The 68,908-nt window shown below is 39.8% G+C and overlaps 7 protein-coding genes across 14 annotated transcripts; 2 read left to right on the top strand and 5 right to left on the bottom strand.

Moving 5' to 3' along the window:
* The first annotated feature begins 13,079 nt into the window (after window positions 1–13,079).
* On the top strand, window positions 13,080–20,202 carry LOC116199243 (serine/threonine-protein phosphatase 6 regulatory subunit 3). Its single transcript, XM_031529539.1, has 19 exons — window positions 13,080–13,461; window positions 14,085–14,188; window positions 14,370–14,456; window positions 14,550–14,625; window positions 14,730–14,804; window positions 14,898–14,951; window positions 15,282–15,341; window positions 15,643–15,759; window positions 15,930–16,024; window positions 16,116–16,324; window positions 16,482–16,579; window positions 16,701–16,804; window positions 16,957–17,122; window positions 17,354–17,476; window positions 17,829–17,911; window positions 18,410–18,551; window positions 18,654–18,680; window positions 18,844–18,914; window positions 18,997–20,202. The coding sequence occupies exons 1-19, from the start codon at window positions 13,423–13,425 to the stop codon at window positions 19,835–19,837; spliced, it is 2,571 nt and encodes an 856-aa protein (XP_031385399.1). The 5' UTR covers window positions 13,080–13,422; the 3' UTR covers window positions 19,838–20,202.
* A 465-nt stretch (window positions 20,203–20,667) lies between these two features.
* LOC116199244 (protein-tyrosine sulfotransferase) lies at window positions 20,668–26,112 on the bottom strand. Of its 3 annotated transcripts, none has more exons than XM_031529542.1 (13): window positions 25,832–26,111; window positions 25,080–25,153; window positions 24,494–24,659; window positions 24,332–24,403; window positions 23,685–23,823; window positions 23,102–23,242; window positions 22,688–22,792; window positions 22,419–22,569; window positions 21,893–21,939; window positions 21,747–21,812; window positions 21,531–21,650; window positions 21,279–21,413; window positions 20,668–21,052 (listed from the first exon to the last, which is right to left on the bottom strand). In XM_031529542.1, exons 2-13 carry the CDS (start codon window positions 25,138–25,140, stop codon window positions 20,912–20,914), a joined length of 1,344 nt encoding a protein of 447 aa, XP_031385402.1. In that variant the 5' UTR covers window positions 25,141–25,153; window positions 25,832–26,111; the 3' UTR covers window positions 20,668–20,911. The 3 variants fall into 3 exon arrangements, with proteins under 3 accessions (XP_031385402.1, XP_031385400.1, XP_031385401.1); XM_031529540.1 differs by having other exon boundaries at window positions 23,535–23,823; XM_031529541.1 differs by lacking the exon at window positions 22,688–22,792 and having other exon boundaries at window positions 23,535–23,823; window positions 25,832–26,112.
* Window positions 26,113–29,986: 3,874 nt separating this feature from the next.
* Window positions 29,987–37,719, bottom strand: LOC116200205 (protein ENHANCED DISEASE RESISTANCE 2). 5 transcript variants are annotated; one of them, XM_031530986.1, is made up of 21 exons: window positions 37,361–37,719; window positions 36,523–36,597; window positions 36,336–36,389; window positions 36,169–36,234; window positions 36,025–36,086; window positions 35,239–35,369; window positions 35,122–35,168; window positions 34,947–35,044; window positions 33,583–33,678; window positions 33,420–33,484; window positions 33,261–33,332; window positions 32,579–32,725; window positions 32,185–32,477; window positions 31,950–32,013; window positions 31,666–31,841; window positions 31,426–31,527; window positions 31,273–31,323; window positions 31,007–31,150; window positions 30,789–30,884; window positions 30,455–30,556; window positions 29,987–30,332 (listed from the first exon to the last, which is right to left on the bottom strand). In XM_031530986.1, the coding sequence occupies exons 1-21, from the start codon at window positions 37,505–37,507 to the stop codon at window positions 30,240–30,242; spliced, it is 2,181 nt and encodes a 726-aa protein (XP_031386846.1). In that variant the 5' UTR covers window positions 37,508–37,719; the 3' UTR covers window positions 29,987–30,239. The 5 variants fall into 5 exon arrangements, with proteins under 5 accessions (XP_031386846.1, XP_031386850.1, XP_031386847.1 ...); XM_031530990.1 differs by having other exon boundaries at window positions 36,467–36,597; window positions 37,361–37,416; XM_031530987.1 differs by lacking the exon at window positions 36,523–36,597.
* Window positions 37,720–38,672: 953 nt separating this feature from the next.
* LOC116199367 (ycf20-like protein) lies at window positions 38,673–40,578 on the top strand. Of its 2 annotated transcripts, none has more exons than XM_031529690.1 (3): window positions 38,673–38,901; window positions 39,175–39,472; window positions 39,579–40,578. In XM_031529690.1, exons 2-3 carry the CDS (start codon window positions 39,279–39,281, stop codon window positions 40,021–40,023), a joined length of 639 nt encoding a protein of 212 aa, XP_031385550.1. In that variant the 5' UTR covers window positions 38,673–38,901; window positions 39,175–39,278; the 3' UTR covers window positions 40,024–40,578. The 2 variants fall into 2 exon arrangements, with proteins under 2 accessions (XP_031385550.1, XP_031385551.1); XM_031529691.1 differs by having other exon boundaries at window positions 39,272–39,472.
* Window positions 40,579–40,682: 104 nt separating this feature from the next.
* LOC116199366 (UDP-xylose transporter 1) lies at window positions 40,683–43,419 on the bottom strand. The gene is made up of 8 exons (XM_031529689.1): window positions 43,219–43,419; window positions 42,886–43,045; window positions 42,392–42,576; window positions 42,142–42,209; window positions 41,911–42,043; window positions 41,622–41,783; window positions 41,255–41,524; window positions 40,683–41,067 (listed from the first exon to the last, which is right to left on the bottom strand). The coding sequence occupies exons 2-8, from the start codon at window positions 43,010–43,012 to the stop codon at window positions 40,960–40,962; spliced, it is 1,053 nt and encodes a 350-aa protein (XP_031385549.1). The 5' UTR covers window positions 43,013–43,045; window positions 43,219–43,419; the 3' UTR covers window positions 40,683–40,959.
* Window positions 43,420–45,097: 1,678 nt separating this feature from the next.
* LOC116199365 lies at window positions 45,098–50,762 on the bottom strand. The gene is made up of 15 exons (XM_031529688.1): window positions 50,585–50,762; window positions 49,140–49,311; window positions 48,860–48,971; window positions 48,663–48,770; window positions 48,258–48,362; window positions 47,902–47,985; window positions 47,693–47,808; window positions 47,434–47,535; window positions 47,225–47,338; window positions 47,072–47,128; window positions 46,646–46,712; window positions 46,477–46,530; window positions 46,166–46,240; window positions 45,772–45,807; window positions 45,098–45,621 (listed from the first exon to the last, which is right to left on the bottom strand). Exons 2-15 carry the CDS (start codon window positions 49,157–49,159, stop codon window positions 45,529–45,531), a joined length of 1,143 nt encoding a protein of 380 aa, XP_031385548.1. The 5' UTR covers window positions 49,160–49,311; window positions 50,585–50,762; the 3' UTR covers window positions 45,098–45,528.
* Window positions 50,763–53,630: 2,868 nt separating this feature from the next.
* LOC116198802 lies at window positions 53,631–57,749 on the bottom strand. Its single transcript, XM_031529042.1, has 4 exons — window positions 56,827–57,749; window positions 56,348–56,716; window positions 55,060–55,730; window positions 53,631–54,875 (listed from the first exon to the last, which is right to left on the bottom strand). The coding sequence occupies exons 1-4, from the start codon at window positions 57,591–57,593 to the stop codon at window positions 53,854–53,856; spliced, it is 2,829 nt and encodes a 942-aa protein (XP_031384902.1). The 5' UTR covers window positions 57,594–57,749; the 3' UTR covers window positions 53,631–53,853.
* Between the last annotated feature and the right edge of the window lie 11,159 nt (window positions 57,750–68,908).

Here is a 68,908-nt window from a genome sequence, read left to right on the forward strand (position 1 = left end):
CATAACTGTACAGTAGCAACAGTGGTCTACTTCTCTACAGAGTACAGACAGACAGACATAGATAGCTGACAAACATGGAGGAGGTCAGGTCAAGAGAAACACAGGGGGAAATCTTTATGGCAGCTCTGCTTAAGGGATTCTGTCAAAAAGAGAAAGCAAAGATTTCATGCATTTACCCTCTGCATTTAACATTACATTGAAGTTGGAAGGTGGGGGTGGGGTTGGGGGCTTCCCTCCTCCCTATCTTCCTTGTTGCAGCTGATGATCAGTTCATTATGAAATCTCTTTGCATTTATTCCTTTCCGGACCTTCAAGTTGGGCAACGACGTTCACGTACTATGTAACTAAGCCGAGACCCACATTGTGGTTCTCCTTGGATGGACGAGACACTAGAGATTGCAAATCTGCCCCGGCGGGCCCGTGGAATTCAAGAAGTCGTACATTGATACGGCCAAATTGCCAAGAACGGTCCGTGTCGAGCCAGGAGCAGCATGATGGTGTAGTAACACTGACGGCCCAAATCTTGCTTCAGATTGAGTGGGGCTTGTTGACTACTACTGCACGTGTTGAGATCAACTGTCAATGTTTTGTATATGAATAGTCATTCTAAGGTTAGTTAAAAGGGGATATAGCCTATAGGAGGGTGGGATGAGATTTTTTTCCTTTTTTCTCCCCGGTAGAAAGGGTGGGATGAGATTTGATCGACATGGCCGTAATATATATATATATATATATATATTAGAATGTGACTCACGTTACTCTCGGTATCAAAATTAAATTTAGTTTATAATTGCTAATCGTGTTACATTTGGTATTATGTTAAAATATTAGATCATAATATAATTGTGGCAATCTAATTTTTCTAAAAAAAAACTATTAACTTAAAATTATCAAAAATAATAATTGATGAATATTTTATTTGCCAATAATAAAGAGGATTTTTTACGGGAAAAAAAGAAGAAGAAAAAAGTCAAGAACTATGGCCCCATTGAGAAAATTGAGGGAGAGGGAGAGAGAAGAAATAGGGGGAGTGGCTTAAGAGCGCCGATAATCCATAATGGTCGGTCTCAAGTTTCATTTACTTGGATGGACTTGGTACCATCCTAAAATACGACTCACTTCCACAATGGTTGGTCCCAATTCTCATCTTAGTTCTGGCCCCACCATCTTAATTTCATATTAAAAAGTGAATTCGATATATTTATTAAATATGTTGTCATAAATATTATTAATTATACATTTTCGTTTTCGAGTTTGATAGAAAAATAATCTTTTAATTTTTCCTATTACTTTTTATTGAAATTAAATTTTAAAAATTAAGATTCCGAACATTATTTCAATTTCGATAAAAAATAATATTTTATCGAAAGTTTTGGGGGTTTTGATTGTATAGAAAATAAGGAAATGGAGGAACCAAATTTCGGAATTGAGGAGGAAAATTGGAATTATGCATGTGTTTGAGAAAATCGTCGACACTGAATTGATTGGGATCCATATTTTGGGCGAAAGAAAGGAGGAGAATGCTTGTATGATTTCAATTGGAAAGGAGGAGGAGTAGAAGTTGTGTGAGAAATATTTAAATTTTGGGTGATATTTATATATTTAATTTTTGAAATTAAAAAAAATTTAAAAAATAATTGTTTTGCCGGTTAGGGGCATCCATTACTGCCCCCAACGGGCGAAAGAGCCATTGCAAAAAATGCAACGACTCTTTTAATCCTTTTAAAAAATAAAATAAAATAAAAGGGGCAGTGTGACAACGTCGCTCCCTAGTTAGAGCGGCCCCTAGCCGGCCCAATCTCGGATCAGAGGTACAGGGCCGAGACTTGCCTCTCCCGACAATCGGTGTAAGGGGGGAAAGATAAGCGGGAGGTTCGCATTATCTCCATGTCAGCAACTGGGACCAAGTCCCTCCCTCATTACACATGCTCTGAGGGTGGTTAACAAATATGGAATTTACCTATTTATTTTTAGCTACCTCCTGATCCAATGAGTTGTAATAGTGTTGACATCTATATTTCAATTTGAAAAATATAAAATAAAATTATGAGAACCAAATTGAATTGATTTAAGTGATTCAACGTTTATCTCTTTAAATAAGATCTCAAATTCGAATATTATGAATGGAGAAAATTCAAGCTGAGAGAGTTTTACTCCTTAATGAACCGACCCAGCTCAAATTGATTTAGTCAGAGCTCATTCGATTTTCGGATATTATGATGCACACCGAAAAATAAAATTTTGAAATATACACAAAGAAAAAGGCACTTTTGTTCCTCGATCTTTAGGCTTTTATCATTTTGGTCCTAAACATATTTTTTTAGCATTCTCATACTCAACGTTTTGATTTTTTGTTAGTTTAGTCCGATCGTCCAATTTTCTGCAATAAAACTCATTTTCCATCCAAAATGATATTTTAAACAATAATTTAATTTTCAAAAACTAGAATAAAAAGGAGGAAAAGGGAAATCAACACAGGGAAACGGGAGGGGGCGATGGCAACGGCCACCCCCCAATCAAGGTAGCCAGCGATCCTTGGTCGTCGATGACCCAGAGGAAGTGGTGGTTGTCGCCAGCATGGCCTCGCATCGCTTGAATATCACAGATTTTAGGGGGGAGGGGGGGAACCAAATTAAGGTTGAGGGGGAGGAGGGGATGGGTGCCACTCCGACACCCCCTAATTGAGATTGATGGGAACCTTATTTGGGAGGGATGATGACCTCGCCAGCGGCCACCACCTCTTCAATCTGGGTCGTCGAAGACCTTAGTGGCCCTCGTGGATCTTGATTAGAGATGTGGTGGACGCTGGCGAGACATATACCGCCCGACCTCCCTCCCTCCCTCCCTCCCTCCAATTCCCCTTCCCTTCCTTCCTGTCCTCCATCGGCAAGGTTGTAGGAGGCCTCCAACCAAGCTCCCAACCCTGCTCTTTTAATTTTTTTTTAAATGCAAAGAACTCTCTTGAGGTTGGGTAAAATGACACTTAACCCCATTTGTTTGAAAAATATGCACTTCACTCCAATTGACCGATTTGACCAAATCTTTAATTTTTGCAAAAAATAACAATTAGGTCATAATATTTTAGTTTCTTCTTCTTAAGGCCATGGTATTATTTATTATTTAATAAGGGCAGCACTTCACATAAGTTTTCATATAAGCCCTTCTAATTTTATAAAAAAAAATTCTTCAACTTGACAAATGAAAAAAATTGAAAAATAAACATAAATGAAAAAATAAATTGAAGAGAGAGAGAGAGCAAAAGCCCCAACAACATTGCATGGCGCACGTCCACGCTTGAAGAGGTCTTCGGCCCCTTCCAATGGCACCACCGCCGCCCTTTCCTCCTTTATTTCTCTTTTTTTTTTGATGCATCCAACTTCTTTTTTTTTTTGAACTATTTCATATTTTTTTTATTTTTTAAACAAAAAAATTTAAAATATATGAAAAGCTTTATCCATAAATTTTATACAATTTGGCGGCTTTATTCAATAATAAATAATTTTAGGGCCTTAAAAAAAGAAATTCAATACTTATGACTTAATTTGTTATTTTTACAAAAGATATAAATTTGGTCAAACCAGTCAACGGGGGTTAACTGTATATTTTTCAAACAAATGGGGTCGAGTGCAATTTTACCAAACATCGGGGGAGGTCTTTGCATTTTACCCTTTCTTTTTTATATATATTTTAAAATATTGAATCGCCTAAAACGGCGTCATTTTGAATATCTTATATTATTAGTGATGGCATTAGTCCACGACATGTGTGAGTCCACGTCAGATTTCTATGGTGTCGTTTAATGAAGAGACCAAATTGATAGACGAAGTTACATTCAATGATCAAATTGATGGCAAAATTCTTTGAAGGACCGAGTTGTTGGCTAATAATTTTTTTAAGGACCAAATTGATAATAAACTCAAAACATAAACTTCTGGGGAATGCTCAATGAATGAGTCTCGTGGGCCTCACGGTTTAAGCTATTCCAAAATGGGAAGGACAAAAGTTCCCTTCTTTGAGGAGGGTATCCCTAAAGAAGACTGGAAACTTCTTGCAATGCCACATTCTTGACTTATAAGAGAGATGGATTCCGTGAGCCTCCTTTGTAATCGAAAAAAAAAGGAGTGGATTCCTCTGGATCACCACACGATCGACAAGTAGGAGGAACTGGGAGTCCTCTCGAAGAGAGGTGGGCAGCAGTAGGGAGCTCATAATGAGAAGCAAGCCACAAGAATATTTGGATTCTTGGGTGGGTAGCAACCTTTCAGATCCAAAGCCAATTCTTTTTTGTGCGATTAGGGTCAAGCTAACGTGCCAAGACATAAGCTTATTTGGTCGAGAAAGGACCACTGGGAGAGGCTTCCTGTCCTCTGTCCATTCCCCGATTATGCTGCGGGGAGTATTGCGTAGAACATCATGTATATACTATATCCTCAGGGAGGGGAACCTTCATGACGGGGATTGGTTATTTAGTAACAATGAGGAGACCCGAAGAGACGATCAATCAAAGTTCATAGATTTATTCTGAACGCCTACGTGGCATGCTCACGAACGGCAGCTGCCCCTTCCATCTATATTATATAAGTAAAATTGACTCTCGCATATATTTAATAGGGTTATAGTTAAGAGTATTACATTTGTATAATTGTACATTAAGAATTTGTCCTTTTTGGTATTTGATATTTTAGGTAGTCAAAGATATTAGACACATACCATTTATTATTTTCCTTCTATGTAATAACCTCACGGGCTATTTACAGCTCCGGATGTTTCAATGAAACTTGAGTCGGATTATTTCAATTCTTCACATGGTATCAGAGCAATTACGCTCCTGGACCGGTTGAAATCCCTCCGATTACACAATGTCCGTTATCAGTGACGATGAGAAGAGTCCAAGACTGGACATTGAATCGTCCAAGGACAGGAAGGCAAGGGACGGCTCAGCAAGAAGCACTGAGGTCCCACCTGTTTATCATCTTGGTTCATCCGATAGCACAGGAGCTCAAGTGATCGGATGCACACTAAATGGCGACAATTACCTGACATGGTCGAGGGCCATGTTGATTGCGCTTCGGGCAAGAAACAAACTGCCCTTCATCGATGGGACTCTGCAGAAGCCAGGGGAGGACGATCCTCTCAGGGAACGGTGGGAAAGGTGCAATTCCACCATCTTGGCGTGGATGTTCAACACCATGGAAGGAGGTCTCCAAGCCATGGTTGCCTATGAGGAAGACGCTAGAAACCTGTGGGAAGACCTGAAGGAGAGGTATTCCGAGGGTAATCAAGCTAGGGTTTTTCAGATTAAGACAGAAATCTGTCTTCTCAGACAAGAGGGGTTAAGTATTCGGGATTACTACGGAAAATTGAAATTGCTGTGGGACGAGCTAGAATTCTACCTGGAATATCCGGGATGCAGGTGTGGAGCGAGAGCCACGATCGCCGCACAGAAGGAGACGGAGAAATGCTATCAGTTCCTTATGGGACTTTCTGCAGAATTCAACACAATCCGCTCAACGATCCTCAGCATTGAGCCGATACCCAACTTGAACAAGGTGTTCAATATGGTAGCGAACGAGGAACGGCAAAGGGTGATTGCGAGATCCCGAGAATCGGCTCCTGAATCTGCTGTTTTTCTCGCCAGAGAGGAAGAGCTCGGGCGAACAGTGACGAACAAATTTCATGGCCTCGCGGAAGGGAAAGGCACCTGCAGCAATTGCGGAAAGGTGGGCCACTCCAGGAATTCCTGCTGGGCCCTAATCGGATACCCATCTTGGCATTTCAAGTCCAAGCAGAATGCGGGAAAAGGGCCTGGACAGGGACAGTCCAAGCAGAGCACTGGGCCGCGAGGAAGAGCCCAAATTCAGCGAGGCCCGGATTGAGCGAATGCGGTCCAGACAGTCCAGGCAGCAGTCTCACTGGCTGAGCGGCTGGAGGCTCTCCCCGATGATCAATTCCAGAAATTATTATCTATGCTCTCACAAGACGCCATGGATCCAAACCGACTTGTTGGTAAAGAATTTGATTTTGTAGCCTTGCAAGATGAATGGATTTTGGATACGGGAGCCTCGAGACACATGACGGGGTGTCTTGAAAATTTTTTGAGCACTAATCCAATTAAGGGTGATGCACCGGTTTATATCCCTAACGGAGGCATCGTACAAGCCACCCGAACGGGAAATGTGATGATTACAAACATGATGGAGATTACTAACGTGCTCTATGTGCCCGTTTTCAATTGCAATCTGATTTCTATTGCACAGTTATCAAAGGAGATGGATTGTTATGTGACATTTTACTCCAATTTGTGTATTATTCAGGACCGCATCTCGAGGAGGACGCTTGGAGTGGGTGAACTACGAGGAGGGGTCTATTATTTGAAGCGAGTGGCGGCTGCACCAAAATGCCTGGCAGTTATGGAAGATTCTATGGATATTTGGCATCGGAGGCTCGGCCATCCATCTCGCATAATCAAATTGACTGGTACTATTTTAAATTTTGGAGAAAGAAGTAATAAGGAGTGTGATGTATGTCTTAGGGCGAAACAGACACGCTCACAATTTCAGTTAAGTTTGAATAAAGCTGAGCATCCATTTCAGTTGATACACTGTGATTTATGGGGACCGTATAAAATAAAGGCTAGTTGTGGAGCAAATTATTTCTTGACCATCGTTGATGATTTTAGTCGTGGAGTATGGGTTTATCTATTACGAGAAAAATCTGAGGCACGACAGTTCATCATTGATTTTTATAATTTGATCAAGAATCAGTTTGATCGCACGATTAAGATTCTGAGAAGTGATAATGGAATGGAGTTTTTGTCAAGAGAATTACGAAATTTTTTTGCTGCACATGGCATCGTGCACCAGACATCTTGCACAGATACGCCACAACAGAATGGTCAGGTTGAGAGGAAGCATTGGCACATCCTAAATGTTGCTAGGGCCCTCATGTTTCAGGCTTCATTACCGGGAAAGTTCTGGGGCGAATGTGTTTCGACGGCCGTCCACCTGATAAATATCACTCCAACGCCTTTACTGGATAATAAAAGTCCTCATGAGATACTTTTCGGTAAGCCACCCAATTACTCAAATCTACGAGTTTTTGGGTCATTATACTATGCTCACTCACGGACTAAAGATAAATTTGGACCACGGTCTCGTAAGTGTATTTTTATCGGGTATCCTCATGGAAAGAAGGGTTGGAGGCTTTATGATTTGGAGAAGCAACAGATGTTTGTATCAAGGGATGTGAGGTTTTGCGAATCTATTTTTCCATTTGCCACCGACAATGGAAACTTGAAGCAAACAGAAGGTGGGCCGCTATTTATGGATGGGAACATGCTAAGCAATCCAAAAGTGGCAATAGGGAACACTCAGCCCAAGACAAGGGGATTGGGCCGATTCGGTGGAGAGGTATCAACCCAGTCTGAATGCTGGGAAAGGTCCAGCCCTACTCGGCATGAAGAAGCAGAAAAGGCTGGCGATGCACTTGGGCCCAGTCCCGCCAGGCAGATTCTGGAAGCAGATCAAATTGGGGAACGAATGGGCCAAGACCCGAAAGGAAAGGATGGCAAAGGGCCCAGTAATGGAGATAGACTTCTGGAAGTCCACGACACTCCTGACTCGGGCTGAGCCGAGAAGTAGGCAGGCCAAAGTCTGGAAAGGAGAAAGGCAAATATGGGAGCAAGGGGGAGTGATTTGAGTTTTAAAGAGGTTGGCGACTCAACAGAAAGGCAGATTTCTTATGGGAATTCAGAGGTGAAGAAGGAAGTGACTTTGCGACGATCTAACCGAGTTTCCAGTCTTCCTAAACATCTCAAGGATTTTATTGTTCACACTGCTTGCTATAAGACCCCTTCTCCTGATTCACTCACTCCTTCGAACTCCTCAGGTATGTCCTATCCCATTGAGAGATTTATTGATTATTCACATATCTCTAATCAACACAAAGCATTTCTAGCTGCAATTGATTCAGATAGAGAGCCCGCATCTTATCGGGAAGCCGTCCGAAATCAACGGTGGAGAGATGCAATGGCAGAAGAAATTCGGGCTCTCGAATTAAATAAAACATGGACAATTGAACAGCTACTGCCTGGGAAGCATCCTATCGGCTGCAAATGGGTATATAAAGTGAAGCGCAGGGCAGATGGAAGCGTAGAACGCTATAAGGCTCGGCTAGTTGCGAAGGGTTTCACCCAGGTCGAAGGGATTGACTACCACGAGACCTTTGCACCAGTGGCCAAATTAGTCACTGTACGATGTTTATTGACGGTGGCGGTTGCAAAAGGGTGGAACATGCACCAAATGGATGTCAACAACGCCTTTCTACATGGGGACTTAGAGGAGGAAGTTTATATGGAATTACCTCCTGGTTTCTCGGCATCGAAGAACGGGACTGTATGCAGACTTCGCAAGTCTTTGTATGGACTTCGTCAGGCATCGAGAAATTGGTTTTCGAAGTTTGCTGATGCACTTCGACAATACGGGTTTATTCAATCAGGTGCGGACCATTCTCTTTTTACTCTTAATCGAGGCAACACATTTCTTGGTGTGCTAGTTTATGTTGACGATTTCATCATAGTGGGCAACAGTCCTAGCCACTGTGATTCATTTAAGAGATATCTGGATAAATGCTTCCGCATAAAGGATTTGTGATCTCTGAAATATTTTCTTGGTATTGAAGTCACTAGAATGGATTCTGGACTTTTTCTCAGTCAACGAAAGTATGTTCTTGACATTTTGACTGAGTGTGGCATGTTGGCATCACGACCATCGCCATTTCCAATGGAGCAGCGTCATCGATTATACACAAGTTCTAGTGATTTATTATCAGATCCGGGGAAGTACAGGCGTTTGATTGTGAGACTTATATATTTGACCATTACGAGGCCAGAGATAAGTTATTCTCTTCATATTTTGGCACAATTCATGCAGGAGCCACGACAAGATCATTGGGATGCGGCTGTGCGAGCTCTTCGTTATCTGAAGCAATCTCCCGGTCATGGGATTCATTTGCGGCCTTCATCTCTAAAACTTGAAGCTTTTTGTGATTCAGACTGGGCAAGTTGTCCCCTGATCCGTCGTTCTATTACCGGGTACTTTATTACACTTGGAGGTTGTCCGGTGTCGTGGAAGACGAAGAAACAAACTACTGTTTCTCGTTCATCTGCCGAAGCAGAGTATCGAACGATGGCAGCATCTGTCAGCGAGATTATCTTGTTGCGAAGTCTTCTTTTTTCTCTTGGAGTACAGATGAGCACACCGACTCGACTATTTTGTGACAATCAAGTTGCACTACACATAGCGGCTAATCCAGTGTTTCACGAACGAACTAAACATATTGAAATCGATTGTCATTTCGTACGTGAGCACATCAAGTCTGGAGTTGTGACTACCGATCATTTGCCTACGAGACTACAGTTGGCAGATATATTCACAAAGGCGCTAGGTCGAGATCGCTTCCGCTTTATCCTTTCCAAGTTGGGCATTCGTGACCCTCACGCTCCAACTTGAGGGGGAGTATTACATTTGTATAATTGTACATTAAGAATTTGTCCTTTTTGGTATTTGATATTTTAGGTAGTCAAAGATATTAGACACATACCATTTATTATTTTCCTTCTATGTAATAACCTCACGGGCTATTTACAGCTCCGGATGTTTCAATGAAACTTGAGTCGGATTATTTCAATTCTTCACAAAGAGGGTTAGAACTGTCAATTAGCTTCATCTATTAATAATTTTTGTAAAAAATTATTCTATTTTTTAAAACTTGAAAAAAAATACAAAAAGGAGTTTATTTATTTTCATTATTGATATAATTGCAAAATCATAATTTGATTATCGAATTCATACATCCGTACTCTCTATATATAGTAGAATGCATTATTTAATGTATATAAGAGCAAAACTAATATAATCTAGAAAATTGTTAATCAAGAAGTGATAATAAATGAAAAAATTGCTTTATAGATAAAATCCAATCAAATGCATAGATTAATATATGTACATATATATATAATTCATTTAATATTTTTAATACAAGTGACAAAGCATAATACCCAGTGTTATCAGAACCGGACCGGATGATGAACCGGAAGGGGTACGGGGTCATGGGTTTATGGGTCCAACCGGGGGTTCGATGGGTCGGACCGCTCGTTTATTTAAAATAAAATAAATATTCATATTATTAAAAAAATTATGATAATTAAGATAAAAGTATGATGATTTTAAAGAAATATAACAATAGTATAAGAAAGTATCTATATTTAATATTTCTTACTTCAAAATAAATATTTTATTTTAATAAGTACTTAAAAGTAGAGTTAAAAGAACAAAAAAGTGGTGGTGGCTTGGTTGGTAGTATGCTAATATGAAAAGCAAGAGGTCATGAGTTCAAATCCTTACACAACCAACCAATTTTTACATTAAATAGGAAACCCATAAAAACCCATAGAACCGGCCGGTTTAATGAAATTTTTCTTAAAACCGGCCGGTTCAATGGGTCCGGCGGTTCAAAGCTGCCATTTCGGTTTTTAGGCGAATCGGACCGAACTTGGTGCCGGTTCCCGGTCCGACCGGTCGAACCGGCCGGTCCGGTCCGGTTCTGATAACAATGATAATACCATAAATATGACAAATTTAAATTTTCAAACTAATATAATCTAAAAATATATAGATTAATATATATATATATATATAGTTCATCTAAATTTTTTTTATATAAATGACAATGCGTAATTTCATAAATATAACAAATTTAGATTAATATTGTTCAAATTGTTAACATAATAATTTATTAATTAAATGACTTAAAAGCAAGTTCGGTTTGCAAAAATATGAATAAATGATTAATTTGATTTTCAAATTAATAATTTATTTTTATTAATAAGAAATGTTGTTAAAATGTGATCAATAATCCACATAAAAATAATAACATACATATGATAATGAACATGGGCAACGCACATGATAGAATATTAGTCTTTTCGTATGAGTCTATCTTAGATAACCAATATATAGATTATATCCGGCCGAATTCATATTCTTATCCCCGCAGGGCCCCACAAAATGATGCGTAATGACTTCAGAATTCATATCTTGATCCTTATTGAGACTACCAAACACATCTCAATTGTTCATGTTTCGTTTGGTTTGTAAGTATAATTTTAAAATCACAACTTTAATCTAATTCTATCAACAATAAAATAAAATAACTCATACAAAGTCAAATAGTGAGTCTCATTTATACCACTTTTTTCCACAACATAACAACATAATTCACATGAAGTCAAAGGGTAAACCCTATTTATACTACTCTTTTTTAAAATTAAAATTTCACTATGAAATCAAACGCAGCCTCAGTATCCACTTGACTTTTACTGTAACCGAGAAAATTGAAAAGGCTATTGCTAAGGAGAATACAAGCGATGAAACACGTGAATAACGTGATAATATCTTTCTTAAATTGACAGAAATGATGGAGTATACATGAACGGCCGATATTTAGCCGACGGTTAGTCCCATAGTTTCGGGCCTATGCTATCAAAATTAAGCCCATATGTGATGTCCACCATTCGATATGGGCCAGGCCCAACGGGGCGAAGATTCTGTAAAGTGCACTTCACGGGGCCCACGTGGATTCCCACGAGCGGAGATGCAAGGAACACGTGGCTTGTATGTGCATCTAAGGGGCATTATGGGAGAAACATGTCCCGTGATGATTGGTCAGAGTTCCAGCTCAAATCCGCTCCACGTAGATGAAGCGGGTGCATACACCTTCCCTTACGCAACCGGACGGCTGCCTCAGCCTGAGCTCAGGCCCACTCACGTGGCTTCTCGGGCGGAGCACAAAAGCCCTATAAATCCAGAACAAAACTCACGTGTGGTGGGACCCTCACCTTACTATGTTTGGACTTACCCATACCCTCATATTCGTGTCCAGTGCATCGCCAACGCGAGTAAGATGACATGAATGAAACCTCGCGTGGCACGTAAATCATACGTACGAATCACGGTCGGGAATTCAATTCATGTGCGATCAGCGGTTCGACGAGTTGGTCGTGTAGGAGCCCGTGGACCGGGTGCATGAAATGTGCTTATATATAGTGAGTGGATAAGTGGAGGGAGGGAGGGAGCCAATGTGGGACCGCCGGGTAACGTTACGTTAGTGGGGCAGCATGGGGGAAGGGCAAACACGTCATTGTGTTTGGGTCTTTAATAATAATAATAATAATAATAATCGGCATCCGCATTTTGAATCAACGCGATGAACCCAAACGGAGAACTTCATCATTCAACTAAACGGAAAACGACTCCCACCGGTTTTCCTTTTCTTGTGGTTCCCTTTGGCAATCCCCCTTGACTTTTCGTTTTCTCTCGTTTTACCCTTTTTTTCCTCTTTCTTGACTGCTCTCCAGCCAATTTCTTGAATTTGGCCATCGTCTATTTCATTATCATAAAATTCAAACATATCTTTAATATTTGGATTCGGTTGTTCTTACGACGAGATCTAGTAGAATGACTCATAAATTTTCTCACTTTTCAGCAAATGAGATTTGATAAAGGAGCGTGTTTATTGCAGATATCACGAACTGCGTAATTTGTAAAATTATGACAGAAGAGGATGAGAGACGAGAAGATGCTGAACACGAACTACCAAAAATATGGTGAAAATGGAATTTGCAAATACTGCATGTTTCATTTGTACTTTCTCTCTCTGTTTTTTTTTATTGTTATATAATTTGTTTTTTAAGATAAGAAAAGAAATAATTCTATTGATTCGTTTCTGCTACATTGCCGCAGCAGCAACAAGTGAATAATAAAGTTAATTAATAACTAATAATAAGTTAAAAAAAAGAAAATAACTAACGTTGAATTGGTTCTAAGGTGAAGCGGCAATTTCTTTTCAAATATGGTAGCGGGCTTCCGAGACTTGTGAATAAAAAAATACGCATCGAAAGAGTTTTATTCGAACTGAATTAACTGAAATATATTAAGCTCCTAGATATCATAGCGTACGCCAATAAAAATAAAAATGGATATATATAAGATTATGAAAAACGGGGGAGAGAAGAAACGAAAACTAAACGGAGGGACGATAATTGCCTTCTTTCTTTCATTTTTCTCTTTTTTTTTCCTCTTTCCTTCGATTTTCTTCTCTCTCTTCGATCTTCACGGCCCAGCTCGTTTTCGATCTCTCCCACGAAATCAGGGTTTCGTTTCGAGCTCTCTCTCTCTCTCTCTCTCTCTCCCTCAGCCTCCATTAACGCTCTCTCGAGCTCCCCTTCCCCTCCTTGTCCTAACAGTAACAGCGCCCTGATTCCTCCGTATCTCTCTCTCTCTCTCTCTCTCTAGGGCTTTGTGGATCTAATCCTCCCCCCTCCCTCCCTCCCTCAGCTCCGGCCTCCGTCCTGCTGCCTCGAAGATGTTTTGGAAGCTCACTGCTCTGTCCGCCCCCTCTCCCGTAAGCCAATTTCTCTCTCCCTCTCTCGCTCCCTCTCGGTAACGTTTGAGCTTCTCCCCGCGCCGAGACTGTAGGTTTGTGTTGCTAGTTGCTACCTCAGCAGGTTGCAATCTGGGCGACTTCCTTGCAGTATTATAGCAGCTTGATAAGTTCTAACTGTGCTTTCGATTACTTAGGAGCTCGCCTGCTGATTTAATGGCTGCTTAGTGTTTAGATACATCCCAATTTGGTCTCACTGCTTTGTTGAGCGTTTGAATTGTCCTTGTTGTGCTCGTGGTTGTGTTGACCCTATCCTGTTGTGCTTAAGTCGATCTGTAAATGATCATTTGTCGCGATTCTTGAAGATGTCACGTTGTGCTTGTCATTCTGTCGTCACGTTGTTGGTGCCACTTCAGTAGGAGCTACTTTGAAATGCAACATGGAGTAGGGGATGGGAACAGAAATTTCATTTATTTTCCCATTGTGGATGATTGTGGATTTTAGATTTAGTACCGTTTTTCTTGGAAAAATTGTAGCGGCTTTATGTGAATTATTAAGTAACATCTTTTGGGATTGCGGTGAAGGCACTCCGCAGCTTCTTGATGTTTTTAACCTTCTCACGCTTTGATGCTTATACACTGTAGGTGGAATCGATCCTTGACAAGGAAAATTTCACTTTGGAAGAGCTTTTGGATGAAGAAGAGATCATACAAGAGTGCAAGGCGTTAAACAGCCGTCTCATTAATTTGTCAGTTTTCCACTCTTCCTTCAACTGCAATTTTCCAGTTTTCTTATGCCACCATCATATCTATGATCGCTTGAGTTTCTAGTATAGGCCAACCAGTTAGATGCCACATTATTGGATCATGATTCTGTCGTAATGGATTGGATGCTGATCCTCGGTACTTACTGTGATTTCTTATTTGCAGCCTACGGGATAGGACGCAGGTGGAGCAGTTGTTACGTTATGTTGTTGAAGAACCTCCAGAGGATGCTGATAGCAAACGTGCCTTCAAGTATATATTCTTACCTCATATATATTATAACTGTTCCATGTATATCTGTATCGTCTTTCATTGCTGAAGTTGTCAAATTTGTCATTATTTCAGGTTCCCTTTCATTGCCTGCGAGATCTTTACATGTGAGATTGATGTTATTCTCAAGGCCTTGGTGGAGGAAGAAGAAGTACTTTTCTCACGAGTCTCATCATAATTCTTTACCTATTCTCTGTAGAAGTTGCTACACGTGACATATTGTTCTGATGTTTTATTGCTTTTCTGCAAATGCAGTTAATGGACTTGCTTTTCTCCTTCTTGAATCCAGACCGGCCTCATAGTGCCTCGCTTGCTGGGTATTTCAGCAAGGTTTGGTGTAACTGCACTAGATTTTCTCTTCTACAACTCTTGTTCACCTCTTGTTCATAAATTCCAATGTGTTCTGTTTTATGTGGAATGTAGGTGGTTATATGCCTCATGTTGCGGAAGACAGTTGTGCTCATGAATTATGTTCAGGTGAGCAAATGTATAGCAGTCAAAAGAATTAGGACTGTTATGGTAGCTTTTTTAGCTGAAGGGATCTCTCACAAGAGTTTGTGTTGCAAAGTTGTGTAGTTAGCAGTTTGTTTACTTATAACAAACTTTGTTGACAACTGTCAGTCTTTACTGTATCTGAAGACATGTAGACGTATTAAAATTTGAATTTTATGTATTTGTAGAGATGCTATACATGCTAAATTTTGCACTTCTTTTTTGTGTATAGTGTTGCTACTGAACCTTGATATATTTGGAATCGCAATGTGTCTTCCTGTGTAAATTTCAATGTGCACCCGTTATATTTTGCAGGCCCATCAAGATGTGTTTCGTCAGTTGGTCGATTTGATAGGAATTACATCCATTATGGAGGTAACTGATTATTTCCTCGTTTACTTTTGTTCATGTTTATGGGACTTGTGTATGCAATTGATTGTGATCCAAGTTGTCGATGAAGCTCTGGCTGCTGGCATAATTTGATTGATTGGTGTAATGGACAGCTGTTGGGTCAGTGCCTGTTTATGACAGAGATAAAAAACCTAAATTAAGTCCGAAACATCATAAATTATTGCTTGAGCTGCCTCACTTGAACTATATATTCTATGCATCAATGCTCTTGGACGTCCTGAGTAATTTTCCATCTATATGTGTAGTGAGACGATTTCTGTGGCAGGTATTGGTTCGATTAGTAGGTGCTGACGACCATGTATATCCGAACTTTTTGGATGTGATGCAATGGTTAGCTGATAGCGACTTGTTAGAGATGATTGTCGACAAACTAAATCCTTCGGTAAGTGCCAATTTCAGTTATTATGAGTGTAGTAGAAAAGTTGCTGAAAATGTAGTTCTACTTTATTGGCCTTGTATGTTGAATAGTAGTATCAAGAATGTTTAAGCTTTATTACTAGTTACTTGGTTTGCAGTAGTAAGAATCTGACGACTTAATTCTTATATGGTCAGTGCACTCCTGAAGTTCATGCTAATGCAGCTGAAACACTATGCGCTATAACTCGAAATGCTCCATCTGCTCTTGCCACTAAACTTTCCTCTCAAAGGTTTGTACAATATTGAAAAATTAATATATGATTCCCCCCTCCTTGTATATGAATTGTTTGTTGAAGCTTTCAAGTTTCTGGTTACCTGCAGTTTTGTTGAGAGAGTCTTTGGTCATGCATTGGAAGACTCACATTCAAAATCTGGCCTCGTCCATTCGCTTTCAGTCTGCATTTCTTTACTTGATCCCAAAAGGTCGGCAGTGTCGTCTCCTCTGTTTCATTCCTTCCGTGGACAACACATGTATGAATCTCCAGTCCCTGTTAGTTCAGAGACGATCAGTGCAATGCTGCCAAGACTTGGTGAGTGCAGGCATGTGCTTTAGGGTTGTTACGGTACATGCTTATTTATCTATTTGTTTGTTTTTGTCATCTCTTGCAAGTGTAAATGTATAGCTCTGGAGTTACTATGGTTCTCTCTTTAGTGGTTTTCATTTGGGAGTTAATTAATGTTGTGCAGGTGATTTGCTGATGCTTTTGAATGTGTCATCTGATCAGAAGATATTGCCAACAACTTTTGGAGAATTGAGGCCACCTCTGGGAAAGCATCGTTTAAAGGTTGATTTTGTGTCACTACCTTTATTTTGGCAAGAGATGAATATGGAATCAACATATGGTTCGCAAATCTACTCACAAGAATTTTTTTCTTGCTTGCTTGCTTTCTTTGGTGTTTTGCCAGATTGTAGAATTCATTGCAGTGCTAATGAGATCTCGAAATGAAGTTGCAGAGAAAGAATTGGTCAGCTCAGGGACCATTCAAAGAGTTCTTGATCTATTCTTCGAGTAAGTTTGTAAATTTGTGCTTGTATGTGTAACTAGAGGCCTGATCTTTTGGAGTCCGCATTTCCTTATTTCGGAAAATGCAAGAGATACGCTTGTTTATTATTTTAAATTTAGATTAAATTGAGGTGGAACCTTTTTCTGATATGATGCAGGTACCCATATAACAATGCTCTGCACCATCATGTTGAAAGTATCATATTATCATGTTTGGAGAGCAAAAGTGAAGGGTTGGTTGATCACTTGTTTGTAGAATGTAATTTACTTGGAAAGATGCTACAGACAGACAGAAATCCTGATCTCTCAGGTGATTCTAATCAGGTGAGTTCTTCTGAGCCGAAATAAGGATGTATATACGTACATAATAGTGTTGACTTCAGTGTATCTTCTGAATTCAAGTCTATTTGCCATTACGCCCTCTCTTTATATCATTGTGACAGGACTGGATTTGGCTGGTTAATATTTTCTCTATCAATGAAGCAAAATAGAAAATTTACTTGTACAGATGGAAACAATTACCTTTGTGTGATTTGGGTTTCACTGATTATGCAGCCGACTCTACCTGCTCCTGGAAAACGGGCGCCAAGAGCAGGAAATATCGGACACATAACAAGAATCTCTAACAAGCTTGTCCAGATGAGTAGCAGCAATAGCTGCATCCAAAATTTTCTTCAGGTATGGAGTTTTTATTGTTGCAATTATGTCTATGTTAGTTGTAAACAGCTACAATTGTAGTGCTTATGTGAAATGTTCAGCGTGATATGATCTCTGCAACAATTTCTCGGGGTAGTGCTCTAGCAATTACAGTGGTTACAACTCGTATTTTGCTCGTGTCAACTTCTACTTTGTGGCAAAAAATGAAAAATTCTGCTTGAGCTGCTTGGTTTATCTCTTTGATAAAGTACTTGGCGTGTTTTTCCTGCTGATTGCAATTTTAATTGTTCTTAAACTTATTTGAAAAATTGGTCTGCATAAATCCTAGTCTGATTAAACATCTCTATTGACACGATTCTTCTGTTCTTTGTAGGGCAATGGTGAATGGGGTCAATGGCAGGCTACTGTTTTGCAGGAGCGTAATGCAGTCGAAAATGTTTTCCGTTGGGCTTGCGGGTAAATTTGCTAAATTTAATTGGGTTCATCTTGTGCAAAGTGATACTGCTAATTCATTGGAGTATGCATTATGCTCTAAGTGTGTATTTATTGGTTCTGTTTCACTCTACTAAGTACTAAATATCATGCAAAGGGGGGCATTTTTTTTATCTGTAAATATAAAATACGATAAAGAGTTTAAATGCTAGGATGATCCTTGGGCACACATTTTTTATCATCACGTGACGAATTTGTGGTTGATATTACAATTAGCATGGCCCTTTGGCTTTGGCATGTGGCGGCTTTTCTTTTCCGTTTTAAAGTTTTATTCCCCTTGCTGAGATGAAAGGTTGGTTGGCTTTGGGAGAATTTACATTGACAATAAAGGTGTGCATTACACCATTTTAGGTGGCATTCTCAGCATATTTTTCTCCTCTGCATCCTGATGCATTTTGCTCAATTCTTGGCATATCCCTGTTGATGCTAATAAGATCTCTCTTTTTCATTACAAATATGCAGCCGTCCGACTGCTTTACTTGATAGGACCAAGGATAGTGATGAAGAGGATCTTCATGATAGAGACTATGATGTAGCTGCCCTTGCTAATAATCTCAGTCAGGCTTTTAGCTACAAAATCTATGGAAATGAAGAAGCTGAAGAGGTGCATGCTCCTCCTTAGTTAAGCCCTATCAGTTTACTTATTACCAATTACCACCTTAGACGTTGTATTAAGTTGAATTGAAGGGTTTTCTCATTTGTGCAGGATCGGGCTATCGATCGTGATGATGAGGTAATGTTTCTTAATTCCTTTTCTTTTCCTTTCTTATTTTCTATTTTCCTGATCCTATTTTATGTTATTGAGAAAAATGAACTGGGAGCTGCTATAGGTGGTTCAGGATGATGAACATGACCAATCTAAATTTCTAAACTGTCTTCTACATTTGATCATGCAGGATGTGTACTTCGATGATGAATCCGCTGAAGTTGTTATCTCATCCTTGAGACTGGGTGATGACCAGGGAAGGTAATTTTCTTGTCGCGTTTCTTCACTCCTGCAGTGTCTTCTCGAGATCTTTGTAGTTTCTGACTTTTATATTTTGGATTAGTTTGTTCACAAACTCCAACTGGTTCGCCTTCCAAGACGAGAGAATGGGTACTGCAACTTTAGGCAGTTCGTCCGCAGAGATGATGGACGAAATAAACCTAAATGGAGCTGCAAATGTTGGAAACAGCAGCAGCAGTGACGATGAGGTGGTCTTAGGAGAGGATGAAGACATGACTGGCAAAGCTGCCTCCAATGGTGTATCAACTTCTGATTCGCACTCCATTAATGAACCTCCAAGCAATGATCCCATCTTCAGGGCAGACTCTGACCTTCAAGACGAGAGAGCAAGTGCCTCCCACGACCCAGGTTTCTTCAAGTTTGAGATTCCTGAGAACGAAGACATTTTCGGGGACAGGCCGTTGCCTGAATGGGTTGGGTGGGGTGAGTCGTCTGATATGCAGATCGGTGGGTCCAGCATGAACCCATTTGAGGATCCCGATATAAACCTTCCTGACCAGAGTGACGAAGTGGCACAGGACCTCAGCACGAGTGGAGGATCGGGATCCCCACTACCCAATGGGGTACTTGCCCCTGCTGGATCTATCACCCCTGCAAGCTCTAGTGATGGTTCAGTGGGCAGCGACTCTAGCCAAAAGTCTGCTACCGTCCCATCACTGTTCGAGGAGGATGTTGAATTTGTGGGCGTGGAAGCGGAAGGAACTGAGAAGGCGATGGAACACGCTCTCAAAGAAGGGATAGTGGGTGAGGCGGGCCCTCTCAAGAGGAATATTGCGCCAAAGTCGCCCGAGAAGGAAGCTTCTGAAGAGGCTGAGGGGGGCATGAAGGAGTTTAATGACGCGAACTATTGGAGGGTCGACCAAGAGGTGGCTGTTCTCGAGTGAGATGCAGTGATATTTGACCTGACCTGGTTCGAGAATGAATCGGCCCATCGTCCCTTGAAAACCCCAATTGTCTGCCCAGAGAAGATCTTGCGAGACTGGTCAGTCTGCAGGTTAGTAATGTACAGTGTAATTTTGGTTTGTGAATTGGGGGTGTTGTGGTGTATTAGCAACTGTACTCTACTGTTAATTATTGAAGGTTGGTTTCCTTTTTCCTCGTAACTGATGGTTTAGGGCACACGCTAAATCGTGGTTAGTGAATTGTTCTTTGGGCCTGAATTCTTCGCCCTCAAGACAGATCCGGTTTGTGAAATTTATGATTCTTGAAGGAACGAAATAATGTCTTTAGATGTTAAGATTAGTACTTAGTACTGCATTTGTGATGGTTTTATTTTGTCTTATCGGCTAACATTAATTTCGTAAATTTGCCTGTCTCAGATCACCCGATCACCCCGTAAGTCGTAATCCCAGGATTTATTGTAAATTCGGGGCCTATTTTAGAAGCTATGACCATCGCGTATGAACTTGGCCAGGTATTGCGAGGTAGGGCCTGAAGCTGCCAGACCCAACGATCTCAATCAGATTGGGCTGGAAAGTCTTGGGGCTGCAGCAGCTACTCTGAAATTGGGCCGAAGACAAGCCCCATGTCGTAGGTGGTCTGGGCCATATGGGCCTGGTCCAGATTAGTCCATTATTATCTCAGGCCCACTTCAAAGCAGCCCAGATCAGTAGATCCATGATCCACCGAAGCCTACTCTGGTCCTGAGTTCTTCTGGCCCACGTGGGACCGCCAGCAAGAAAATGACCCTTCATTTTGTGACTTGGCCGACCACTTCATAATTCAGCTGCTCTTTGATTCAAATCAAACCGAGAAAAATAAAATAAAAGTAAGATCCAAGAAACCTAAAATACAAGCCTTAAGGCGTGGATGCGAAGACTACCAAAACTTTCCACCCTATCATCAACATCCCAAGTATCATAACCGTGAACACATACCGTGAGGGGAGGGATATATGATATCCCGAAGCTTTTTGAACATGCTCATCGATTCTGAAAACCCCTCGAGCAAATTTAAATTCATATCTTAATTTTTGACGTTCTCCTGGCTCTTACAAATGCAAAAATAAACAAGACAAGCAAGATAAGTGGTGACGCCAACAAGACGAGATTCCAAGGGGTGATGCTGTATGAACTGCTTATAATGCCGCCAAAGCTTTCCTGCAAAATATATTTGAGCATACATAAGGATATTATTATTATTATTATTATTATTATTATTATAAGTATATATAAAAAAAAAGGGGACCATGGACATCATCATAGCAGCAGAGCAGCTCATTAACCTACAAGAAGCAACTTAGTCCACCACAAGCATAATGTTCACTCGATTTATCTGTTTTGCTTTAAGAAACAATTGATTTAGGGGTAAAGTCGTCTCCTTAACTGTGGTAAGCAGTTTTTGGTTGGAGAGGCTGTGTTGCTTGGCGAAAATCTCCTGCGCATACTCATAGAGCTCCAAATCAAGGCTATTAAGTGACTTTATCTCCCGAAGAACTGCTGCGGAGACATGAAGCCGTGCCTACGTAAAAGTCCCAAATGGAGTTGGCATTGTTCAACAAAGAGATATAAAAATAGCCAGAACTAAATTGGCAATGTGAAAGATGCTTAGATGAGTCAATAAAAAAAAATGTAATACCTCCTTTGTGAAGTTAGCAGGAGCGATGTGCTTTAAGGAAGTGACACGCCGACGCGATTGGGACTTTCTCAGAGTAGATATGCAGCTTTCATAAGCTCCCATAAGCTTATTCACAGTCATCTAACATAGATAGAAGAAAAATACTAAGTTACCTATCCATTCCTAAGGATACTTTCTCATAGAAAAGACAGGCATCTCTATTTATTGTTTGCTTACATTGCCTTTACCAGTTTCCGCATTTCCTGGTGTAGATATCCCATTCTCCTGCTCTGATGTAGTATTCTAGTGGATATAATGAAAGTGACTGCAACTCAGTTTTGAATATTTGTTACATAGACAAAAAAATTGCAAGAACAGCTTACCTGACTCTGTCCATCATCAGGCTCAGGATCCAATATAGTGCTTTGTTCTGCAGCAAATGGTACATAATTTATGGATATATTAGACTGTTTCATGCTCAACTGAAAAGAGAAGGAATCACCTCATCCAGTGGCAGTTCAAAACCAGAAATTAAATAGACGTTAAAAAGGCAGAGAAGAATGATCCGCATATAAGAGAACTACGGATTTTCCTGTTCTTCTGATTAGCTCCCAAGAACTTGCAATAGACACATCCATGGCAAATTCACTTTGAGAGAAAAGTAAGCTCAAGAAGGATTGTCAAAAGTGCTATATTTCCTTCATTTTCTTAGGTGATACATGGTGAAGCCCTCTATCAGAAATTCAGATCGTAACCAAGGAGGAAAAGAATAACTACTGGGCGCATCAGTCATTTAAGTGTACTTGCCCACACCAACTGTTTGTACCAAATGTCATGCCAACCATTGGATAAAACCCCCGAAGAGAATTGGAAAAAAGGTTAAAAAAAAAAAGTTCAGAAAGTACCAACCTGATGTTTCCTCAGCAGCAGCAGTCGCTGCACCAGGTTTTGTTGATTTCAATTGTGAAATCACTTGTGCACCGACCACATTTGCAAACATAGTAGCAGATTCGCGATGCTCTTCAGTTAGACCAACATATAGCATATTATCCAACCTCTTCTGCAAGATTGACAAGTATCTACCATGATTGCCGCCATAAGAAGCAAAAAAAGAAGATTCGAAAAACAATGTCAGGCAACAGTGCTTGCTCATAACCTTAACATTCCTCTCTATATACCTTTGCAACTGCAAGGGCATAATCACCAAGTTCTTTATACTGCATAATACAATGGCGTACTTCATGTGCATCGGTGAAATAAGAATTATTTGTAAGTCCTGCAACCTGTTAATAAAAATGCAGAAAGTGACACCCAATAACTAGTTAATAACCAGAAGGATGTTCTTCCCAAAATCTATCCTGTAAAGTCTTCTGATGAAAGAGTAGCATTGCAAGGCTACCTTTTTTGTTTTTTGATGAATATCTCATGGCTACTTTGTATATCCTTTTTACCTCCTCAGAGCAGAAATGTACATAATTAAATTCAAGGTACTCCAAAAAGAAATGATTGTCATCAGATGACCTACCAAACTGTCTGCAAATGAATTATAATAACTATCACATAAAGAACTCTAAAAAGGAAAACTCACTTACTTGGAAAGTAGCGCCATTGTGAATAATGTCTCGAGCAATTGGGTCATTGATATAATCATGCAACGGCATAACCATCTCCTCCATGTCATACGGGTCATTGCCCTCGACCTCAATTGGGCCATTCCTTCTTCGAGCATCTCTCTGTACAGAAGGATCATACAATGTATCAAAGAATATATTGGATTAGAAAACCAATGCAAAAGAATATATGAAAATATTTAGAAATAGTGGATCTTATTAAGATGAACCTATATGCCATCGGCAGTCCCATTGGTTCATGCAAGAGTATACAGTTTTCAGATCGTTTAAGCATATGCAAATGGGGAGACAAGAACAGAATGCCTCAACCAAACCATATGTACATTCTCCTTTTGAATAAAGAAAATGTTAATGAAGTAGAATGTAAAGCACAAGAGTTCTAATACATTCATACCCTAGCAAATAAGTCTTCTCTCATCCAAGGCACCAGATATTTCCAAGGCCATATATCCAGAGTACTAACTCCTTTTGTTTTAGCACGCAAACGTCTAGCCATATTCGTTGCCGAAGTCAAATTAGGATGCACCAAAAATCTAGCTGCTACCTCTACTGAGAATTCGTAAGTACTAAAAACACGGTCAACCGGGTTTCTTAGTATTGTCACCACAGAAGTTCTTTCGTCTGGAAGTTTGGACATCATGCTATAGTCATCATGATTCACCAATAACCTGCACTTCGCCTTGCTGCACATAGAACAGAAGGGCACTGTAACTTTTTGTAAACTTTGTTAACCCAAGATTTGAAGGAAAACTAAGAAGACACTTTTGAGCAGAAGCAAAACTTTTTGACTCAAATGACAACCAAAATTTTACTGAGTAAAGAAAAAATGAACTTAAATTCAGGCATCGCAATTCTTGAACCTTAAAACGCATCTGGAAATTATCCATATATCAACTCACTTTGCAGGAAAAAGAATAGGTAAGAGACTGTCTTTGTGTGGAGTGTCTATCATGTGCAGAGATTCTATCTTTCTGAGTTAATACCTATACTTCCATTTATTGCGTAAAACTCCAATAAAAGCAAGACCAATAGTAAAGTCATATCATTTTTTAAGATACAAATTATCAACCATCATGAGTGCATTATCATGCTAAAAAACATATTAAATACTCTGAAAAGAGAATCAGTTGATGAGCCTGTAATAACAAACACACGGTGCAGCTGAATGTACGCCAACAGATGAATTTGTACCTGGGATCGAAACGCAGCTTATCATATGAACGGGGACATTCCTGAGAATTAGAGTACAGCTTCTTCAAGAAACTGCAAGTCAACAATAAAAGAAAACCAGATATTATTGCCGACGAACTTGACAGATGATCAGACTCATTCTCCCAATAAACAGAAGATTACCAGTGAAAGTATGTCCGCCCTCCGGTTCTTGGAACATGGAGAAAGAACAGCAAATCACGCAACGTGTGTGCATCTGCTTTAGCTTCTTGATTCACTGCAGAACTTGCCCACCTTTTCACAATTTTTTCACAATGGCCAAAGTTGAATTTGTCGGGAGAAGCATTAGCTGATAAAAGAAGAGTAAATCTGGAGTCAGCATCTAAATAAACAAATAGAGGCAAGGGAAAAATACAGGACACACTCTATAAATAATTGAAAATGAATTTGGATAAACAAAAGCTCATTAGAATCCCCATCACAGTTCCTAAAAGAATCTGAATTCAATCATATATTTAAAGAATTATTCTGGCTATCATGCCTTTATAACTATTTACTACAACCTACGACAAATACTTAAGACCCCAGGTCGGTGCAAGTCAACAATGAAAGCAGCCTCTTGAATTATATATAGCTGCTATCACTTATCTATTAAAACCAAACTGAATCCAGAATAAGAATATAAAATCATCAATCACTAGTTACTGGCCACAAAACAAATATACGTCAATGAGGGGAACACTTGAATCGGATAGCAAGAAATACATACTCAATCCCAGAAGAATCAATAATGCTGCCAACTTCAGCAGAGTAGAAACCATCAGGCCCATCCTACTGCAGCCCCTGGAAGATGAAAGAAAAAGACAACAAGGGGGCACTTGTTAAGTGGAAATCTCAACTAATAGTGATCAGTCTTGTAACTGAAGAAACCCAAAACACCACATTAAATTATTTTCAGTTTTCTTATTCTATATAAATGTGTATATATATCTAACTCTATATATGTGTTAAAAACCGAACACCAGCTGTTACAAAATCATCTCTTTCAGATACTTCTGGATATGTAGGCGATGAAAATTATGAAAATTAACATCGGTTCTTGCGGAATTCCTGTCGGACATATACAGACGATTAAATTATACAAAGGAAATTGTTTAGGAGTAAATGACTAAGGAAAAAGAAAACAGAACACAGGAAAGGTACGCTTTCAAATCCTAAAAGCACGCAGCGGTGCCAAGAGAAGAAGACAGGCAGCATCAAGACATCAATTTTATACTTTCTCAATGCTCAGAAATGGGGAAGAGAAGGAACCCTTAACCAAAACCCTCTCGGCAGGACGGAAGGAAAACCAAGCAGAGGGAGTCTCGAATGCATTCAAGAAATGGAGTGACCCAGATAGAGAACGGAACCCAACAGACGGCAACAAAACCGAAGCATGTCGATAGCTGCAATAAGCAGAGAGACAAGCCCACTACCCCCCATTGACAGAATCGGGAACACTGAGAAGGGACACGGCCCTACCTGTACCGGGAATCGGGATCTCGTGCTCATAAATTCCCTCGGACTCTGCAGGGGACAGCGTGTCCGCGATCCCCGGGGCCCACTCGGATCCTTCCAGACGCGATGACGCAGTTCCGGTCGTCTCGTCGGGGATCGGCGGCGAGTCTTCTCGGCATCCAAACGGCGGGAATTTGATGCCGGGAAGAATCTCAGCCGCCAAGGGAGAGACCCCCTTTTATTCTTTCTTGACGGAACCACCAATCAATGCTCCGTCTCCAAAACGGAAAAGCGTGTTTTTGATTTGATTAGAGATGCGAGAGGGCGAACGCAAAGGGAACATTTTCTTTTTGACTTTTTTAGTCAATGGTTGACCAAGGTAAACTGGTAAGATTACCACGCCATTTTTTTTCGATATATACTCCGCTATCCAAAAGTTTAATAGATCGTGACTAATCTAGTTCTGAAAATTGAGTATTGCAATTATTCTCCCTCTTAATAAGTGCGCTTCTGAAGACTCGAACTTAATCACACCAATCAATTTTAAGAGGGCATTATGTATGAGGTAATTCTTGTGGATTATTATATTTGGTTGAAGTAGATTACTATTTAGATTACCGGCAAAATTACAGGTGAAGTAACATTATCGAGCCATGTAAACATAGCAGCATAACATTATTAATAATTTTAAAAGTGAAAATTTATTTAAATTAAATTTAAATTACCAATGATCTTATGAGAATTCTAATACGACTCTGCGTCATGTGGTATAAGCATCCAAGGCCGTCAAATGCGCTTGGGGCCCGTACAGACCCATCTCATGCAATGCATCTGACAGCCATATACATGTTTCACATGACACAGAGTCATGCTAGCAAGACTCGTGATCTTAATTGATAGAATGACTTTAGATTGAGTTGGGTTGATTGTTATTATTTTCTTTTTTTCGGTAGAGATATTATTATTACTATTATTATTGGGATAAATGAGTTGGGTTGAAAGTTTTATCCAACTACAATCAATCGCATATTATTATCAGGTAATTAAGGAGGAATAAATAAAATTGTAATAAACAGATTGCAGTAAACGAGTGAACGCAATTGTGAGAATATGGAAAGTTGACCACAGATTCATCAACCGAATTGTGAGAAACTTATTGAGTATCGCCCTTTTTTTTTTTTTTTGCTTGGACATTGAGTATCATCCAGTTGTTATTCATAAACCTAAAGAGGATTTCAGTGGTAAGGCTTCGCTTACATCAATTAGTCACGTAATGAAAGATTAAATTAGACCGGTGTCGTGTATATTACACGGAATGGTTTCAAACAAAATTCATGGAATTGGCATGTATCTATCTCAAGGTAGTTGAAAGGCTTCGAAAGAATGAATAAAGCATTGTCGGTGCTTATTTGGATTGCGGGTTATAGCGAGTTATGGAGGAGTGAGTTATGCACTCTTCATGACCTTTTATAATTCATTGGTTCATAATTCGTCATAACCTACAATCAAAACCACCACTAAAAGAAATGAATAATTTTACCATGCCTTAGATGGACGATTTCTTAGCCGTTAAACTAACATTGGCTTTATTCTTTATTCTTAAATGTTGATCCAACGATGCCGAGATGATAATGAACCGGATAAATTCCCAGCAGCATTGAAAGCCATCTAAAGGTTTTTGCATTTAAAACTTGGAGAGCGTTGTTAATGTTAAAATGTGGGAGCGTTGTTAGATGATGTTGATAATGGTGTGATGTGTAGATAGGGGGACATGACATGACATGACTCATGAGGTGGTGCGGTGGCGAGCCTTTCATTTCTGGTATTGGGCTCTCTATGGGATGTGGGCGCTTACGTTGGCTTTTGGGCCCACCCACTTTTTCTCCAATTTAGACAAGATATTATATATATATATATATATATATATAAATTATGGTGCCGAAAGTCCGACGATAGTAAGGAAAATGTACAAAAACTCCCATCGTGATTTGAGTTTAAGATAAATTGCAGCCCGTAGTTTTTCTAGGGATAAATAATACTGTGTGATTTATTTCGCGAGACATAATGGATCTCACCGTTAATTTATTCATTACTTCTGGAACTTTTCTTATTTTATTATTACCATCAAACTTTTAACCTTTTTTTTTTGCAATTTGATCCTAAAATTTGAAAAAAAAAAGAAGGAAAGGGGCTTGGGTTGCTGGTTGATGACCCCGATCCCACCACCGAGGTTGCTGACACCCACAGAGGACACCGGAAACATTGAGGGTAAGGTCGGGATCGTCAATTGGGGGCCGTAGCCCCAGACCCCACCTCCATGGTAGTCGGCATTCTCTGTGGGTGCATGCGACCTTGGTGGTGGGGTTGGGATCGCCGACCGATGGCCCTTCCCCCTCCCCACCTTCCATTTTTTTTTCGATTTTTAGGATCAAATTGAAAAAAAAAGTTGAAAGTTTGAAGGTAATAATGGCAAAAAGAAAAGTTTGAGGACTAGACGCGACGAAAAAATTAATGGTGATGTCCATTATATTTCACCAAGTGAACCGCATGGTGTTAGTTGTCCCAAAAAAAATCACATAATTCAATTTGTTTCAAACTCAAATCACAATACGGGTTTTTGTATTTTTTCCTTAATATAATAATGTCTTTCATTAAAAAAAAAAAGGGAAAGGAAAATGAAATGGCAATCGCAAGTCACCGCATCACCTCCCCCCCCCACCCCCCCCACTAAGCTCGGATATTCACATAGTGCAGAAAACCATCGAGCAATATTTGAAAACTAAGACAATATTTGATTCAAATTCACATGGACCCATTATTGGCAATATTTAAATGGAGTCTTGCCTCATAGACTCGGGAAATTAACATTTGGGGTACGTTTGGTTGCCATATGAATTGAAATTTCGAAATCCTTATCCGACATTTGATGATGATAGGATGAAGATAAAGATTGGTACAAGATAACATATAATAATTAAGAAACTAATCCTTATATTATATTTCATCAAAAGAAATGAAGAAATGTCTTTGTTCTGACATTGAATTTACCAAAATAACTATTGAAGAATTTTATTTTTGAAGCCATCGGGGAGTGATGGATAGGGGTGGTAGTGGCCAATCTTTGACCTCCCTCTTCTCTCTCTCTCTCTCTCTCTCTCTCTCTCTCTCTCTCTTTGAGGAGAGGGATAGGAGGATAAATCCAGAGCGGCGGATCCAATGCCGGCTATCACCGTCTAGGCGACCCACACCGATACGGCGAAGCCCTCCTTCCATTCCAGTCCTCGATTTTTTAATAAAAGATTTTAGATTTTAATTTATTTTTCTGAAGATTAAAAAATATTTTACGTTCTGGGGCATATTGGTCATTTCCATAAATATCTTTATCCTAAGCTTTGGTTTACTACAAACACTCATTTAGGAAATCCAATATCCTTAGAATTTCAATTTTAGTTTCGTCCCACTCTAAATGTCATCCTTAACTTGGTGAGCGCTTCAGATTCGGTCAGTGGAGGTATCTGAAAACAAGATATTTTGAATTATCTCTATATTCGAGGCGAAGAGATGAAACATTATTCAATTCAATGCACGGCCTACCCATCATGGATAATTCTCCACTTAGTTGTCCAGCAAAATTAGTGATTGTGAGTATCCTATTATAAATTGAAAGGCTATAGTTGACGTGTCAACAAATTATAGAAGGTGTTGATAGGATTTACTCTTTTTTTTTATACTATGATATCTGAAAATCCAAAATATTCCGACTAATTTAATTTGAGTTGAATCGATTCATTGACAAGTAAAATTCTCCTAACGTGAATTTTTTTTTTCCATAAAATTCATCTGAGATTTTATTTAAAGAGAACATGTATCAAACTAATCGAACATACCTACATCGGTTTTTTTTACTTTTTTTATATATTAAAAATAACGATGATTCATTATACTAGACTCGGTAATCTCCATTCCCACTAAAATCCCCACTGAAAAAAATGATGACGGTGAAAATGATGGTAACAATAAGAGCCACCGTAGGTCGTGGTGGGTGGGACCTACCAACTACCAAGACAGACCCCACATATAGAAGACGCAGCACAGTTGCTCCCAGGATCACACGCTATTTGCCCTTTGTATGGCAACCTTGTATAGCTTTTTTTTGGTAGAAGTCTTGTATACCTTTGCTGAAATGAAATCACAGCTTCAGATATCAGATCGTATCCATTATATCTTCCTAACATAGATTGAATCATTATTTCGTACAAGGATCTGAAAGCGGCTAACGGGCACAAAATACAAGAACTTTCTGTTGCAGCGAATCGCCTGCTTAGCAATAAGCAAAGGCAGAGTTTGATTCTTTTCTCTCTTTTCATGTCTGAATTGATTGAATTAAAGAATCTCCTAGTTTGCGCACGCCACACACAACCTAAATATGATATCACGGCCTCAGTAAAACCGACTTAGATGCATCCAAATGGTTGAGCCAACATGTCCCGAGAAGATACTCCGGAAGCTCTTCCTCTGTATTTGCCTGGAAGAAAGAACCATTTTTTGCCACAAATATCAGCAATGACTCATACTCATAGAGAGAAGAAACAATACGTGAAATGGAAGGTTTGAGATGATGGGAGGGCAACGAGATACTCGCAGTACCTGTATCAAGAATGCCATTTCGATGACTAGGTTGTTAAGGTAGCCAAGGACCAGACTTACCACTCCCCGAGCAACTGTCGATGACCCAATATCGACTCCAAGCTGGGATAAAAGTTACAGATTCAATGTAAGCTGTTGAAGAACTTCCAAATGATAAATCTTGCACAATCATTGCAGTGCGTTTTCACGGTATCTCACTGGTATAGTAGGTACTCAGTTGTTTACGATCACACATTTCCAATCCCAAATGATCCCAATATATGCCATAATTCAAGAATTTGTAATTCCGATCCTACTCCACAAATGAAATTCGTTTAACATTTGATTGAGTTACCTCCAAGTAGTTGCTCCCTCGGAAATAATTGATTTCAAGGGCTTGTCCTATAAGGCAGGCTTTCTTTCCTACGCTCTGCTTTACTATCCAAGAACCCTGAAAAATCATATTTAACAGAGATGAACCAAACAAAATATATAACGTGGACAATACCAACTCAAACAACAACGCCTACAAGTTTTTATTAAAACCGTGAAAGCAATCACTTAAGCGCCAACCTTTGATATGTAAGGTATAAGCTTGAATCTAGAATTTCTGTATGCATTGTCACCATTGATAAAGCTCTCAAGCAAGGGTGAATCTTCAACAGGAGTACTCATCATGTAATATAGGGCAAGACTGTATGTGGTTGAGCCTGGAACCTGAAAAAGCCAATGTAATGATATCAACGACATCAACATCGTCAAAGATCTTTCCTTTATACTCCCTTTCATTGAAGGTCAAAAATTTGATGGAAGAGGTAGACAAGCGGAAAAAAAATTACCTGTATGTTTATAATGAAGAAAAATTCTGGTCTGCCATTTGCTGCATATTTCTGTGACAAATATAATTTTTAAATCATGCTAATACGACGGAATAAGTATAGAATTGCAAGTTGTTTTGACAGCTAAAATGGTTGCATGTGGTAAGTATCAACCTGAACAATGCTCCCGGGTCGACCTGCAAGGTCGTCTTCTCTCTTGTCAGATCTTAACCAATCTGCAGCAACCATTTGCATCAATGTGCCCTTTGCCTTAACCTGGAAGATGGAAAGGAAATAAAAGGCACGAAATAAGGACAAGCCAATGGGAACCCACATTATCCCGATGACAATAAATCACTGCTGGCAATTAGTCTGGCTACTTGAGATAAGAAGCTAGTGATATATATGATATACCTTCTGGCGGTCCACCAGATAATTCTTTCCACGGATCAAATAAGTAGAGGGGTCACTTGTTGTCCAAGTGGAAAGTGAAGTACATGTCGGGTCTTGAGGTAGGGTAGCTCCATAGCGAAATGAGGTGTTCTCGTCCCTCACCGTCTCCTGTAGATCCACATAGCCCCTCTTTTGAACTGTAATAAGTAAGATTTTAGACACACTAGTCGTGAATAAAACTAGGATGACAACAGAGGAAACTAGTATTCTTTGCTACAAAGCTTAAAGTTAACACGAATTCTTGCCTGCAAGATCATGTAATTTTTTCACAAAACCAGCTGCAGTAGATAATTTTGGATGACGTGTATCCTGCAATTCAAATACCAAAATTAAATAAGAAGATGGTCATCTTACCCAGAATCCCCTCTACTGATGATCAATGAATTTCTGGAGGTGTTTGATGAAACTTCGTAAACTAAAGGAGGACAGAGATCGAGGAGAGGGTAGTAAATACCACCCCTCTTTCAGATTAGCTGGTACCTGATTATGTGTTTCTGGGCCAAAATCATAAGACCAGCCGCTTTCTGATTGGTCATAATCTGAAGGGTCTGGAATATCAAAGAATTCATCAGCAGCATCATTTAAGCTTACGAGACTTGCATGATCAGAAGCTGCTCTCTCCACTTCTTCAGCAGCATCTCCCTTTGTCTTACTATCTCTTGTCCATCCTGTGGCTTCATGCTGTTGCACTCTAATACTCCTTGACAATTCTCCAGAAAAAAAATCTAAGGAAGGATAATCTCCTAGTTTTGCTTGAAATAACTCTCTTAATGCTGTGAATAAAACAGATAATCAGTTATCCAGTTAAATGTTAGAAGATCCATAGTGCGAAAAATGCATACATATAGAATTATTAAGAACAGCTGAGGTTTACCTGCAACTCTTCCTAGCATTTTGATTGTTATGGATTGAGCAGCAGTTCTATGGAGGTACGTTTTCCAATATTTCCAATCAATAGCCAGCATGTGCTTTACAACCGACTCTTTCCCCTGGTTTAGAGGAGATATGACATATCCCCCACCTGCCAAACAGAGAAAGTCTCATTACATTATTCCCCAGCAAGTGCAATTTTGTCTGGTGGCCAAACAAATGAAATCTAATAAGGCTATTACTTATACTGTCTATGGCCAGAGTGAGGAATTGATCATAATACATGTCTAAATGAAACATGAGTACAATGATGGCCAAATTGACTGAAGTAGTGAAGAAGACAGCATGCTGACAGGTGGTATTAATAGTAATTGAGTCTAATATATCATGTATCCCAGAATATGTGAACCACCATGAAAAGGCATAACACTATGATGTAGAGACTCATTAATAAAATATTTCATGAATAAGCACAAAGTGATAATCTTGCGAGAGAGAAACAGGCTACTAATTAACACTGTTATTGTACGTACACATGTGCACATTGTTACTCATACTCCATAATATCTCAAGCTGAGCATCTAGGGGCCTTTGTGGAGTGCATGAATCAATAAGATAATGCAATAAAAAATTTAACAAAAGCAACCAAAGTTAGGTTCTCAAAGTACTCTTCCAGCATACATTACTTTTTAGGCAGGCGCGTACATAGCCTTTTTGAGGTGGGCATTTCTTGTGAAACACTGAATGGTAAAGAATAACTGCCACAAAAGGAAAAGCCATTAGCTCATGATCTAGACATATATGCTGAGGGTAACATCTAAAAGATCTCCTTAAGAGATCAGTACCATATGTTCCATCTTCTTCTCTTCTCCAGTAGCGGCGTAATAAAAGATCTCTGCGTTTCATTCCCCTGAATTTATACAAACGTAACTTCAGGAGCTCAAGGAGATATAAACCATGCATCTACTTTGGGAATAAAAGTGATGAGTGTTGCATAATTGATCTAACCAAGGTAACCAATCGTTGTATAGCTGCTTGTGGATAATATCAGTATGACCATCGAGGTGCTCTACCACACTTCCCTTATAAAAGCAGAAATCCCATCTGCAGATCAAATTGCAATGTTTATGGTGAATGACTAATACAGATGACACTGATAAAACAAGAGCAAGAAGCAGCCTTTTTCTCAAATGTTAGTGACTATTGCATAAAAAATATCAGTATCGTGATGCAAAGCAATGAGAAGACTTCTAATGAGGCAGAGAAGTTGCTTTCATAAGCTTCCAGATAGAATAGGACGAAATGCATGTTTCAAGAATGAATATTCTTAATTATGTCACTTTATTCTCTTGCAAGTTCACAACTTAAACAAGATTTAAAAAAATATGAAAGAATTTCTGAAGGACATATTCAAAAATCCAACTTCAGTTAAAAACCACTTAAATCATAAGTGACTTTTGACTTGCGTGGGGCTCAAAATTACTTTGAGATGCCTTCCTACCCTCCTCTCAGGCTCTCCCTTCCTCCCCTTCTCGTTAAAAGTAGTTACTTAAAAAACAGCCTAAGCATCTAATTAAATGTAAATAAATATACAAATATATATATTTTCAGAATATGTGATTTACATTTGATTTCATTTCACAAAGGTGAGAAATCCTAATAGATATTATCTGCAACAAACGGAACTCATTCCTATCAGTCATCACTCTGTAGCCACTACACATGCAGTCAAATATTTGTTCAGTCTTTGAAAATAAACAGTCGCCACAAAGTATGCCAAAGGTTAGCTTGTTTGGTTTCAAAGTAAGATTTTAACGGGCCGTTTGGATTCAGAGTTAAAGTCAACGAAACTTTAACTTTAACTTTAACTGAGGAAGAAGACAAGGATTTGTCGGCCCACCAGTTTGACTTTAAATAAAATAAATGGATGTAGTAGATAATGGTGTATAATGAGATTGTGTGTTTGAATAAGATATGGGACGCACCAGTTTGACTTTTCAAATGTGTGTTTTGTTGTGTAGTGTAGAGTTAAAGTTAAAGTTAAAATCATGGTGATTTTAACTTCGAATCCAAACAGGGCCTAAAATCTTACTTTAACTTAATTTTACCCACAACAAAACAATATTACTCATACAAAGTCAAAGGGTGGGCCCCATACATAACCATTTATCCTACTCTTTTTCAAAATCAAAATCTGATTTTAAAATGTTACTTACAAACCAAACGCAGCATTAAATAACTGAACATGAAATTTGCTCTTCATGATCCTAACTACATCCGATGTTCTGATAAGACATTACAACACATCCACCATATAAAATAACTAAAAATTCAGCTTTCAAATTACAAAGTTCAGATGACTGAATACTCACTCTGATCTTGACACACCAAGAGACATAAGGGTTTGAAAAATGGCCTCTGATGTTCCATCAACCACCCCAACAGCCATTATTGCAGGATGGTCATCCCACTGCAACCAGTACTCAGCTGTTAGATGATGCATGGAACACTCAAACCAAAAGCAAGAAAGATCGAGAAGCAGCAGACCTTGCTACGCAGATTTCTGTCTTTTGCTTCTTTAAAAAGTCGCAGTCCTGCATAATATGCACTTAATAAGTCATGCTTCAAGTTAAATCAAGCAATTCTACATAAAAGAGAACTTACCATTGTGGCAGCCGAAGATGGTCCACGTTGAAGGTGCAATGACATCAGATGTCGCTCGATCTGCATGGATGGATGAACTAAGAGTCCAGTCTATGGAATTAATGTTATTTACCCTATTTGATCCGCTTAACCTGATCAACATCAAAACAGAGGCAAAAGTATTGAAGTAGCACATAAGCGATGAATTTTTTTTTATAAGCAAAAAGGCTAGGAGGGGGAGACCAGAGGGGCTCCACAGCCGCCATAGAATGTTCCATTCGCCTGAATGGGTAAAGGGCTCGGTGAGACATAACCCACCTAGATCACCATGACCCTACCAAAGCGCATAGTGGACCGGAACAGCTCCTATAGGATAGAGGACAAGGGTCTACTAACGCAAGCGCTTTCGTGTTTAAGTCAAGTTTCGATCCCTTGACCTCCCCTTCGGAAGACGAAGTCCGTTACCAACTAGACTACCACCTTGGTGGTACATAAGCGATGAATTAAAATGCATAAGTCAAGCAACTTATTTTCAGAAATCCAGTCAAGACATGGCTATATGGTTTACCAATTTAATGGCAGGAGCATCAGCCCCTTTGGATCTAAACCACATTGAACTAATCTTGTTCAGTAATAATCTAAGCCAAGCAGCAAATATGTCTTGTGCACACGGTGAAAATGCTTTCACTAATTAGGGTTATTGCCGCATCAAAGTACTGGGGGTCGGTATGGCTAATTAAGCAGTTTAAAAGACCAGATAGGCAATACTGGGAATAAACGGCCGGACTTCCATTCTGTGTGCCTTACATGAAAGATTGCCTTGGGTTGTTTGAGCAGCTCATAATACTATCTCCTGATTCTGGAACATCCTGCGAAGAAGAGAAACATTTGGCTTTTTAAAAGGTAGAGATAGAGAGTTCTGCAAGATAAATAGAGTTGAAAAGTTTGAACCTTTAAAACGACTTCCTGAAAGGCATGAATCCATTTTGCTGCTTCTTCAGGACTACTTGCTCCAAGCTGTTAATTTTATTACAACTAAGAACTGTGAGTTAAAACAATATGATCTATTTGGAACCGAAGAACAAAAGAATTAGCAGGCACAAGAGTTTCTGACGCACCTTGAGCTGATCATTATGATTGGAAGTATTGTAAAGTGTAAATATGAAAAATACCTACAAGAGCAAACAATTATTAGCAACTACTATAGATTTGCCCCAAAAAAGAAAGCTAATACAAAAATGTTACCGACAGAAAAAGAATCGTGGAAAATTATGGTGCGTAAGAAGACATGAATGATGATCACACTTTGCGATGAATGCTCTCTCTTCCATTATCTGCAACCCGTATGCAAGGATCTATGACCGCACTTCTCAAAGGCTCCTGCCATGAGAAATCAGTGCTTGATCGACAATAGAGAAGTGAAAGTCAAATGAGGAAATTATTAACCATTCTGAGCCAGGTTGCGCTAAGCAGAGATTGAAGAGCAGTAAAGGCACTTCCATGTATTTCATAGACATTTCCTCATTTCACCCGCCAAGCTTCACAAGCTTGTCAACTCAACTGACCTCCCCTACATACCCATCATATAAGTCTGCACTTGCCATTCCACAGCAAAGTTTTCTACCCCTGGCATTGAGCTAAGCAGAACCGGAACAACTTTTAGAAATCAATTTCCTCCCTAGTCCATAGATATATCTATATCCCGCCATCATGACTTGTATAGTATACTTTAACATCTCACTAAACCCAGTTCAGCAAGTTCAAAAAAATTCACAAAGCAATAAAGGGCAATTACATTTAAATTGTTTAAGAAAATACAATCATGTCCTCTTTGGCTTTAAGCTCCAAAAGAATCTTAGTTAGCCGCAATTTTCATTCTGTCAGAGTGACAGTTCTCCAGTCTTATATTAAACATGATCGTGGATTTCACCACCGAGAATCCCACTCTGAAGCACACGCCCTCTTCATGCTGCATGATCCTCTTCTTTTACCCATTTCGAGTATCACGCTTGGCTTAGTAGTGTATCGGCTAAAACAGCTAAAAAAATGCACTTGACTATGAAAATTTATGAACTACGCTACCCACTATCAAGAAACCGAAGTTTACGAGAGCAGGAGAGGGGAGTTAGATCGGAGAGGCCACCTCGTCCTTGGATAACGGAGCGGATTTGAAGCTCTTGAGGTGGTGATCCTCGAGCACGAAGTAGCGCTTCCTCGAGTACTGCAACCCGATCCGATTCGACCGGATCAAGTACAGCCATCCCTCCATTGCTGCTCCCCCGTCGCCCATAGCAGCTGATAGACGGAGACGGCAACAGAGACCTCAATCGACGATTCTCTTCTCCGAACTAGGAATGCTCGAGCATCGACAGCTCCTCCCGCTGATGAATTCTCAGCTTCGGTGGCTCAGAGGATTCGGGATTCGTGTCAGGGAAGCTCGTCGGTCTCTCCCTCTCTCTGTGTCACTCTGTTGGTTGAAAGCTTTTAAACTGACGAATGACGATTGGCTGAAGGGAATACAATAAAGACAAAGAATGGTGAAGAAGAAGAAGGAATCTTCTTTACGTCAAACCTTTTTTATCCGGTATCCGAAAACCTAATTAGACCCGATTAAAGCGATTAAGTATGGTCGGTTCAATGACTAAAACTTTCTTGAGTCTAAATTTTCTCAATTCATAAAATTTTGAATCGAGATTTTATTTAAGTAAAACAAATGTCGAACTGTTTGAACAATTCACGTTGATAAGAAACAATCTTCAATCATTATCCTTTTACTTATACATATTCGTATCCGTATCCGTATCCATAATCGTATTTCTTTTTCCATTCCAAAAGTTTCAAAATAATGGAAATGCCTTGGACAGTTGGGTCGCATTAACAACGTTACATTATTAGGCATCCGATGTGATCGCATAGTCACAGATCACAACGGACAAACAATCTTCTTAGTGTCGGTCGATTTTCTCGGTGTTTTGGTCCCTTAGGAAAGCAAGTTGTTGCCTTGTCAGATGATCGTAACGGCAACTCGAGAGAGAAGTAGAAGCACGAATATTCGAGCTCAAAACTTGCAATGTGGGTTGGCATGTCACACGTGATGTTGAACTAGCATGGGAGCCCATTGTGCCTTGGCCTTAATCCAAGTCACCGAGAGTCCACTTGTGCGTGCCATAGTTCTTGGTAGATGATGAGTTGATGATGGCATAATGGCCGGACCATCTGCATCGTTAAACTGGGCATTGCAAATCGTTCTTGATCGGTCGATCGTAACACGAGTCTCGAGATGGAGTGGAAGGTTTCAAGCTCCGGAGCTTGAGCACGGGTTAGAAAAAGCGTTATATGGGCTCAGAAAGTGGACCAGCATTCCGGCCCATCAACGGCCCAATGGGCCTGCCCAGATCGGCCCATCTACTCTTCCTCGGCCATTGCTTCGTCCCGTCCTGCTCTTGTGATTGATTATCTTCCCAGAGTGATGAGTTGGTACAGTGGACAGAGCTCCTTCCCACCTCTCATGGTGAGTGAGCATCGATCGTCATCATCAGCTCCAGGTGACGGTTTCGGCTTCAATTCCTCCGTCGAAGCATTCCTGTTCACGAAATCTGTTGATTTTCGTCCATTTCTGAGTTGTTTTTTCAATCAGTAGCCTGAACTGATTAGCTGGTTCCTGCAAGAATCGACGCATTCTCCGTAAGAATCTCCTTGACTTGTCCCTCTTTATCATGCCTCAGTCTGTGATTGTTGGATAGGGCTCGTTGATAATCAGAATGTTATGCTACCTCAAATTCAGATTGAATATGATATTGGCTGAGGTTTGAGCTGAAGAACATGAGTAATTAGTGGGGTTTTAGGACTTCATGCATTAACAGATTGCTAGCTATTGGTTAATTGAAAAATTCTGCAGCCGTGCAAGTGATTTTCGTTGCGTAATCGTCACCTCTCCGATTGAACCTTTGACACCAGTTCCACCTTATCGTGTCCTTCAATGTCGTTAAGGTGGTGGTGGTGGTGGTTGTTTTTTTTTTTTTTCCCCTCTCCCCCGATTCTCTTCTTTTTACAGTAAATACATGCCGATGGCCTGCATTTTGGGAGCTGTTACGATGCAGTCTGGTTCATTAGTAATGGAAAATGAAGTCCCCGAAAGGTTATACATGACCCTAGCAACTTCTGCTATCCCATCCCGAAGCCAGGAACCGAGTTTTAGTAGACAACACTCAAGCACTAGCTTTCGCTTAAAGTCCACATCTTTCTCAGGGGAAAGGTAAATGAATATTCCGTAACTCTTCTAGCATCGCATTTTTCATTTTGATAGGTGGCCAACTATAATCTGCATTTGAGTAATGTAATTGCCTTGTTTTGTGAATCAGTCTTCTGATGAAAAGACATGACTGGAGAATAGCCTTTGCTCTTAACACGGGCGGGATTTCGGGCAATGGCGATGAAGAGAGCCTTAACGGCGACAATGCTGATCTAAACAGAACCCGATTGGGAAGGATCGTTATAGCCGGTGGAAGACAACTTTTACAGAAGCTGAACTCTGCTCGAAAGAACTTCCCTATGAAGATATTTCTCCTATTATTGGGTTTCTACACAGCAAATGCCCTTGCTACGATTCTTGGGCAGACTGGGGACTGGGACGTGCTTGTAGCAGGTGTTGTGGTTGCCGCCATTGAAGGGATCGGTATGCTTATGTATAGGAAGCCCCCTTCTCTTTCGAGCACGAGATTCCAGTCCTTTGTCGTGATGATGAATTACTGGAAAGCGGGTGTTTGCTTGGGCCTATTTGTTGATGCTTTCAAGCTAGGTAGCTAGAGACCTTCACTTGATGCCATGTTAACCCACTGTAAAGGGCAACCTCAGATGTTTTCTTCAATAATTTCTCTTTTCTTGAAGAAAGGAAAAGGGGGAAACTTGGAAATTCTTTATGTCCTTCAAGACCAAGTCACCAAATTCAAACTGAATGTGAACAGTTGAGAAGGCACTACATGATGGTGATTGAAAGGTTGGTGGTTATGGGTTCAACACCAACCGAAATTTCAGAACCAGAGCTTATTCTTATGCAGATTAGTTGTCTTCATCAATGTGGTTATGTACTTGACTTCATTCTCTCGGTCAGTACCAATTGCTGAATCTGATAGGGAAAGGTGACTTAACGAGGCTAAAGCCTTTTCCGGGCTCCTGCTGTTTTAGAAGCCAAGAAGTCTTTGGTGTAATACTTTTTCGGGTATTCTGTAGCTAGATAAGTCTCTTTCTATTGGGTTGGTACAGATTGTAAACCCATTGATTACATTCATTTCACTTGTTTGTCTTCGAATGGGCTTCCTTGGTCTTAAGCAATTGGCAGCTAATGTATTCTTCTGAATCTTCTTTTTGAGTGTACAATTTCTGACAGATGATTAAGGAAGCCTGTTATGTGGCTAGTTTCTTGAGTCTTTTGTGTTCGAGATAGGGTCATGATCATGCGAAGAACATCAGAATCTGTCTGTTTCGATTACTTGCTTCTTTGCTATTGAGAACTTACACGCCCACGAGAGGGCAGAAAAAAGAATTCTTGAAGAAAGGTTGCATCTGGAGTTGAGTCTCTGGAACCATATTACAATGTGTATGTATGGACCAAGTCCTGAGGGAGGAGAAATTGAGGGGAAGAATTATTGGAAGGATAAAATTCAACTGTCCAACCCAACAAAATGTCTTTAAGGAGGAACCCATGTGGATTGAGTTCCTTATGAGGTATAAAGAATGAAGGACTCAGACAAGGGAATCCCTGTTTGACTTTTTGTTTTCCTGATGACTTTCTTTGTCTTGGAGTCCCATGTTCTTCCCACCCAGCAGCAGTGCAGCCTCCTTGTCTTTAATCTGCAGGCAGGAAATATATGGGGGATGGCGGTGAATGATTGGTTATACAGATGACGTGAAACGTCAAGACATTTCTTATGATTTTTATATGAGAGAGAACGAGAAGGATGATTGATTGGTTACATAGATGACGTGAAATGTCAAGACATTTCTTATGATTTTGATATGAGAGAGATCGAGAAGGGACCTGAGAGAGGGAGAGGTCGATGGACTGCTTCTTCTTGTTCTCCTGGGTGCAGAAGTAGGAGTACAAGCCCATCCCGAAGATCGCGATGAGGATGCCGATGATGTTCCTCTCCGTGAACGGGTCATGCAGCAGTGTGTAGCCGAAGCCGAGGACGAGGCAGGTCTTGAGGTGGCCTAGGACTTGGTACGTCACGGGCGATGTCTTGCCTATGACCAGAAATGTGCTGAAGTTCACGGACACTGCTATCAGGCACGAGAGCACGATGAAGACCTGCAAGTACAGGTATCCTCGATCAGTCATTCGAGCAACCCATTTCACTGTCTCGATCTTCCGTCAATGCGCACATTTCGGTCTCTTAGTAGCTCACCAGGACAATGGGAGAGTACTTAAATGCGAAGACGTTCTGCTTGGTGAGGTACTGGTCGACGAGAGGGCCGGAGACGAAGAGGATAGCCGCCTGGAAAGGTGCAGACTGGTAAAGAAGTTGCGTGGAGGAGACATTCAGCTTCTTCTGTATTGTGTTTGTCAGCTGATTGGAGAAAACTTTTAAGGAACACACTGTTTTTCATTTTCCTCTTCTGCCCTTTAATTTCATATTCGATTCGGGAAGAAAGGATGAGTGCAAAGATTCCAAAATTTTGTATGGGAAAGGATACAATTTGCCCAACACAGGTGGTGATGATTGCAAGACCAGAGAGGACCGTGCCAAGGAAATTGAGCTGCAGATCAGTCACTGAGGCTATTCCCACCCCAATCAGCAACAGAAACAGAGACAATTTGATCTTCTGGCTGCAATTAAAAAAAAAAAAACGGACAATGCCATTAGTTGAAAATGTTGTTTGAGCATTGGAATTTTCTTTTTCCCCCCAATATGAAATTTTCTTTACCTGAACTGCTTTTTCAGGAAAATGGTCTCTAGCAATACAGTGAATGGTATAATTGCCAGCTTTGTCATCTGTCAAAGGGTTCAACGAAGAAATGTCAGAGGGAGACGTCAAAAACTATTGCTAGGACCGATCCATCGGCATGGATATCTAATATATTCGAGTTTCATTCTTGAACATTATTGATGTATCTTTGCGAATCCCGCCAGTCAAATCCGGACCGGTAAAGAATGGATATGTATTGGAGAAACACCTGATAGAACCCGACGGAGTTGAAGCCAAGGCTCAGGTTGAGGAGACCAATGGAGACTCCGTTGAGAATCCCGAACAGCATGACAGTCTTCAAGTCGACGGACTTGGTCTCGAAGAAGTTGAGCCGCTGGGCCGCGTGGAGTGTGCAGAACGTCACCATCAGGTGCCAGCTCGTAAGAGTAGTGGCTGCGCCCACAAACAACAGCAGCAAAAACAACATCAGCAACTCGGGATACCTGCAGTTCCTTCTCTCCGGTCCGTGCAAGTCCGTGCACTGGGGAAGAATCTTGCACGGACCGATCCGGAGAAGATTCTTATTAACCGTATCAATCATAACCATCCTTGTGGGCCCTCACGACAATCGATGTGGCATCTACAACTACTTGTCATTATTGATCCGAGGATCAATCTAAGCCACTCGCCCGCTCTTTTGGTCAAGAGACCGACTGATCAAATGGAGGTTAGATAAGTGAAGAGATAAACTGGGTTATATACCGAAAGGGAAGCCGAGATTGCTCATCAAAGCTTTGTTGCAGATGACAATGGAGACAGAGGATGCCACTGACAGGAACAGAGCTCCTATCACCCCCAACTGTACCCCTGAGTAGTGCATTTCCCCCATCTCTCTTCCTTTGCTGCTTGACAAACTTAATCACTGCAACAAAAAAGACACACAAATGGTCTAACCACGTTACACGAAGGACGAACCATGAACTCGTGAGTCACCGACTTGTCTCCTATAGAGAAAGGCAACGAGACCAATGACACCGGGTCGAATATGCTGCCATATGCAAGGAAGAAGAGGACAGTTAACCGTAAACCAATTACCTTTGCCAGAGAATTTATGAATGAACCAAAAATGGGATTTAAAAAAGAAGAAGAAGAAGAAGAAGAATAAAGATAAATTTAAGAGCAAAGTGCCTCCAAAATTCTGTGCAAGATCAGAAATTTGAGAGAGGGAGGGTGGGATGGAGGGAGAAGGCTTGAATGAGGATAAAGAGATGCAGAGGGAGAGTGAGAGGGAGTGTTTGTATTTATGTTAGAGGAGACCAATGATTTATAGGTATATTATTAATAAATGAAATTTGTGAGGGTTGAGGTTGGAGGGTGGGTTGGTCCAAAATAATATTTCTGTATTTCATGTGTTCAACATAAACAAAAAGGTGACGGATAGTGCAAGCAAAAGGGCTTGACCTCCTAGCTCCCCTTCTGTTTCTTGGGTCATGTACCCGTTCGATAATCATAAATCCGATCATTTTGGGCAGGATCGGTGTTAGCTATCACGCCATTCGCAAATATTGGCTTCCTGACCAGTCAAGTCGGAAAATGCCTTATCCAAGACGGCCGACAAAGTAGACCCTAACATGTAGTGCCCTAATTTCCGTTCGAGCTTGAATTGTGGTCCTCATTTTCCACGTATGGCATTGCTTCTTTCTTTTTTGGCAATAATTCTTTGTTTGAAAACCATTTGCTGTAGCTTTTAATACATAGCCTTTTTCATCTAATGGACAAGATCGTATTAATGACATTGTTCATTCTAGGGGAATCTTTAGATCAACGCTAAGCGATACCAGACCCATCAGTCGAAACCTCCAGCGATCTCTGAAAGGCAAGGTAAATAGTCATTTTAATCGACCGTAGAAGCTTTGTACCGATGGGTTAAGTATAGCCTGGCCAAGCCATGAAAACTAATGAGAAGGCTTAGGGCAAAAGCCTGGAAGGTGAAACAAACGTTTTCTTCAAATGGGAGAATTGGGGGAATGAAACTGCCAAACAAAGCAATGCAAATGCATAGCTCTTCCCGACCAAACACGGACGGATCGGTCATTCTCGTTCCTATGTCGGGTGTCAGATCCAATAATCCCTTCATTTTGACTTCAACCAACGTCAGGTCTCCCCCTCAAGCCATAAAAAACCAAAAAGAAAAACTCCCCCCCTACAGCTCGGAAGTCCCCATTGCATTTCTATGTCACCGACCCAACCATTCCAATTTTTTTTTTTTAATAAATATTTTGAAAGAACGCGGTACATGCTGGGAGTAGCATGTAGCTTTCACCGGAAATCGCATATTTGATACTCGGACAGGCTATGAGGTTATAGGTAAGATGGACCGACCGGTGTGTATACTGGTTGATCGAATGCAAAGAAGTTATCATTTGACCCTTTGATCATCGATCTACGAGTCACGGATTTAATGTTTAGGGCGTTGAAGAGGGGTTTTCAAGATATTTAAGGAAATTACGCATTGGATCTCCCAGTATTCTCTCCTTAAATTAAACCCTCCTAGAAGAATTAATTAAAGAAATGTCGTCAATAATATGAGTATTAACCTTCTGCAGGTGCAGTGTTGCTGTTTGGAAAGCGACAACTTAACTTAGCATGAACAAGGAGGGGTTGACCCCAGAAGAAAATTAGTCTCATAATCACACTATTGGAGGATTAATTATTTTACATACAGCTTCCAACGGCCATATTCCCCGTCAGAATATTGTAAAAACACCGATGTCTGTGCTACCGATCCCGGGAGTCAGACTGGTTCTGGCAGTCCATCAGGAGTTCTGGGAGTGTTCGAAGTTGCTTGCGATTCCCAGAACATTACAGGAGTTTGGGTTCCCTCTGGTTCTTCCCTGGATCAAGGAGTGATGGAGTTTTTAAGGAGTAACTTGGATAGAACTCTTCTTTCGCGTAATAGAAATCTCGAGATTGAGACTCACTGAACAAGCTGGTATACTAACTTTGAGAAATATCTTCACATAGTATCGGTCCATACTGAGAATGTGAACAAGCCATGATAGTCCAAAGGCAAGAGGAGAACAAAAGCTACAACTCAACAAACGAAAATATGAAGCCGCTCAACTGATCGGTTGGCCCACTAACATTAGACAAAACCGAGATGGAAACACAGGACTTAAGGCAGAGGAACTTCGAGCTATTACACCAACAGAATGGGAGCATTCATCTGCCCTCTCATAACTCGCGAGAATGCCTATACAAAAATAGACACTGCTACCTCAGATAAAACAAGCCTCCTAAAGATAGAAAAGGGGCTGCCTCGTGTGAAACTGTTAGGGCTCTTGACAGTAGAATGTCGTCATGTACAGAAAATCCCACTGGGCTGAAGCAGGGAACTCGTCACCATTACCCCTTCCCAATCTGAGCTAAATAGGCATTATCCGCATTAGTAAGACGGTTTTGGAACATCGACCACTCGTGTCGGCATCTCGTTCTTACCTGAGAGAATGTGTGAAAGATGGGAGAGTTAATCAACTACCACTAAAGAAAGGTTCCAATAGGCATACTAAGCACTTGGAAGTGCAGATTTTGAATATGGGAAACAAGTCGAGAAGCACATTAAGCAAATCAAATTAGAGAAATACATACCCCTTCCCACGGAGCTTTCCCATTCGCTGACTCACCCTGCAATTTCATAGACAGTATTAGATAAGAGAAAACAGGCTCGATCATGTGAGGGAGATAAAGATGTCAACGGCAATAAAGATGCATTCCAGATGAAAGCACAAAAATACAAGAGAGTAGAAATTCTCAATTTCATCATACTAAAACTAAAGATCATTCATTCTCTCTCATTTCTGATCCTGTGGATACATTGTGCCATTTCCCTTTCCTTGCTTCATGTGTGCTCTTACCCCGTAGATATTCAGCTCACCCAAGAAATCATGCTTTTCTCTTTCAACTTTTTAATAGGTTAGGAATCATATGCTTGCTTAGAGAAGTACCGAGTTCAAATATGCCATAATCGAGGGGTGCCTATTACCTGACTCCCCAAAGAAGGAATTACTTGATGAACAATCCATTGTGAATCAACCACACCAATTTTTTCATGTGCAGGCTGCAGAATCCAAAGCAAGAGAGAGTTATGTCCAATATCTGTTCTGAGATGAAAAAACTGAATTCACTCCTTCACAATTTCTAATAAATGCATCGTCAACAGTCCTAAACTGATCAGTCCTAAGCTTATAGAGAATGCCAACTTAAAGTGGAACATTATTCAAGTCCATGCTGAAAAGCCCCAAAACTGAACCATTCCATGGTTCGAAAGGAAATGGAGAGTGACTAATCACTGACCTCTACACATCGTCTGAGAGCGAAGTCCAACCCCCATCCATGAACCAAATCATTCTACACACAATTGTCAAAGCATTTTGTCAGCCGATACTCTCAATTGTATGGAATCCACCTGGACAATAACCAATTGACATTACAAACCACAACAATTTCTTGGAACTGAAGCTACCTGAATCATATGCCATACACAACGCCATGCTTGTCGAGAAAAGACGGGGGCCATGATTTCCACAAACCTAAACCAAATAAAAAACAACTAATATGAGAACTCTAAAAGATGGTTTGCTTGGTTTCACACTAGATTAAAAAGTACCCAAGTATTTGGGCTAATTAATTCAAGCAAGTTTTGATCGTTTGATGCAAGTGCCAACTCATTAGCCAACCTATGTAGGAACAACTGTGACAATCTACTCTTGGAAAAGTTGCTCAAGAGCAATGTAGGAAGACTTGTTCACAACCTTGAAAAATCTTACCCAATCAGTCTTGAGAAAAGAAAAGAGACACTTAATAACTTTGTTGATCATGCTTCCTATGATGTCTTTTTTTTCTTTGGATAGGGGAAGGGGGAGGGAGGAGAGAGAGAGAGAGAGATTACGCGGCACATGGAGGCAAATGTGGGTCACTGCACCAGCCTGGTTTCTCCTCTGTGTCCCTGTTTGCCAAAGCACAGGAATGTCATGGAAAACATACAATTACGCCTGAAATGAGATTTAGAAGAGAGGAGGGAGGGAGGGAATGAATGAAGTACTTGTGAACTTCTTTATCGCCTCTTCTCTTTGTCATCTGCCATGTCAAACCATTATTGGGCTCAAGACCCGGCTGAGATATCTCCAGACCATGTTTCTTCACCAGCTGAATGTATCTGGTAAGTTGCATGAAAGCATTAAGAAAAAAGAGAAAAGAAACATTGCTGAACTCAGTAATTAAAAGAAAAAAGAAATCTCATTGATAATTTACTTCTCCGCATTGAAGTGTTCAACTCCAAGATCCTCGTCCCAAATAAATATGTACTCATAAGCTGCTACAACATCAGGATGCAGAAACCTTTTTGCATACCACCTGCAAAACAGAAGGAATGTCATAAGAGACAGTGCTTCTTTGAACAGCAATGGACACTTCATTTGAGCTGGGAAGAAGATGCTGAGGATCAAGTTAGCATATATTCTACAGAATTTAAGCTACAGGAGAGTACGCAGGGGGGCATCTCTGAAATTACCATTTAGTTTGCCTCTTGACACTGATGTGGATTGCGTTCTTTGACCATTCAAATTGGTCCCATTCACTTGCCCGGCCATCGTAGTGAAAAAGCATGATAGCGAAATCATCTGAGAACTGCCAAACATTTGAATCACGTATCACTACAGCAATGTAAAAACCATTTTATGACTATCATTTGAGAAGGAATCTCAGAAGCTCTAAGCAAACCTTTTTAACTGCCGCATTAATGTTATTTCTCTGATCAAAACCAACAGTGAACGTGACCAAATATTTTGGTTTTTTCTTCAAATCCTGAAATTTAACCAAAGTCAGCATAACAAAAATCCTATCATATAGGTGACTAATAACAGTCCAAAGATAAAATTTCGCCCACCATACCCACCAACCACCTGCAAGATTCCAGGGACAACATGTGCATTCTACAAGTTGCTATTTAAATATATTGGCTATACTCATCAAACTCAATCCAAAACCAATATATAATTTATATTAAATAATTATATAAAACACAATCTTCTAGCAGTAGCCAATACTGCCATAACAGAACTATAAAGAAAACGTACCTCACTGGGCTCTCCCCATAATCTCCGCAGATAGAGATCCGTTTCTGCAACAACAATATCAGGGGGTAATGACTCTGCACCACGGGGATTTGTCGGGACATGTATCTGGGAAGAAGTCAAGAATCCAAAAGCCAGTTTAGTCTACAGCTAAGCTCGGAGGGTACTTTTAACTTAGAAACACAATGCAATGGTGCAACGGAGGCAGCGAAAGTATGCCAACATAAATGATCTAAAGTTTACTTCCATTCTCAGAAAGCGATTTTGTAAATTTCTTTTCCGTCTTTACATATGAAAATGCTTTTGAGTAAATATAACTGTACCGGTTGTAAGAGTATAATATACATTCATAACATTAGGAAGATGTGGTAATCAACCTGAAAAGAAGGGAAATATCCGCATACATACCTTAGGGATTTCGCCTGGTTTTAGATTTTCAGAGGTTTTGCTTCTGAATGGTCTACCATCTTCACTAATTAGATCAAGAGATGACATGATGCTGGTAGTTAAGTTAATCTGCAATTTTAAATCCATATAAGCTGCACAATTATGGAATGATAATGGCCATGCATCAGTAGCACATTTCTGGAAGAGGAGAGATATACCTTTGACAAAGAAACAAAAGGAAATGAAACGCCAACAAAGAATCCAAAGACAATTCCCATAACAGCTGTGATGATAAGCCTGGCGCCATCATTTGTCTTTCTAAAAGCACCACTGCATATTGTAACGGGACTAGCTTAGACTATTGTAAAGATTGTGATAAAAATAATCTGGTTTTATTTTGAGAACACGAAAATATCTATAAAGGAGGAAAAAGACAAGTCAAGGGAAAAGGGAATTCTTTGAGAAAATTAATTGAAAGAAAATTCATGGGAAACAAACCTGCGGTGCGATGTCCCCATGGTCAACTTGTTTTAGGCCCTCTAATTAGCAGATCAGAGTGCTGATAAAAAAGATGATTCTTTAATGGCCCCAGAAAAGATCTAATTCCAAGATCGAAACAATATTCTCCTAGTGTGCAGCTCGCAGTTGAAATGTGCTTCCAGCTTTAAGACTGCAAAGCAAAACATATCAGCTTCCATAAGGAATTCTTTTGCCACTATAAGGGAGTTGGAAATCATTTTAAAAACCAGCAGTGAGGGGATGACAACTGCCAAACCCATCCACATGATCCAAACTGGAAATAATAGAATGCTGAAAAAAATACGTATATGCAGCAGGTGCATGCAGCCCAGCATCATATCCGGATGAAAGGTCTATAATTCATGAAATATTAGCCATCATGGCTCTTCCATTTAGACAACTCAAAGTGGGATTTCGAAATGTTCAAAGCCTTATCTATCCCTCAACCTCCATATTAAGGACAAGTTGAATAGAGACCTACATAAAGCATTATGATCTACTACTCGCCCTGGAGAATTAATCAATTATTGCTCCCAGCAAGCATTTTATTTAATATCTGCAGGGCTCAAAAGTTCTTCACAGTCAAATTGATGAAGCATAAGATTGCTACAAACACACAGCACCATCATGGATTTGACGAGAAGAATAAAGTCTTACTTCATTAAGCAGTTATACCATTTTCAATTCCAGCAACTATACGAAATAGGATTTTCCTAAATAATGAAACTGATAAGGCAAGTTCTTCGAAGCTTAATGTCACTATATATTTTATAATGAAGAAATGATGCTACTCCACACCTAGAACCTGCAACAAATCTAGGAACTTCTCTTCCTTTCAAACACTCCATCCTCAAAAAGCAGGCAAGGAAAATACCACAGGGAACAGAAAAAAACCCTACTTGAAAGAATCCTAGGGAACAAACGATCTCCAACTCATGAGAAATAACAAATAATTTCTTCGACAGAAACTCCAAAGCACAGAAATTGTTGTATCATAGATACGGCATGCACACACACCCACTATGGAGCTCGGGATTCCATGTCTACGGACTTAAAAGCCAAGAAATCGAGCATCTACAACAGCATAGAACATCCAGCCAGCTCATTTCTACTCAGAGAATATAAGCTCAGTGAACGGCAATCATCTCACTGCAGCTAAACCTCCCACTCGTGAAGGTTCCCGATCCACCAAGCACCATATCACCTCAAGCCCTGCGAAACTATTACTCTAAAGCTCGAATCGAACGTGACGATTAGATGAAGAAATTCCATTCCATTGCAGACGGTTACCGAAGGCAGACAAACAGAAATGGCGGAATTGAGCCAACAAACGCCGGGAGGAAAGATAAACGGAAGCTCAAAATGCTCGAAGGAACACGCGTAGTACGGAACGAAAGTGCTGCAAGGAATTATGGTTCCGTTACCTCGGAAATCACGAGCAGAACCATCGCCATCGCCGGAAGCTCGCAGAAGGATCGGCAAATGGCCGTGACCGAATGCGGATCACCAGCTCCGTAGATCTTCGTGATAGAGAGAGAGAGAGAGAGGGGAGACGGAGGAGGCTTCTCCTGTTATATGCTTTGTTGTTTGCAATCTGAAAGGGGGAGGAGAAGAAGACGGCCCCCTTTTTTTTATTAGCTGACGGATTTGCCCTCGCTCCAGCTTTTGAATTCCTCGCCATTGTTCGGTGGACCGTACAGTGCCGGGCTTCTGCGGTTAGCTGACGCCCATGCCAACGCAGCCCCGCCACGTGGAAAATCTCCAATTCGCCGTACATGTATCACATAACATGCACCGGGCGCACATGAGCCACAAATTTACCTGGTCCTGAAGTATTTATTCTCCTCACATGGAATTCTCGTCTCAACCTGCTGAACTCGAAGCATCGTGACCTCGAGGATCGGGTTGTACGTCGGACGGGTCGGTAATTCCTAAACAAATCACAAAAAAAAGGTAAACATGGCCTATCCCCATATAGGATCAAAAATATGTAGGTGGATGAAAAAATTTGTTGATTTATATTAGTCTTTGTATTGATATTTCAGAAACAAAAAATAGTTGTATGTTACTAGTACAAAATGTAAATTTGCCTATATTGTAATATACATATTTTTGCTTCGATCGCATCCGATTCAGGATCAGTACTACATATATTTCATAGACAAAACAACCATGGTTGAAGAAGAGAGGCGGTGGGGCACTGACGCTGGCCATTACCGTCGCAGGTGAGGACCATGACCTCAATATAATCTCAATCTGTCTGTATCTCACCCCTTCATTGGGATAATTTCCTTAATAAGTTATCATACCTTATACCAAATCTAATCCCAATCCTAGTGTATCCATACATATGATAGAGATTTTCAAAATTCCATTCCACTTGTTATCCCGATCACCAAACATGGCCAAAAAGAATATCGCTTAGTGATGGGTTCCAACTTGGTTCGGGCTCACGAGGTCCCGGCGCACAGGGAAATCTTCCCCCTATTGGCCAGTGAGCTCCTCCTTGAGGGGACGGCGACGCCCGGAGCAGCGAATTTGAACTGGACAAATTTTTTTGTCCGTTTGCAGGTTGTCCCAGTAATATGTCGGACTTTAGCCAATCAGGAGAATCCGCATCACCGTGTATTGATTACTTTTCAACACTGAATTCACTTTCAAATTAATTAATTAATTACTATAACACAGCTAATTAATTAATCAAATCAGTATGAAGCCTGTTTAAATAATCAATTTATATGCTACGTGGACCAATAAATTGAGAGCTATTTTTTCGGAAAGACTTATTAAAAGGTTATCAGCATGGGATGGGTGACATATGTAAAAGCTAAGTTATTTATTTATTTCTATGGCGCCAATCTTTATTTTGTACCTTAAAAGTCGATTATTATATGGTAGTAATGATGCTTTATAATCTCCTCAAAATGATTAATCGCATTTCCCCCATAATTAATTCAATCAAAAGGGCGTCATCTAAACCAACACAGATTGATTCAAGCGGTTCGGCGTTGGTTCATCTCAAATAAGATCTCAGATTTGAGTATTGTAAATGAAAAAAAATCCATACTATGAGAGATATTCCTCTTTAATGGGTTGACTCGACTCGAATTAGACTAGTCAGGACCCGTTAGGCTTAGGATACCAGGACACACATAAAAAAAATATCATCATATATAAGTATTGCGAACACATATAGTAATATATTTATTGTTTTTTGAAAGAAATTATCTTAGCTTGCTCACCACAACTTTATAGTTATATTATGCCTTTGCCTTCTTTAAATTTCGCTTCACTAAAACTAAATTTCTAGATACATCCCCGTAGCAATCCCACAAGTAGTTAAAGATTTAGGGGAGATGAATTTTACAACATTTGCCAATCGCCTTGTCCATCAATGCTATGAATGAATTTCTTCTTATCTATTTATATGTAAATAATTCAAACTTTTTGTTAACTAAACGTAAAATAAATGAGACAGAGGGTGCACTACAATGGCACATGTCTTTGCCTACCAATCAAGAGATTGCAAGTTCAATTCTCATAATAGGATTACCATTTCATTTTATTATATATATGAGCTTCTTTTATAACCAAAAAAATTAATAGTAAGATAAACTATCCTTATTAAAGTCATGGATCTCCTGTATAAAAATAAAATAAAATAAACAAGCATTTTTTTTAATCAAGAGAAAAAGGTGAAACCGAAAGATTTATTTTAGCTTCAAATTGAATATTGTCATGCTAGGTAGTGTAAAACATACATTTATTCCATTTTCAATTGATTGGTATAAGTAGCCTAGATTTTAGGGCCTTATTTTGCCTTCCATTGCAAGCGAAAAACAAGACACCAAATAACCTACAAGAAGGGCAAAGTTAGTGCTTTTGGAGTGGTCATTTTCCGGTACATATGTTTCGCGGTGGTTAATGTGTTAATTAAAACTTACATTTTGCTCGCTTATGTTATGAGGGCCTTCGGCACCTTCCACTATAGAGTTGGGATGGCACCTCAGTCACTCTCACCAACCAGCAAATGAAAAGCCCAGTTACCCCAAATTCCGATAAGCCTCTCGCGTTGAAGAAGGGGTATAGTGAAATGATACACGTCTCAGTTTGAAGACTAAGAGGTTGCGAGTTCTATTCTCACTAATGAGATTATATGTGTTTCTTTATTCAAATATTTTTATTTTCTCTTATACTAAATTCATGTGCCTCTTTGTAAAAAAAAAAAAAAAGCCCTCTTGTTCCACCACCATTTGATGGTTGTTCGATGATCGGCCAAGAGCAAATTAATAGGTTGTCTACAAAAATCAAGCCATTTGACGCTATAGGTCGATCACAATTGTAGAATTCAGATGAATTTTAAATAATACGGATAACTTGCCACAAGATATATAGTGATTTGCGTGGAGTTGTTGCTAGTGTAGTTGGTATGAGCCGAGTTTAAGAAGACTTGTGAAGAGATATGCTCCATGAGAACAATCTGCAGGCGTTTATCAGTTTGGAATATCAATTTTTTTACTCATCAATACATTGCTTAATTAATTTCCCCCAATCTCTTTCATTGTTAGAGGGCTCATGATCAAGTTTTTTTTTTTTTTCAAAAGTTACCATCAAAAGTTTGAGATTTTACATAAAAACAAATCTTCTATGGTAAAGAAGAAAAGAATAACCAATTGCCGGAACGCGTTTCGAATCAGAACTTTGCGCACGCCATCGGGAGCCCTGTGTCTTGATGGACTGCCACGATCTCGGTCCTGTTATCACAGCTCAGCACGTCCTGCCCCAACTTGGCCCCTGCCGCCTTTAACCCCTTTAGCGAGAGCGGCTGATTGAAGAGGTTCAGTGACGGTAACCTTGAGGCTGGAGGCAACTTCCCATTAGGCAACAAGGTCCGGAAGTCCTCCTTCAGCAGCGGCACCTCGAAGTCGCCCTTGTTGTGCCTGACCATGTTGTCCTTGGCACTGATGTGGGCGCCGGGCTCCATATGGTTGGTCGAAAAGCTAGCCTGGTTAGGGAAGTTGGGGTAAAGGCTCACATAGCCCCGGAGGTACATCATGTCGATCAGGAACTTCTTCCACGATGCCTGCCACCCGTTGGTCCGGGACTTGGGGATCTGCACCGGGTTCGCCTTTGCGTCTTCGGTGAACCTCATGTTCATGTACACGTAGAACTCCCTCCATTGCTTCGGGAAGAAGACCGCCCCCCAGCTGCAGGGAAGCTGGTGCAGGTAAGGCGTGTTCGGGTGGATGTTCTTGAAGAATTCAGTCGCGTTCCACTTAGGTCGTTCCTTGACCACCTCGACCAGCTTTGGAGTGTACAGGGAGATCGAGGATAGCTCGGGAAGGGAGATTTGTGGGTCGTAATGATAGGCCAGGAGAGCATACTTGATCCACAAGTAATAGTACGGGGACACCTCGATGTCGTCCTCGAGCAGAAGGCCATAATCGTCATCCGATGCAGGGTACCAGCTCTCACTGACCGCCCTGATCAGCCCACCTTGGATGATCCTCCTCCGGAGCGTCTTCGGTCCATGAGGCCAATTGAAGGAGCTCACTAGCTTTATGGTGGCTCCATCGACCTTACTGTCCATGTTGAAGCTAATTGGGACTTCATCGCCAAGATAGTACGCTTTAGCAAGTGAGTCAAGTAGCCTTTTAAGCGATGTTGCGCGATTTTGGGTGATTATGTTGATGGAGATCCGCATCTTGTTCCAATCTGCGATGCATAAACTCGATGGATTAGGAATAACGATCGGGAACTTCCCAAATTTCACAATGTAAGATCAATTCTTATATAATTCTCTGCATATTTCAGTTCCATTACGACAGATTATATTTGATTATCTGAGCTTGGACTAGTGGTCCGAGAACAATGTCGGGTGACAAGAATATGATCTTACTGGGCAAGGCAGTGGGCCGGAGATCAGCCATCCAGAGGACCTTGGGCACGGACAGCTTCGGCAGAACCACCAGGGTCGTTCCATTGCCGCCACTCTCTGCCGCCATCTTCAGGGCCTTCCTCACGTTTGTGTCGATATCATCCACTGTGATCACCACACTAGGATTGTGGATCTTGATAAGCCCCTTCATGCTCGAGTACACTGCCTGCACCACCGGGACCTCGGAGCCTGACACAGCAGCCACAGCCTCCACCCCAAGGTCGAAAATCTTGAACCGCCTTTCCCTGCACACTGTCTTTGGCCACTTGAGGGCGGCAGCAGCCTCCTCGCAAGGGCAGAAGGTACCGCCAGAGACAGCAATGTAGGCCTTCCTTCCGACAGTGGATCGGAACTTGTCCAGGAGCGGGCCAAGGGAGCGGACCTCAGAGATGGAATGAGCATAGAAGAGGGCATCAATCTTCTGTGGGTACATGGCTGCCCACTGGGTGATGTAGCCCGTTGAGAGGGCTCGCCACCACTGGTCATCCCGGACCTGGACTATGTCCTTGAATATAACCGTGGTCTCGGACACGTATGCGAGCCTGTGCTCGCTGTCCCCCCATGTCTCCTTGTCATTTGGGTCCACTGGCAGCACGAACGAGCCCGCATTCCGGTACTTTTGGAGCTGGTAGCTGCAAACGTTGATAGTCCAGGAAAATTATGTATTAGCCATCAAATTCGAAAATGTTCATAAGAAAATCTAAATGGAAGAGTTTATAATACAATATTACAGCCTGAATCTAGCTAGTTATCACCGATTGTACTATCGGTCGCTCGTGAAACACATTCTTAGTCGTTCACTCGGCGCGAGTCCTACCCGCGATCCAGAAAACATTCTCATATGATACTATCACTCCCTAATGAAGCCAATGGAACAGTAACAAGTCTCAGCTTCCACAAACAAAAAGCTTCTTAAAGAGAAAATTCCTTTTTCAATAACGTGACTCTTTTTTTTTTTTTTGATAGGTTCAATAATGTGACTTTTGATTTCACATCTGAAGTGCAATAACACAAATCAGACAAATTAGTAAATATGGAAGGATGAATATTGCAATTATATATGAATCAAATGCACTATTTTTACTTTCTTTAGTTATTCTATATATAATCATTTAACAAAATTAATAATTGGTAATTTTATTCACAAAATTAAAGTGAAAAGTGGCAAAAGATTAAGAATTAACAAATGGGAATTTGTTAAGCCTTTGAAGTGAAAACCAAAACATACAGAGACAAACATCAGACTCACCTAAGGTGGAGATCCTCGCCGGTCATGAAGGTGAATGGTGTCTCGATGAAGAGCGTCTTCACAAGCTCAGCTGAGAGGAACCACGAACTCGAGAGGAAGTCCACCTGCACAATTCGGTCCACGGTTATGTCGTATGCCGGGTCAGGAAGGTAAAGGCCTGCCTCCTTGGACCGGAACTTCCGGTAGCTCGGGAAAGTGAAGTCCTTCTGCCTGAATGGGAGGATTCTCCCAATGCTCCCTAGGACGGCATTCCTGTACTTCTCCGTCCCTGCAACGTGGGCTAGTATCTGCAACATCTTCCTCCCCGGGATCATGTCATCGTCTAGGATGTACACGAGATCTGCCTCCGTTTGTAGTGCCATCTGGAACCTGCATTGAAGTAATTCAAGAAAAATATAAGTCTGCATGACCAAACTCGGGTTTATTCACAAACATATCGAAATATCAATCCTTCTTGATTAATGTGAGAGTGCACGTGCCTGCCATAGTACTTGAAGTCGTAGCTGGAGCTGATGAAGCTGATCCTCGAGTTATTGTAGCTCTCGACGATCCTTCGGAGTGAGAGCTCGTTTGGGCTCCTGAATGAGAGCACCCAAACCTGGTGGAAAGGAAGGGTCTGATGAAGGAGGGAATCAAGCTGAGCACAGAGAGTCTTCCTCTTGAAATGGTTCAAAATCACAGTGATCTTCGGCCTGTTTGGGCCCTGCAGGGCCCACTTGGACTTCGTGGCCATCAGCTGGGGCAAAGTCTCTGCCCCAAAGGACTTCTTCTGAAACTCCCTTACCTCGTCATACAGCTCTCTCTTGAGCTTGATCATGACAGCGTCGTTCGATTTCTTCTGCACGAAGTCGATCTTCTCCTGCTCGCACACCTCCGACGGGGTGATGGGCCGGAGGAGGAGTGCATTCGAGCCAGTCTCTCCCTGCACGAGAGAGTTGGCCGAGTCCTGGTATCGGCTCAGCACATGGGGTGGGATGATCAGCTGCTTCCACTGGTTGGCCATCCGGGTGGCCCATGAGAAGTCGGGCCTGGGCCTCAGGTCGACCGCTGGGCTCATGTAGTACAGCAGGAACGTGGCGTAGACTGCGAACGTGAACTGCAAGCACGTAAGGGCAGCCACTAGCCGAGCCGACGAAGCCCGGTGGGGCTTCATCTTATTGCTGCCGCCCTTGCTTCCGACATAGTCGTTTATCATCCCCTCCAGGTACTCCCCGCTCCTCATTGTTGCGCTTCGGGCGAAACCCATGTCTCTAAGTTTGGGCCGACCTAACTTGGCATGCAACAAGTTGATGACCGCCTGTATATGGGGAGGGAGACCAGAGTGAGGCAAAACTTTAGAGACTACCAACCAGAGGATAGAGACAGAGATAGAGGGAGGAGTTTGATTAAGGTCTGTGAATAGATCTTGTGGCCCTTATATACTTATAAGATATATGAATATTACATATATTTAATATGAAATACAGTAATAAAAATATTAAAATTAAAAGAGAGGCAAAATGAAGTACAAGAAAAGCATTAGAGAAGTTCAAAGGGTCACATGGCTAAACAGCTTGAGTTAATAGAATAATTATTTTCTTTTAAATAAGTAATTAGAAAAAAAAAAGACGCGTTTCCTTCACTACTTCTCATACATTCCCACCCTTCCACCCTTAAGAAACCATTTTAGAGCCGGCTTTGATGGCGCAGAAACGGGGGACTGCAGCTGCATTTCTGACACTCCTCCACATTAATAATTCCTTTTAATTGCCGTTATTCCGAAATTTATTCATTTAACGTATTGGGTTATTCCGGGTAATCGGCCCGATCTCGTATCGAGAAACTACGAGAAACTTTCAGGTGTGGGTGGATGCATGTTATCTGAGAGAAACTCTTACCCGTAAGTAAGATCGATTCATAGTTGGTCAGTCCCCCAGGGCACGGCTTCTCGCTTTTCATGAATGTGTCCCCCCCCTCTTATGCAATGGAGGTACCGTCTAAATCTCGAAATTCACATGAGATTTGAGATTTGAAGTAATATATATATATATATATATGTAATGTTAAACCAAGAATATATATATATATATATATAATGTTAAACTTGGTTTTAGGGTGGCTCATTCAATGAGGTTGGATCTAGAGAGTAATGTGATATAATATATATAATCTCAACTCTTTCATTTAGATGATCATTAGTGTAAAGAGAATCAGAGTTGTATAAAATTCTGAAATTGGAGTATCCTAGATGCGTACTTTTATTCTAACTTAATTGGAAGCCCGAATTTCCATAACCTATGTATTCATTTTGCATATAGAAGACGCAAAATGTAAATAATTGTATATGCTTTGGAGATATGTCAAACCCATTTCCCGATACCAAGATTCAGGAACATATCAAATACCGACATAAGCTACATAACTACGAGGATTCGTGCATTGAGTCTTACTTCCACTTGTATGTTCGTAAGTACCGCCTTCCACACGGTCAACATAGAGATTTAAAAAGCGGAAACGATGACGTGGTAAGTTACTGTACCTTGGTGATGAAGAGACTGCGCGAATCGGGTCTCGGAACAAGAGAGAGGATCACGATGGCGAGACCCCCCCTTTTCTTCTCGAGCAAATCAAGCTGATGATAATAATGTTATTAGAAGCTTTCACGACCGCCACAGAATGCAATGCATAGAGTTGCATGAAAGGAGAAAAAATGACGATATGATCGGTTTGAGTGGGAGGCGATTTATATAAAGAACACATCTAGAAAAAAGAATAATTATTAGATATGTTTTTCTTTTTCTCATGCATATATATTAGCCCTAGTTTGACTTTGCATGTAGATACGTAAATAGAGGACTAAGCTTGACACAAAAGCAGACAAAGGAGAAAAGAGGAAAATAAAGAAAAACGTTGTGCGTCGATGGTTTTTAGCCGAACTTTTTGGGCAAGTCGAAGACGTAGAGAAAATCAATGGCTTTGTTTTTTGGATTTATTGCATGAACATGAATAAGAAATATAAACTTATTCTGTTTTTTACTATTATTTTGGTGGTCAATTCTTTTGTTTTTAATTTCTGGCGAGTTTCCATTACAATTTTTTGCCTAAAATTCTGGATAAACATAATTGTTAGGCAGAGACGAGAGCTGAACCAAATTTAAGAAACTCCATTCGTTTTTCCTCTCCTCCGTTTCAGTGGTTATATATATATATATATATATATAGTGTAACTTCTCTCATATACAGTCAAAAAACAAGCACATATAACATACCTATTGGGGGGAAAAATGAAACATAATATTGATTGCTTATTTCTTCAAAAAGAGAAAAAGGATCGCTTAATTTTTCTGCTAAAACTTGAAAAAGGAAAAATGTAATTTCCGAGATTCCTAGCGTGTATTAATATCCCATAATTGCAGGAGCTATCATTGACACCTTAAGCCAAATACATACATCTATATCTATATATATAATATATAATTGTGAAACGAAGAGAGATGATTAACATTGTCGCTCCAATTTTCAAACCATCCGTTCCCTTTCACATAACCCATGACATTAATTAAGTACATTTTCATTTATTCCATGGTTGAGATTTATTAACGTCCCACCACATTAATTAAACCACGAAAACTCTTAAAAAGAAACAAATAACATAACATTGATTAATCCATAATATTAATTCAATCCATTCACAATATAATAGAATTATTATCAAATAATCTATATATAAAATAATATACAATATCGAATCATCTATTACAATTTGCCAATTTACTCAAAATTACACCATAACTTTTCATTCATAGACTTTTTGTTCACAAAATTCAAACGGATGAGTTTTGATTAGATGACCACAAATAAATGTATTTGAAATTGAAATTTATTACATGGTTGATATTTATTAACCCACTATATTAATTAAACAGTGAAAACTCTAGAAAAAGAACATTAATTAACTCATAATATTAATTTAGTCCATACACAAAATAATAGAATTATTATCTAATGGTCCAAGTATAATTTAATAAAAAAAATTTATGGTCGAATCATTTAACACAATCTGCCAAAATTCCATTGAATTTTCAATCACAAAATTTCAATTAAATAATAAAAATTAAAAAGAATGAGCTTTGATTAGATGGTTACAAATAAGCGTATTTGAAATTAAAATATATTATTACATAATAATTCATTCTACTTACATGTATATAAAAATTATAATTAAAATTATATTGAAAATTTTAAAAATCTTCAATAAATAATTGATTAACTCGTTTTAATGTATTTCAACAATTAAAGCTAAAAATATAAATTAAATAAAAGTTATGATTTCTAATATAATATTGACTAAGTATATAAAATTAATCTTGAATTTAATTTATGAATCAACAAATCACTTTAATGAAAATGTTATTTAGACCATAGGATGAACGCATGCCATAATAGACTATGTAAATTTATATTAGTTTAGATTGAAACTTTAGATTTTAGGAATGCTTCATTATGTCCAAAAGATTTGAAGTGAATTCAGAATATCCGGTGTCTATTACAATTTCCACATTAAAATTTAAATAGTCATTTACAAACCATAAAGAATAAAAAGATTATGTTAATTTCGGTTAAAATAGCTTGACTAATTTGATTTTATTATTCTTATTAGCGAAATATATAAATCTAATGCTACTTTAATGTAAATAAAATACTTTGGCAATTGGGAAAAAATATTTTAGTAAGAATAACTCATGAAATTTAATGTATTCTATTAATAGATAGATTAAAAAATTACCTAAGAGTAAAATATATAATAACAAACAAATTACTTTTTTTAATATTGAATTAGATTAAATAATAAAATATACTAATTTTTGTCATGAATAATAATCATGCGCAATGAGTGGGTGAAGTGGCTAAAATGTATATATATATATATATATATATCTTTATCTTGTAAATCTTAAAACTGAACCCTCTTCATGACAAACCTCACGGGGTTTCCTTTCTCTTTTTCTTTTTCCCCCTTTCCCCTTTCATTTTTAGCTTATTTGTTCTTTTTTTTTAACATCACCTGATATTTGAAAATTAAATGAGCTATGATCGATTAATCCAGATTCAAACTAGTCCACCCCACTAAGAGGTATAACTCTTTTAATCGCGAATTTTCTCCATGAATCAAATATAAAACCTTGCTTAAAGGAAAGAAATGCCGAACTACATGAATCAACTTAAAGTCTATGGCCCTTTTGTTTTTCCAATACATATTTTTCCAAATTGCTTTTGCTAGTTTTACTATATTTTTAAACGTTAGTAATCCAAAAACATGAACTGAGCCCCTATTTTACCTTTTATCATGAAAATTTTTCTTTGACAATCAATTACGGACTTTAATTTTTTTCACATGTTTATCATCCATCAAATTTTCTGTCAAATTTGCTAATGTCACAAGCAAAGGCGTTTAAGTCGGAACTGGTGAGATGCAATGTCATAAAAAAACATAATACAACATAAAAAATAAAGAAAATTACTAAATCAAATAAAAAAAAAAAGAAAACAAAGGTTTTGGATCGAAGAAGAGGGTAGGGATGTCCCTACCAGCCACCACCCCTGATAGAGGTCATCGATGAAGTTTGGGCCTGCCGATGACCTCATTAGAGGGTCGGTGGTTGGCAGGGACGTCCCCACCCCATAATTTGGGAGATCTTAAGCCTCATCGGCAACCTCCTTTAGGGGATTGGCGGTTGGGGGACACTCCAACTCCCAATTTAAAAGATCTACGTTGCATGAGATCTTCCAAATGGTGTTGGGGACATCCTTGCTAACAATCCACTCTGGTAGCTCTTTTTGTTTCATTTCTCTCTTTACGCATTTCCTCCATAACTATGAGGGAAGAAAGGAACATTGGACTCTTTTTTTTTCGGATGATAAAACCTTGCCCTCATTGAGCTACTCCTAAAAAAAATAAAATTAAAGTCATCATGATTAATATATATATATATATATATATTTTCCGGTTGTAGTCATCATGATTATTAAATAAGTAATGACTCTGGATGATCAGTCATACTGTTGTTGTAAGATGAAAGTCAAATAGCCCAATTTGGGGAAAGTATTTAGTCTTCGTGTGGTGCATAGTTGAGAAATTTCACATTACACTTTGCATGTCCTTGTTTTTCTGATATGAACATCTAAATGAGCCATGATTATATACCTTCGAGAAATATTCTTCGATAATTGCACTTAAAAGAAAGCGTTAATAGAATTACAACAAAAAAATATATGAAATAATGGTTACGGACTGTCAAAACCATAAGTTTTGTTGGGTTTTTCCCTATCATTTTGCTCCGAGGAAGGACTACTCAATATTTTTCCCCCTCCTAGTACTGTCGAAATTAATTTATATCATGCTAGGAAATATTACGTCCATGAAAGGTACCTACGATGCATCTTGTGATGGTTCCCTTGATCACAAGCTTGTACCCAGTAAAGCTCATATCATGTTAAAACCACTTGGTAATTGCCGTAATGATAATACATGTTTGTGCAATCATTCTAATGAGTTATCTCCTGGCAAATGACAATTAATATGAACACGTAAAAACTAGCTGGTGCACGTAGATGGACGTAATATTAATCATCCACAATTACTTATTAATTAATACTCATCTAAACCTGAACGTGATACATTACTCACGATTAACCTTATCTTTATATTTCGTTTTTATTTTGTAGAATTTTTATATTTCTTTTATTTTCTGTAATGATTAAACCCCAAAAAAACTTTTCGAGGGACAAAAAGACGTACTCGGAATCAGATGGGATTGAATTATCATTTGAATATCAAATTTATGGGGGGGGGGGGGGGGGGGGGGGGTCACACCTGCATCCCATGCACGTGTGCACATGCTCGAGAGGGTTACTCACGACCGGCCAAGATTGTCAATTCAATTACATACAATGGCAAAAAAAAAAAATCAATTATCTTACTTCACTATATAACGTGAGAAAATACAAAATAAATTATTCGAGAAAAATAAATTCTCATAAATACATGATGGTAAGTTATGAATTTGTATAATAAAAGAATTTCATTGATTATTTTTGTCACTTTAATGTGAGGAATGATTATTTCCGATTTTCTCAACGAGGACTGACCGCCCTGTGGTCCACTAACTATTATTAAACGAATTTGAAAAACAAAAGAAGGAAAATAAAGATAAAAGAAAACCTGTATAATTGAAAGTCAAAATTATAAACGCCAAGGCATTGGCATGCCAGAGGGAGTAGAAAGTCAACGGGGGCACCGTATTTCTCTCTCAACGCACTCGGCCCGTTTGACTATCTAGACAGGAGGCAGACTTTGACTGATCAATGATAGTACAGATCCTCTCGTGGAGGCCATTCTCGAACCTTTTCTTTTCCTCAAAGGCCTACCGATTAAAAAGGAATATTCTCTCACCTAAAGAAAGAAAATAGAGAAAAAATATATATATAAAAAAAAGAACATTAAGAATGACCACAATTGAAGCGATCGATCAGACAAGGTCAACGGTTCACGGGTTCGGGGAGAGAGCTGAGATTTAATCGTATTTCCGAGATCACAAACTTCCAGTTGGAAAAGAGTCGGAAGAATCGAAATGGAATAAGAATATGGAAATATCGACTTCCTTCGTCGGCGAAGGAAGTCTCATTTCACTAAAGAGTGTTGTCTAAATCCGAACTTTCCTACCATGGGAGTCAAAATAATATTCCACTATGGGACGCTTTGCTTATATATCCTTTAAGATATTAAAAATTGCTTTTTATATTCCGGATGTTTTAATTACGTTATAATTTCATCCATAGTTAATGAAACTTTAAGTGTTGATGATGTGTCATTCGAGAAGGTGTCACGGGTCATATTCAACAGACCTAACCAATAATTATAGCCCAACCCGTTCGACAATTAGTTGGTTTACAACCCGAAACCAATTCTTAATAAAAAGGTTGGTTTTTAATACTTGGTCCAATTACAACTCAATCGGTTTAAAACAATCTTTCCAATTAATTATTCGCCATGGTTAATCAATTTAAAACATTGATACATATTAGTGGAACTCCAGCGTCCATGTGAATGTGGTAATGGCGACCAATGACATCCATGTGATCCGACGTGGCAACAACAACCAATGGCGGTCTATTGATTGCGAAAAGTGTAAGGACGGTCTGGCGGTTATCTTTATCATGAATCATTTGTAGGTTTCAACCAGACACATGACATGGCGGCCATCTCCATTGAAGGAGGCTATTGGAGAAGGCCTTTTCTTTTTTAGTCATTTCCGAGGAAAAAATCCCTATTTTCATTTTTTAAATATAAAATAACATCCTACTTAAACTTTCTAAAATTGAGGAATGTTAGTTTATAATTGGGATCACTATCTCTAAAAGTAAGGAACAAGAATAAGATAAGTAAAATTAACTAAATAAAAGTGCAATAGTCAGTAAACACGATTTATTTAATAAAGGAAATATTTTTTACCTACGAAACGAAGAAATTGAATATTAAAGAGTACTCAAATAATAAAACATAAAATTGGCCAGCGCTAACATCAAGTGTCTCTCGGACGAATAAAAAGTATGAGTACGAAGGCATATTTTTCATGATATTTGGGAAATATAGCCAATGCAATTATATAATTAACTAGGACTAACATTATTGTTTCCTCGCCAAAAGGCCATTTTCATAAACCTAGGCGAACATCATTATTTGCCAGGGCCAAACTAGAAATAACTTTTGCCAGTGGTAGCCCGAACTTTAGGCCATATTAGTCAAATCATCATTTATCAAATCACAGTGGTGCTTTGGTCATATTGCCAGTAAAAATTATATATGTTTTGCATAATGAGCATAATATTTTCCAGCTGGTGCCCATTTCTTTAGCGTATGCAAAAATGGAGAAACGAGAAAGACTACGTCTATTGCAAGCATGTTGCAAGCACTGCAAACGAAAGAGTTCCTTGTGTTCTATGTTACCCATTATAACAACACAACAAAATTATGCACGTAATTTAAATCACATAGCACGAATAGTTGAAACCTTAATCCAAAGAAAATTGGTTACGTATGGGGTCTGAGTGAACTTATTTGTAGAATCATGTGAGTCATTAAGGGGATTGAATATGTTCATCATATTATATAGTTATGGTTAATTGGAGAATGTGATCAGACTAATTTAATATGAAATTTTGGAATTCGAAATTTTCATCTCTTGCCAAAAAGGAAATATTGTTTTTGGTATGATTTTTCGTTTTTATTGTCCATTATTTGTTCGCCTCTGGTCTTGCTCACAAGCTGTCTTCCCTTGATTATATGGAACAATTTTTGGAGACTTTCACGCTGATTGAGACTCCATGAATTTAATAATGTTGGTTTGAGTAAAAATAAGAAACAGCCTGAACTAACTATGACATACTTGCTTAGGAAAGAAAATAATTTGGGAACTGTGCGAACTCGAATTTCATCTAATTTGTTTAAGATTTGTCATTTTTTATTTATTTACAGCGTTGATTAGGTTTCGTTAATTTCGCTTGTTTGACACCGTAAATTCGTGAAAATGATCATTTTAAGGGTTCGAAAGAGGAGTGGATTCTCGGGTCAGGGGGTCGGTCCACCGTCCTCGCATCTCACCTAACCAGATCGTGATGGCCGGTTCGCTGTGCAAATCGGACCCGTGACTCGTGTGGTCCCGCTCGTCTTGAGGACTCGTAAAAATCGATTCGATCGATTCCAACTCTCAAACTCCACGCTTGCCGATCGGGATCGTTACACGATTAAATGTATAAATAAATACTTCACAATGTACTCTCAAATAATAAATACAAAATACTACAAATGGATCCCAATCGACTCACGTTTGGTCAATATTCTGCTCGCTCTCACTGTGAGTATTGAAAAGATCGAAACTAAAATTAATGTGACGCGAGCTCATGAGAGCCGGAGGTCAAGTCCGACCGAAACAACGGATCCCTGGAGGGCCGAATGGTCTTCAAGATAGCGGTGGGATCGGTTGAGCTATTGGGTGATTGTCTAACCCCATTTCACGCATCTCGACCCAAGTCATGCTCCGATTGGGTACTACTAGGGTCGAAACGGTGACTTAAGGCCAGACCTCATACCGCACTCGGGTTGCAAGCACTCAGTGTGTATGGGGACGTTGGACCCCGTGTGAACCGTATCCTATGGGTTCGGGCTTGAACCTTCACCAAAATAGATAAAGACAAATAAAAATGGATAAAAGCAAACAAAAATTAATGAAAACAAATAAAAGTAGATGAACACAAATAAGTTATGTGTTTATTGCCATATTTACGTGATTATCAAATTATGAACCATGGTTTCTTAACGGATGTATTTCTATCTTAAACAGACAAAAACAGAGAAGATGCATATGATGAAAATTGACCATGGGCCGCCCTGGAGGGGCATGTAGCATCCGGCTTTGCTCAAAAAGGGTTTCACAGACATGGTGACTGTTGTCAAGCCCTGAGTGTGTGGGTTTCTTTAAATTATTCTGTCTCGTGACACTGACAGATTAACAGATTATGACAGAACTGTTTTTTGCTAGAAATCTAAAACCTAGGGTTTTGACTAGCTCGTTTCCCTGTGTTTGATTATGTCGAGTGTGTGATTAGTCCAGTTTCGTGTTTTATGACAGATAATCCCAATTTAAACACAAACTTAGGGAAGTGGAAACGCAAAACACCACGAATGTGCGAAGGTCTCTGCTCTTGCCTTATGAATGGTCGGACAACCTTTCACGGGTCGTCCTCGCTCGCATTTCTGTTCCACATTCCTAAGCACCCGAATCTGTGTCAGAATAATGAAAACACTTTAGTCGGGTAATGAGGGCTATGTAGATGAGACCTGCGCCTACATGGGCTACCTGTCTTTAATCGTGGCTCGGAGTGTTTCGATCACTCTAACCCTAGGGTGTCGGTAAATAATAAACTGATAATCTTGCCCTTGAGACAGGAAAATTGTTTTGCTAAAATGAAACTGAGTGATGCGAGCCACTTGGCCAGTAGCCGGTGTCGATCAATCCCCTAGATCCCCTAGGGTCGGGTATAGACCTTTCGGGAGCCGAAAGACTGGTCGGTCTGCCCGGAAGTGGTCTAATAAGAACTCTTGTATTCTGACTTGAGCCGCCTCAAATCGGGCCCATATTCGAGTCAAGACATGTGAGTCCTTCCAAGATATCCATGCTACACGGAACACACGTCTCGACATCTGTAAAAATTATTGGTTTGAAAAGGGCACGATTATCAGTTCGTGATTTATCAACTCGATTACAAGTTATTAGTTGGTTCATGCAATTTATTAAAATGTCGAGTGAGTTAATTAGCCGGGTGGATCGTCCCAATTATTACATGTGTGTGGAATCCATTGCATTAGATTAAATGAATCGCTGAATGCTTTTGTTTACGGGTTTCAAGCCGCTGCGCCGATCATTGGTGGACCGTTCGGCAAGGGCTTTAATTGCCGACTGTCCTGGAATTAAATCCGATTTTAACCCGACTTCACGTGATTGATTCGGTTCGTTTTAGTTTAAAATGATAAGGAACACATCCAAACACACAAATCATGAGATTACAATAGCACACATCATTTAATTTATCGGTTTTTAGCTCCAGTGGATCGATTAAGCCGATTTTGATTCTTTTAGTTGATTTTATTCTCTAAAGCTGAATGAGCATGAAATTAATTCGTGTGGGTTCTTTCTCACTTCAAACACTCGATTTTAAGTATGATTCTTTAAATATTCAAGTTCATGCTCGTGTCGATTTTATTTCATTACACGTCCTAATTTTAAAGAGTCAATTTTGATTAACAAACTGGTTAGTGCTCACGTCAATCAAAACACACATTATATCACCGTCATCCATGGAAAGTGTCGAATCAACCACACGATAGAGTCCTAGACATGCTGCTAAGGTCAAGAATTTTACCTCTCCAAAGCCGTTATCGAGAGGAACCGCATAAACCTCGCAAACCCCTCAGAGCTTCGAGAAAACAGCGGAGAAGAACTTACGAAAGAAAGAAATGGCCAGCCATAGCGATGGTTAGTGGTGATCAACATTAAAAATGAACAAGGGAAAGAGTGAGACGGGGGGAAACTTAGCTTGGGGTAAGAGGGCGAGCCTTGCAGCGCTGGAAAGCTTAAAAGGCCAGTTGAGAAGGAGCAGAGCAATCGAGGAAGAAAAAGGTTGTGGGAAGGAAAAATGAGTAGAGAACTGGTCTGAAATATATAGAGATGAAGTTGATGGCGATGAACAAAAGAGGAAGGAAGGAGATCATGGCTGTTCATGATCAGCCGAGGTAGAAAAGGAGGATGGAGCAGGAGAAGTGAGGGGCTGTCATTTTCATGGGGCTGTTCTGATGCACCGGGCTGAGAATGAGAGGGTAGGAAGTGATGGTTTTGTCGATGATGATGAGAGTGATGATGATGCTGATGAGACGAAGATGGAGGTTAGTTGAGAGTGAAAGAGGGAAAGGAAAGAGCTGTGATGAGAGTTGGTGGGGAACCGATGATAAAAAGAAGTAATGAAGGA

This window comes from Punica granatum, chromosome 3 (assembly GCF_007655135.1).
Source record: "Punica granatum isolate Tunisia-2019 chromosome 3, ASM765513v2, whole genome shotgun sequence".
In the NCBI taxonomy this organism is placed as follows: Eukaryota; Viridiplantae; Streptophyta; class Magnoliopsida; order Myrtales; family Lythraceae; genus Punica; species Punica granatum.

What these genes read in the sequence shown, in the direction of transcription:
- LOC116199366 (XM_031529689.1), bottom strand. Translation starts at nt 43,012, where the DNA reads ATGGGGGAAATGCACTACTCAGGGGTACAGTTGGGGGTGATAGGAGCT. An exon ending in CAATCTCGGCTTCCCTTTCG is followed by an intron (nt 42,577 to 42,885) that starts GTATATAACCCA and finishes TTGTGGGCGCAG; the next exon opens with CCACTACTCTTACGAGCTGG. An exon ending in AGTACTCTCCCATTGTCCTG is followed by an intron (nt 41,525 to 41,621) that starts GTGAGCTACTAA and finishes CTGTACTTGCAG; the next exon opens with GTCTTCATCGTGCTCTCGTG.
- LOC116199365 (XM_031529688.1), bottom strand. Translation starts at nt 49,159, where the DNA reads ATGGGGACATCGCACCGCAG. An exon ending in TTAATGCGGCAGTTAAAAAG is followed by an intron (nt 47,809 to 47,901) that starts GTTTGCTTAGAG and finishes AATGTTTGGCAG; the next exon opens with TTCTCAGATGATTTCGCTAT. An exon ending in CATTTGCCTCCATGTGCCGC is followed by an intron (nt 46,713 to 47,071) that starts GTAATCTCTCTC and finishes TATTTGGTTTAG; the next exon opens with GTTTGTGGAAATCATGGCCC.
- LOC116198802 (XM_031529042.1), bottom strand. Translation starts at nt 57,593, where the DNA reads ATGGGTTTCGCCCGAAGCGCAACAATGAGGAGCGGGGAGTACCTGGAG. An exon ending in GACTTCAAGTACTATGGCAG is followed by an intron (nt 56,717 to 56,826) that starts GCACGTGCACTC and finishes ACTTCAATGCAG; the next exon opens with GTTCCAGATGGCACTACAAA. An exon ending in CCGGCCCACTGCCTTGCCCA is followed by an intron (nt 54,876 to 55,059) that starts GTAAGATCATAT and finishes TATGCATCGCAG; the next exon opens with ATTGGAACAAGATGCGGATC.
- LOC116200205 (XM_031530986.1), bottom strand. Translation starts at nt 37,507, where the DNA reads ATGGGCGACGGGGGAGCAGCAATGGAGGGATGGCTGTACTTGATCCGG. An exon ending in TCTTCATTATAAACATACAG is followed by an intron (nt 31,151 to 31,272) that starts GTAATTTTTTTT and finishes TGGCTTTTTCAG; the next exon opens with GTTCCAGGCTCAACCACATA. An exon ending in TTATACCTTACATATCAAAG is followed by an intron (nt 30,885 to 31,006) that starts GTTGGCGCTTAA and finishes ATGATTTTTCAG; the next exon opens with GGTTCTTGGATAGTAAAGCA.
- LOC116199244 (XM_031529540.1), bottom strand. Translation starts at nt 25,140, where the DNA reads ATGGGCCTGATGGTTTCTACTCTGCTGAAGTTGGCAGCATTATTGATT. An exon ending in AAGCTGCGTTTCGATCCCAG is followed by an intron (nt 23,824 to 24,331) that starts GTACAAATTCAT and finishes TTCTATGTGCAG; the next exon opens with CAAGGCGAAGTGCAGGTTAT. An exon ending in ATGCCCTTGCAGTTGCAAAG is followed by an intron (nt 22,570 to 22,687) that starts GTATATAGAGAG and finishes TCAATCTTGCAG; the next exon opens with AAGAGGTTGGATAATATGCT.
- LOC116199367 (XM_031529690.1), top strand. Translation starts at nt 39,279, where the DNA reads ATGCCGATGGCCTGCATTTTGGGAGCTGTTACGATGCAGTCTGGTTCA. An exon ending in ACATCTTTCTCAGGGGAAAG is followed by an intron (nt 39,473 to 39,578) that starts GTAAATGAATAT and finishes TTTGTGAATCAG; the next exon opens with TCTTCTGATGAAAAGACATG.
- LOC116199243 (XM_031529539.1), top strand. Translation starts at nt 13,423, where the DNA reads ATGTTTTGGAAGCTCACTGCTCTGTCCGCCCCCTCTCCC. An exon ending in CTCTGTCCGCCCCCTCTCCC is followed by an intron (nt 13,462 to 14,084) that starts GTAAGCCAATTT and finishes TATACACTGTAG; the next exon opens with GTGGAATCGATCCTTGACAA. An exon ending in CCTTGGTGGAGGAAGAAGAA is followed by an intron (nt 14,626 to 14,729) that starts GTACTTTTCTCA and finishes CTGCAAATGCAG; the next exon opens with TTAATGGACTTGCTTTTCTC.